Raw genomic sequence first — 58277 nt, 5'->3', positions numbered from 1 at the left:
GTTAGTTTCAGGTATACAGCAAAGTGAATGAGTTATATATATATATATATATATATATATATATATATACATAATTCATTTTTGTCTGCCCATTTAATCTATCATAGTGCTAAGCACTTCATAAATACTTGGTGAATTGAATAAATCAATATGCTTGACACTGACAAGAACTTAATTGTTTTAAAAACAAATGAAGCAAAAATCAGAACATTTCTTCTGCTAAAGATAGAATTAATTGGTGTTAAATGTGTCAGAAATTTTGATTCACTGTGGCTTAGAAAGATGGCCCCCAGAGTAATGGGATGAGTGTGCCCTGATCCTGGGATAATGCAAACAAATTGCGCTAAAAGAAGCAGGTTGGGTTTGATTCTGCTCTCAACATACAGGCAGTGTCTGGGCTGGTTTGTCTGACACCATATCTCTATACAAGTTAGTGAACAGAACATTGAATTACGTATGATCTTTGCTTTATATACACTGATTTAACACTAGTTCTCTCTTTCTATATTACCAATCCTGAGGCAAACTAAAATATTTCTAATTGAAAACATCACTCATGGCTCTTGAGAACACTTACTCAAAGATGTTGTGGTAGGTTGAAAAATGGCTTCCTAAGAGATATCCAAGTCCTAATCCCTGGAACTTATGAATGTCACCTTATTTAGGAAAAAAAAATGTATGATTAAGTTAAGGACTTCAAGATGGGAAGATTATCCTGGACTATCCAGCTGGGCACTAAATGCCATCACATCCCAATAAGATACCTTAAATGGATCCTTATAAGAGAGAGATTAGAGACAGACACAAGGAGGAAAAAGCAATGTAAAGATGGAGCAGAGACTGGAGTGATGCAGCCATGAGCCAAGGAATGCTGGCTGCCACCAGAAGCCAGAAGAGACATGATAGTGTTCTTCCCTAGAGTCTCCAGAGGGGGCGTGGCCTTGCCAACACTTTGATTTCAGACCTCTAGCCTCCAGAATTGTGAGAGAATAAATTCTGTTGTTTTAAGCCACCAAGTTTGTGGTCATTTGTTATAGCAGCCACAGAAACCTGTGGTGCAGTTTTCCCTCAAAGAAATTACAGACTAGGAAGGGCAATAGTCCTTGGGGACTATTACAGAATTACTCAGAAGGATTTTTCAAAGATATGCCCTTGTGAGTCACCATGTCACTAATGCGGCCCTCAGGTGTGTTGAGGAGAAACAAGGCTGAGAGGAAATGGTATAGACCCAGCTTCCCAACCAGCATTCCCACAGCACTGTGCCTTCAGTGGGCTGCAGGTCTGCTACAAGAAACTGATCCCGCAAGCTTCAGTACTGCTGGTAAGTTCTTGAGGGGTCAGAGTTCCTCAGTCACCTCCAGCCATGAGCAGCTTCAATGTGAAGTTCCTTGAAGAGTGGCTAAAGCAGAGTGGGATCTGATGAAGTTCCCTGTGGAACCCACACTGTTCCATGGTGGCCATCAAGAACTTGAAGAGATCATCATTTCAAAAGTCTTGGTTAAGAATTGAATGTAAGTCATTCAGCATAAAACCTGTTAAAAAGAAGTTATATTCACAGAAACAAACTCCAGTTTCTCAATGAAAAGTTTTTTAAAATATATTTTTGGAGGTTTTCATTCTACTTCTCTTATCAGACTTATATAATATAAAGAAACTATAACAAGTTTTTTCCACCAAACCTCCCATGTACTTGTCAGTGAAAAAAATGTTGCCTGCCATATCAGTAAACAAAGGATGCTGCAGCCATCAAGCCATCACATTACAGCCACCCCACAGTGAGCCCTGAGGGGACTCAGGATAGAAACAGGAAGCCTGCCATCAAGCAGTCAACTGCTGCAGCCACCCCAAAAGGTGCACCCTGAGGAGACTCAGAACGAGAAAGCACAGGATCCTGGCCCCAGATAGCTGAGATGCATATCAGAGGAATGATTTCAGTGAGCCCAGACTCTTGCATCTTCCCATACATAGAAAAGTGCTAAATTCCTTAACTTGAGATACCTAGTTTTCTTTAATTAACAGTAACCTTTTGAAGTTCCTACTACCTGGTCTTTGTTGCAAAAACTCCTATGTATCCTGGCTCCTCCATTACCTCTTTGGAGCCATCCCTCAGAGCTGTCTGAGAGGCTGTGTCTGGGCTTAAGTCCTCAGTTTTGTCTGCCAAATAAAACATAATTCTCAACTTTTAGGCTATATATTTTTTTAGTCGACATAGTCATCCTAAAATTCCCTCTTGTTTATCCCCAGTGTGCCATAATATCATTTTTCTGTGTGTGCTAGGATATAAAAAAAGGTTGAGAACCACTGATATAGATATTCAAGTGGCTAAAATCAGATCCTTGTAGAATATCTACATTGCAGGAGAGGGTGGTGAAGAAAAGACACAGAGGGAACAGGTATCCAGCATTTGGGAGACAGACAAATGCCTCAATCTGCCCCATGAGGTTGAAAATTTCCTCAAAGGAAGTGGGTTTCAATGCTGGGCCACCAAAACAGATGATGAATGTCCACAACAGGTCAACGATGTCAAATGTCAAAGAAAAGTGAAATAAAGACTGAAAGGTATCCACTGGATTTGATCATCAGAAATCACGGGAACTGCTGGCAAGATCAGTGCCAGGACTGACATGAAAAGGCCAGCAACAGGGAGCTGAAGTGTGAATGGGAAGAAAGGAGATGGGCACAGAAAGAATAAATGGTTCTTTTAAGGTTATCATTGATGGTAATGAGAGAAAGATAGTGGAAGGGTAGGGGACCAAGGATCAGAGGCACTTTGTGAGCTGTGAGACTTGAGTGTGTTTACACTTTACAGGTAAATAGCCAGCCCAGGGGAGAGTTTAAAGATGCAAATAATTTTAACTGTGGATGAAGGAATACACTTGACAGTGAAAAGTTCCTGAAGGAGCTGGAGGGGATGAGACTGAGCCCAGGTAAAAGGGTTGATCTTGGGCAGGTTGAGAAGGCAGCAGGATGGGGAAAATAACTTTATCGATCAGAAATTAGGAAGTTGAAGTGGCTCCAGCTGGAATATTTCTTCTGTTTCCCAGGGATGTAGACTGAAGCATATTAGAAATGAAAAAATGCCATTGGGTTTGGTGATTGGAAGGTCCTTTGTGACCTCTGCAAGGGCAGTTTTAGTGCTTCATTGAGCAGATATCTATCATACTGGTGGATGGAGCACTAGACTGGAGGTCCTGACACAGGAGTCCTGGATTCTAGATGTAGCTCTTCACCAAATTAGCTCTTCATAAGTGAAGGCACCTTTTGGGGACTTGTTTCTCCAAAATGAAGGGGTTGGATGAAACGATGACTACATGGTCACGTCCAACACTTACAATTTTTATCTACTATACATAAGGCACAAGGCTGGCCATAGTATGAAATATAAGGATGCAGTAAGAGGCAAGGATTGGGCCCTCAGAGGCATCATTGCCTCGAAAAGCAAATTATTCCTAGTAAAAAGTCATCCTGCCAGGGTCAAGGTCACCTGTCAGGGGAAAAGCGTTGAAATTTACATTTGAAGGGAAAATATGTGACCAATTTCTGGTATGATTTTTTAAACTCCTTAGTATCAAACTTGGGCTGAAAATTTCAAGACCTTGACCACTAACAAAGTCATTTCTCAGTATGAAAAATCTGAGGAAAGAATGAGCCATAACTTTAGGGGTCTTACTAAGTGGAAAGATTTGTTATTGATTTGAATATTCTGAGTCTGTCCTGTGGGATGTTTAGCACAACACACTTGATGGAAAGTTGTGATTGCACATGTCATATTTTTTAAGACAAAATAGATCTGCCAACTCCTGAGTTACAGGAACAGAAAATATAAGCACACATAATGAAGACTAGAAATTTGATATAAAAAAGTATTATGTTGTCTGATACATCATCCCACCAACATGTTCATTATAATGCATCCTTTTGTTCTATCCTATTCAGAATTTCTAGCTGTCTGTTTGTACGTTGATTTTACACCTCCCACCACAAAGCTTGGAGACAATGATGAGCATCTTCCCATACTCTAAATGATGCAGTATGAGGAGGAGGACATTTCTATTTCTTTAATCTCTATTGAAATGCTCACATGGTTCATTTGTTCAGTTCCAATTCTTTGGTGTCTTGTCACTCCTTTTGAATATACTGATGTCTAGCCTGAGCTCCCTATCCCAAAAGGGATCCTTAGTATATCTCTGATTAGATTGCAAGGGCTACCAATTAAGCTTTGAAGAAGAGGTATGTTCAAAGGAGGATGGACTATTAATCTAGAGGTGTGTCTGTACCATTCTAGTACATCATTATCAAGACCAAATCACCCACCATCAGTAACTAATTGTCTGTTGTGATAAAGTAGTTTGTGGTCACTTACCTCCTCCCACTCCCCAAAGTCCCTGCTTCCATGTCTAGCGTCTCCAAGCTTCTTAATAAGAGCCCAGATTAAAAGCTAGACCCCTTGCTTGGCATCATTCCTGAGCTTCATAGGAGTGAACAAGATGAGATGAAACAAATCCAAGGAGTCAGGGCTGTTCCTGGTCTCTGAGGAAGTGGGTGCTGAAGTAATGGGCTAGATCACGAGCAAGAGCTAAGCTCTCTTTCCTGGACAGAGCAGATGAAGCAGATAGTAGGCAGCTATGGACCAAGAACTGCACTATGGGCTAAGGAAAAGAGGGAAAGTGCAGGGAACATTTAGTCTGGGGTTGGGGGGATAGAGGTATAGGAGGCACAGTGTAGAGAATTGATGAAAAGTATGGCTTTGTGATTTATTGTTTATGGGAGTGAGAAGGAAGGAAAAGGGAACAGAATGATGATTTCCAGGTTTTTAGTTCCATGGATGAGGTATTTGCTAACAACTGAGATATGGAATAAAGAGCAAAAATGAGTTCATAGGGTAAGATAAAGAATTTAGTTTGGAATATGCTTGAGTGGCTGTGGGATATCCATGGAGGGATGTAGATCTGACAGTAGGGTGTATGAGGCTGATATATAAAGGAAAGGTCTCCCCCAATGTTCATTAAAGCACTATTTACAATAGCCAGGACATGGAAGCAACCTAAATGTCCATCGACAGATGAATGGATAAAGAAGATATGGTACATATATACAATGGAATATTAGTTAGCCATTAAAAAAGAATGAAATAACATCATTTTCAGCAACATGGATGGACCTAGAGACTATCATACTGACTGAGGTAAGTCAGACACAGAAAGACAAATATCACATGATATTGCTTATATGTGGAATCTAAAAAAATGGCACAAATGAACTTATTTACAAAACAGAAATAGAGTCACAGATGTAGAAAACAAACTTATGGTTACCAAGGGGGGAAGGGGAAGGGAGGGATAAATTGGGAGATTGGGATTGACATATAAACACTACTATATATAAAATAGATAACTAATAAGAACCTACTGTATAGCACAGGGAACTCTACTCAATACTCTGTAATGACCTATATAGGAAAAGAATTTTAAAAAGAGTGGATATATGTATACGTATAACTGATTCACTTTGCTGTACAGCAGAAACTAACACAACATTGTAAATCAACTATACTCCAATAAAAATTAATTAAAAAAAAAAAAGAAAGGTCTATCTGAGCTGAAGGTATTTGGAGTTGCCAGAATCCGAGTGTATATTATTAGAGCTAGGAGAGCAGAAGACAGCAACCAGAGAGTATGGACCTCAGACAAGAGGAAGGTCATGAACGGAATTCTGGGGAATACCATGGAAAGGCCCACAACAGCAGTGGTAAAGGAGGCCAAAGATATTATAAAAAACCAACTAAGTTGTCTGAGGGAAAATAGAATTTCTAGAAGAAATTCACATTCCACAGAGAGGACTGATAAGCAAAGGACTGAAAAGAATCCTTTGAATTTAGCAATTAAGAAGTCATTGGGAAACTAACTGAGGGCAGATTGATAGAGTGTGTGGAAAGTTAAGAGTTTAAGATATTTGAAATGGAAAATTCCAATGATGATAAAATCCAGTGGGGAGAGGGGTATGTCTAAGGAGCAGGGCGTTAAAACGGAAAGTAAAGATCAATAGAGTTAAGGTCACAGAACATAAAACCAGATGTGTGGTTGAAATATCCCAGGATGGCTCTTTGTGTAGCTGGGAATCACTGAATGAAGTACCAAAATCTCCCGGGGATGCTGCAGATAGCTGGCCCACCAATTAAAAGAGTTAGGAGGGAGGGATAGAGGGTGGTGTGGTCAGTTTCTAAGCATTAAATGAGGACAGGTACTGCCATGAGGGGATGGGTAAAATAATGGGAATCAGCAAATGGGGAGCCTGATTGATACTGAATAACCCCACTCTCCACCAGCAGCAGCAGGCCTGAAATATCAGGTGTCAGAGAACAAGTCCTTCCTGTCAGAAAGAGCTGAAAAAGATATGGCATCTTGTAGGAAGGAAGGGTGAAGTGAATGTTCTATGAAGGTGTTAAAGCAAAAGAGGGGGTTCCTTAAAATAGAATATGATTCCCAAATACCTAGTCATAAGGACTGTGGGCCAATAAAGTGTGAGAGTCAGAGGGAAGGGCACTGAGCTAAAGAGTAGAGGGTACACATGGAAGAGATGGGAGGTGATGGGGATGAGATGAGGAGGATGCAGGGATGGAACTGGTTGACCCCAATACCCAGACTCAGGCACAGGTGGTTTGGGTGTCTGAATGGACCTGGCATCCCACATGGACCTCGCTGAGGTGGGATGGATGGGTTGCACCTCCTAGTTTCCTGGCTGAGTTTCTTTGCTTCCTCAGAGAAAAGGGTTAGAAGGAGAAGTGAGATTTGGCAATTGAGAGAGTTTTGTCCTTAGAATGTGACAACTAAAAAATGTTGCTTGCCATCCTGCTCTACAAGTATTGAGTCATAAGCCACTGTAGCTGCTGACCTTTAATACACCCTGAAAGGAGGTCAGGGTGAAGATCAGGATAAGATACTCTGTGCTCTGAGGAAACTGGCAGAACAGGACTTCAGATAGTTACGTATTTTCAGAAGAAATTTTTTATGAACCTGTATTTTTGATCTTCCCATTCTTAGAAAAGCACTAAAACCATTAACTAAGATTACTGTTTCTTGGTGACTAGCAGTAACTGTCTACCAAGATGTGTGCTTGGTTACATATACCCCCTTCGCCAAAATCATATATATATATATGTATACTGACCTCCCCCCTTACCTGCTGGAAGAGTTCCTCAGAGCTCTCTGAGAGGCTGTCTCCCTGGCTACAGTCCTCAGTAAGACACTGAGTAAACTCAACTCACAGTGAGTTTTTTTTAAGTCAACAGATGGTTAAGTGAAGAATGCTATAAACAGATACCAGCAGTCCGTCTCAGCATTTGCACATCCTTTCTATCCCCTCAGGGTTACTTTTTTCCCCATGAATCACTATCGTGGCACCTTTTTATAAAGCTGTTTTCCTTTGCCAACTTGGCTTCTTTGAAGATAGATCGACTATCCCATTTTGATGCCCAGAAGCCAAGGAACAGTGATTGTTAGGGGTGGAGAGGGAGAAGGGGAGGTCAGTGAATGCCTAAGAGGGTGGCCTAGATGGGGAGATGTCATCAATAGAGGAGGTGCTTGCTTTTTCTCTTCATTCCATTTTTTAAAAATTTGCAACAGTTTAACAAGGGTCAAGAAAGAATTCTCACTACTCTTAGCGTCCCTTTTCCTCTTTCTCATCAAGTTCCCCTTTTTTCAGAACCCTCAAAAGTCTCCTCCACTATGACCCTTCCTTCATGCACTCCTCCATATTCACTGAGTACATTTGCTTGGGCAAAAGCCCTGAGTTTGTCGCTGAAGGGAGCATATCAAAATGTCCTTAGTGTAAAGAGACAATGACAGCTGAGAGGCAACAGGGAGGGAGAGCCCTGGAGATGGACTAAGAAGGGCTGGGTGTGAGCCCTAGCTATTCCATTAGTAATTTTATGATTTTGGAAAAGATACCTAACCTGATTACCTATCCAATGGAGATAGTAATACCTACTTCGGAAAAATTTTATAACAATTAAATGAAATATGTCAAAGTACTTTGGAAATTATAAAACCCCATAGGATGGAATGTGGTAAGTGGAGCGAGAAAGGTCCCAATAGAGTGGTTTGGATAATATTCACAGGAGAGAGCACACCACCACCTCACATGACTGCTGATACTTTCCTTATGCTTTTACTATTTACAAGATACAAATCACAGCTCCACGTAAACAATCTCAGAATTTCTTCTCAGGTAAAGTAGGCCATCAGTCTGCTCGGTGGTATTTTGTAAGCTAAAGTTGTAAGTCACAAATACTTATTCTTTATTCCTAGTAAATGGCTTAAATTAGGCAAGATTCAAATAAATAATTTTATGTATTGAATCATGGGATAGATAAACAGAAACTTCCCATAGAGATAGGAAAATCTTGTATATCTTTAGCCTCAAAGAACCTCTGATGGTGACAACATAAATGTCATTGTGAGTGAAAGTTGGACTTTTTTTCATGTATTGCTACCTTAAAACCCCTTATACCATTCTAAAGTTCCTTCCAACCCCCAAATCTGAATGCATGAATAATTTTTGAATTGCAGCAAGTTTTCACACTTGTGAGTAAAAGCCAACTCCATTACTATTTTATAATCTGAACTTTTGTTTCAATTTTTTGAAAAGGAATGCTGATTCCAGTCCAAGAAAGGCATTTTGTCTGAATTACTTAGGCACTCCTTATTCGTACATGTGAATCATGGGTGCAAAAACACAGACACAAAATCTGTCAGAAAATGTGAATGTCTTTAAAAACACCTTTATGTGAGAAATCATTAACATAAGATTTTGAGGTATGAAGTAAAATGAATTGCATAGATAACAGCATAAGCAGACATTACTCTTAAAGCAACTTATGAAGGATTTGTATTTATTTAAATGAGGCAAACAATTGCTAACATGTATTGAATATTTGCTGTGTAGTAAGTACAGTGGTTGCCACTATACCCTTATTAATTCACTTAATCCTCACAACAACCCTATGGGTTTGAGGCACCACCAACCTGTTTTCCACAGCAACTGTACCATTTTTTTAAAAAAACCTTCCTTTTAATGTATCTAATTTGAAATGTTTAAAGAATGCAACAGTATTTTGATATTACAGTATTAACATAGTGAATGATTAAAGATCTGCACATCTTTGTAACAGTAACACATTAAGTTAAAAAATTACCTCAGAATTGGTAAATACAAAATTGTCAAACTCCTAGAAGCAGAGAGTAATGGTGGTTGCCAGAGGCTGGGAGGAGGAGGAATGTCCTGGGAGGTATTAGTCAAAGGGCACGAAGTTCCAATTATGAAAAATCAGTAAAGCCTAGAGATCTACGGTAGAGCCTATAGTTAACCATAGTGTATTGTATACTGAAAAATGTGCTGAGAGGGCAGATCTTATGTTGTGTTCTTATCATACATACATTAAAATAATAATAGTAATAATAAACAAAGGGGTGGGAGGAAGCTTTTGGAGGTGATGGATAGGTTTATGGCAATCTATTGCAGTGGTGGTTTCATGGGTGTATACTTATCTCCAAACTCATCAAGTTGTATATCTCAAACATGTACAGCTTTTTGTATGTCAGTCATACCTCATTCTTTTTTTTTTTTAATTTGTGGGATGATATTTTGAGACTGAATATCTTGTTTTCCAACAACTTTTCTCCCAGTAGTTTTAGCCTCCAATGATGATTCTTGCCTGAATCAATTACGACAGTAGTAATTAGAGCATGGTGAGTTTCTAGTTCTGTCATTTTTAATATGTCTCATTTTTTAATATTCAGCAAAATATCTGGCTTTCAAAAGTAAGAACTCCCTTAGAGCACGTGGATGCTTCTCAGTGTGCTGACAGTATAAATCTCCTAAACTTGATGTATCTGAATGCTCTATGGAAGGAAGAACAATCTTGTTGTGTTCTAGAATAAGCACATATACACAAAAGTTGTTGAGAGACTGCATCCTTACTCTGCTATTATGAAAGTGCAAAAGTCTGATGATCTGGCCATTAATATGGATGCTTCTGCCTCTGGAGAAGGTGATCAGAAAACACAATAAAAATAGGACTATTGGGCTTCCCTGGTGGCGCAGTGGTTGGGAGTCCGCCTGCCGATGCAGGGGGCGCGGGTTCGTGCCCCGGACTGGGAGGATCCCACGTGCCGCGGAGCGGCTGGGCCCGTGAGCCATGGCCGCTGGGCCTGCGCGTCCGGAGCCTGTGCCCCGCAACGGGAGAGGCCACGACAGTGAGAGGCCCGCATACCGCAAAAAAAAAAAAAAAAAAAAAAAATAGGACTATTCATGCTGCCATAGTTATAAATCACATTTTCAATCAGGCAGTTCTCTTCTGGACAGTTTCATTTAGTTTTAGCCTTTTCTTCTTAGTCACATGTGGGTCATATTCTAGATGAATTAAAACCTGCTAAAAATGAGAATGGTACACACAAAGCCCTATGACTCATAGGGGATGAACCCCTAACACGATGTGGGAGCCCATGTCGTCCTTCACTTACACCATCTTTCTATTGATGTGCATCATCAAACAGCTGAATGCTTAATGTTCTCGTGTTTTCTGGTGTTGTACGTCTTGGAGAAAGATTATTGCTACAACAAACACCCTGAAATTTCAAGCATGCTCTTTCCCTACAATAGGTCGCTGCTCTGGAAATTTAGCGCCTGGGGTGAGTAGGAACTGTGCTCAGCACATTTCAGCCCTCCCATCCGCACTTGCTTTGCTCAGCTCTGGAATTTCTATCACAACTCCCACAGTGGCCATGCACACCTGACTCAGGTTACAAGGAGGCCCTCAGAACCTTGAAAGTATCATCCTATTTCTCCTCTAAGAGATGTTCTCTTGGAAGGACAGATCAAGCTAGGAAATAAAATGAATTGCGAGGAAACTAGAAGCATCTCCACCCCTCAAAAACATAAAGCTTGCATACAGCAACTTCCCGACTGTTTCTAGTTATTTCATATTTGGAACATTTAAATGCCTGAAATGATGGTGGTGATTTGCTTCCTGTAGTGCAAACCCATATTTTAAAATATTTTATATTTATATATAAAGGATTAAAAATATATATTTAATATTTTGGTTTTTATATTTTGATATGGTCAACATTTGGCCCATTAACTTTTTTTTGAAAGGGTAATTTTTAAAAAAGATCTAGTTGAAATGATATAAATATTAGCATAGAGAGTTTGTCTAAAGAGTGAAGATGGCCTTCCTCTTATGGACAGGTATTGCTGTCACATAGTTTGGGCTTGGAAACTATGAGAAACCTTACGAAATTGCTGAAGAAATGGAAAAGCCCCTATCAACTATATTCCCAATTCCCAGCCCTCTGTGTGCACACCGTGGACCTTCACTAAAACATGACTGACATCAGGAAAGAAGTCAAGTTAAGTACTAGTCAGGACTCCACTGGATTTAACGTAACAAACTAGCTTAAACAAAAATCGACTTTATGGCCTTCCCTTGTGGTGCAGTGGTTAAGAATCCACCTGCCAATGCAGAGGACACGGGTTCGAGCCCTGGTCCGGGAAGATCCCACATGCTGCAGAGCAACTAAGCCCGTGCGCCACAACTACTGAGCCTGTGCTCTAGAGCCCGTGAGCCACAACTACTGAGCCTGTGTGCCACAACTACTAAAGCCCACGCGCCTAGAGCCCGTGCTCCGCAACAAGAGAAGCCATCGCAATGAGAAGCCCGCGCACCGCAACAAAGAGTAGCTCCTGCTCACCACCGCAACTAGAGAAAGCCTGCTCGCAGCAAGACCCAACACAGCCAAAATAAATAAATAAATTTATTTTTAAAAAATCGACTTTATTGTCTCACAAAAATAAAAAGTCAAGAGGCACATCTGGCAGGGTGGATTCAGGAGTTCAAACAATGTTATCTGGACTCTGTCTCTCCTTCCTCAGCCCTGCTTTCCTCCGTGTGTAGCTTCACCCGCAGACAGGCTTTTCTCATGTACCAAGAATGCTCACCACCTACTCTCCACTTACATAGTACTTAGAGGCAGAGATTTCAGAGGAAAAGACACAAGCTGCTCTTACCTGGCATCTATATATACATGATAAACTGTAATTTAAGAAGAAACAAAAACAGTCTGCTCATAAACTATTTGTATTTATATTTGCTAATGGGAGAAGACTTTTGAGGAGGTGGTAGTTGATGGCAGAGGAGTGCATGAAAGGCACACTTTGGATGGTGCATTACTCTTTCTGCATCATTCTCTTCACCTTTCAGAGAGTTTGTGATTATCTTGCATTGAATATAGCACAGGAAAATATCCTTAGTGCAAAGTTATGGGTAAATGTGAAAATACTGCACATGTAAAGCAAGATCCTTCCACCTCAACTCTCTTACAGAGAACAGTCTAGATTCAGCAAAACTGTGCAATTCACACTTGTTCCTTTGATATTCTCTGACTAGGAACTGTGTGTCAAGTCAATTGATGAGTGTGTTTTTGCCTGAAATGGAAACTTAAAATATAACTGTAATATATTTATTTAGTGTGTTATTGGGTAAAAAAAAAAAAAAAGACATTAAGCTAGAAAAAAAAGGAGTAATTGTCCAAAAAGTGGCAGAATTTTTCAAGAGTTATTAACTGAGCATACATTATGTGAGGTAAGTATGTATTTGAAGGATTATGACTGAGACTTTTCCACAGTTGATGCAAGATATGAATCCTTAGGTTTGGGAAGCACAATGATCCTCAAGCAAGACAAATCAAGGAAGCATACACTCAGACATTTCACAGGGAAACTGAAGAACACCAAGGGCAAGGAAAAAGGGTTAAAAGCAGCTGGAGAGAGAAGACAAATTACTTACAAAAAGACTATAGCTAGGTTGACAACTGACTTCTCAACAGCAATAACAGAATCTAGAAAACAGTGGAATAATACCTTCAAAGTTCTGATGGAAAATAATTGCCAATCTAAAATATATACCCAACTAAATCATACCTTAAGAATGAGAATGAAACAAGGACATTTCAGACAAACAACAACCAAGAAGGTTTTCAACCTACTCTCACTAAAAAACTTATAAAGGGTAAACTTCAAAAAGAGCGAATATGAGATGCAAGAAGAAATGGTTTGATAAATATTTGTTTTTAAACCTACTTGTGCATTTTTGTAAATCAATCAGTACAGTATTTGCCCTCCTTGTTAAGCAATTAGTAACCTTCTATACATACTCATCTTTGCTTTGCCTTGTTTGCTTAACATTATAAACTGGCAGTAGTTCACAAGCACTTTTCAAGTCTATGATTGTGTCATGTTTGCTATTGTCTCACTAGGGATAGCAAGTTGCACAGCCAAGGTCAGAGTCAGTGTGGGAGGAAACAACCCAAAGGTGTGGACAAAGGGAACTGTGAGCAATTTGAGGGTCACTGCTGCAACATTCTACTACCTTGTGCAACACAGATCCCACGATGTTGGCTCAGATGCCTGGGATTCTGCAGGATTTGGACCAAAGATCTTGGCACACAGCTGCCTCTAGCATTCTATCCTTCATTCTGTAAAGGTAGAGACAGCCTAGCAATATTGAAAACATTTCAATCTCTCTACACAATAGGCCCTCACATAGTTATGCCAGAGCCACTGCGTAGAGGGACTGTGTGTTTTCTGAAGCCTGTAACGATCTGCAGACTGGGTCAGACCTCTTGAGAGCAACTTCTCAAACCACTTGTAATTAGGAATGGAGAGGGTGGAAAGATACATCACCTAATAATGATGCTAATTAAATAAAAGTGTTTGACCCTTTGAGGATAAGAAAGTACATTGGATAGGTACGCTGGAGCTGTTATTTCCTAGATTCACTTTCATGCCTTGTTTTGTGTTAGCATAGGCAACGAGACACATTTTGCTAGAGATTCACAAGGCAGAAGTGAAATAGGGGCCATCTTTTTATGCTCAAAAGTTTAGGGCAGGGCACAAGGCACTCAGGCATATCAGCTCACCCGGCTGATGAGGGCGGTAGGGGGGCCCACGACTGTTCAGCTCCTACAGGATCCTTCCTTAGCTTCTCCAACTTTCAAGTCAGGTACACGTTTACTTCCCGGACAAAGGGCGCCAGCACCTCCTACAGGACAGCCTCATCATCATGGGTGGAGGCTAAGTGACCAGTGTGCATTCTAGTCCTTCCCCGGGTGCTTCAGTTCAGCCTTGCAAGCTCCAGTTCACAACCGTCTTCCTTTCCCAACCATCTGTCCCAAGCATGTCAGGCCCCAGCACCAGATACAGAAACAATACCGACTCACACAGACTTTCTAATCAACTCCCACAATGATATAAGGTCAATGTGTTTGTTACCTATAGCTGCACAACAAATTACCTCAAAACAATAGAAATATTTACTGTTTCACACAGTTTTTGTGGGTCAGCAATCTGCAAGGGGCTTAGTGGGTACTTTTGTCCTATGAGGTTGCAGTCAACATGCCAGCATCAGGGAGTTCCCTGGTGGCACAGTGGTTAAGAATCCACCTGCCAATGCAGGGTTCGAGCCCTGGTCTGGGAAGATCCCACATGCCGCATAGCAACTAAGCCTGTGCACCACAACTACTGAGCCTGTGCTCTACAGCCCGCGCTCCACAACTACTGAAGCCCATATGCCTAGTGCCGGTGCTCCACAAGAAGAGAAGCCACCGCAATGAGAAGCCCGTGCACCACAACGAAGAGTAGCCCCCACTCGCCGCAACTAGAGAAAGCCCGTGCGCAGCAATGGAGACCCAACGCAGCCAAAAATAAATTAATTAATTAATGAAAAAACAAAAAAAACATGCCAGCAGCGGTCTCCAAACTTTTTCTCTGAAGTCCAGATAACAAATACTGTCGATTTTGTGGGCCATACAGTCTCTGTTGCAACTACTCAGCTCTGCTGTGAAGGGGCAAAAGCAGCCATGGCTAATGCATTTACAAATGTTTGCAGCTGTGCCCCAACAGAACTTTATTTACAAAAATAGGCAGCAGGCTGGTTGACGTGGTGAGTCAATCTGCCAATCCCCAATCTAAAGGTTTAACTGTGGCGGGGGCATCTGTTCTTAAAATGGCTCACTCGGCAATCTGATGCTGGCTATTAGCGGGAGATAGTCCCTCATCTCTCCTGATCAAGTGTCCCCAAAACACAGTGGCCAGCTTCCCCCAGTGAGCGATCCAAGAGAACAGGCAGAAGCAGCAATGTCCTTATGGCCTCATAAGTCACACATTATCACTTCTTTTATGTTCTCTTGGTCATACAGACCAAGATTAATACATTGTGGGAGGGGTCTACACAAAGGCACAAATACCAGCGATCACTGGGTGAGCTACCTTGAAGCCTGGCTACCGTATAGTCAATTCCCTAAAAGAAATAATACCCCCCTGGTTTTGCCTCTCTGGTCCTACCCTGACTGATACAGGAGATAGAATAGTATAAACTTTAAATGCTAACAACAACAACAAAAAACAGTCAATATGGAAAATTGCTTCATTATAGCCCAAGCAAATTCTAAATTAATTCTAAATGCCCATACCTAGATATGCCTTATCAAAAAAAAAAAAAAATGAAAAATCCTATAAATATCCAAGTAGAGAGCAGGAAAAGCAGCTTTCCTTAAAAGGACCAAAATTAAGATGCTTTCCCCAGACTTCCCTGCAACACTGAGTTCCTAAAGATAACGGCAAATTTGTAAAGATTTAGAGGGAGGAAATGTAATTAAGAATTCTATTCCCAGCCCAAGTGTGTTCTTATGCAAAGACAAAGATCTAGAAATTAAACACCTTGTGGATACCCTGCTGACTGAGGAGATTCAAAATTAAGAACTAAAGAATAGGAAAACCAAAATCAGTTAAGTACCGGGACTCAGGCATAAATAACTGCTGTAAATATGATCGCAAAATTCATTATAAAAACAAAACTATTGAAAATAAGGAAACAGGGTTAGAGAATGAGTAAGTAAGAGGGATCCACCCCTCTGATTAATGATACAAAGCCCGGGAAGTAGGAGAAAAAAATGATGGAAATAAAGGCAGATGAAATTGCCTCTTGCACGATGAAGGAAAAAAAATGCCAACATCTACACCAAGGCCTGAAAGAAAAGCAGGAGTTGGCCAGAAGAACGGTGGGTTTTCTGGTGGCCACAGCAGAAGCCCATCCACTCTGGCTGAGGTAAACAGCAGTTTATGGGAAGGATATCAGGATTTCATAGAAGCAGTGAAAGGGCAGGAGTGCCAGATTCAGAAAGAGAAACAGGCAATGCTCGGGGGTGGTCACCAAGGTCATCTGCACTGGTATCAGAGCACTGCTCTGGGATGCAGGTGCCCTAAACAGGTGTCTGCCCTTGTGTCCTTCTGCCCTGGACTCGAGGTCCCCAAAGAGAGAGCCTGGTTGAAGCTGCCCGCTGCTGGCTGGAGGAAGACAGGACTTTCCGTGATGGTCCCACAGAGACAGCTCACCAGCCAGGAGAGGTTCAGGAAACCCAAGACTCAACAGGAAGAGGGTGGGTGTCAGCGCTCAAAAAACAGTAACTGTTCCTCCCTCAGGGATGATGAGACCTGGGCTGGTGAGGGGAGTGGAAGCCAGATCACAAAGGGCCTTGTAAGTCATGCTGAGAAGTGTGTCCATTTTCCAGATGAAAATGGGAAATACATGAAAGGTTTGGAACAGGAGAGTAACAGATTCCGTTTAGATTTTAGAAAGATGGCTCTGGCTGCTAAGAACATGCAAACCCATGCACCAAACTGGTGTGGCTTCCAGCAGTCTAAGGTCGCATGTTTGGAACAGTGATGAATTTTTGCCTGGAAAAGCTCCAGGTTACCAAAAGAACTTACCCTTCGTTCCAGCAAACAGCTGAGAGAGGCCCCTGACCTCCTTTTTCTGAGAGTATTTATTTTAAAAGCTTCAATTGTAAATCCTTCTTATGTCCTACAGAAAATTCTGCCTGTACCTCCCATAGCCCAAGAGTGTCTTTAATGACCTCTAAGCTGTTCCTCTGAAATGTAATCCTAAGGACAGGGCCTGTCTCCCACCCTCTGTGGGAGGGTATACTAACTTCAGTAAATGTGTTAGCAGGCACTCATGGCCTAATCACCCAGACAGGAACCACTTACTTGCTTTTTGTAATTTTTTCACATCCCTGACTCTGCTCCAGCCCCCACTCACTCCCTCTCCCTACTCCCTCACTCTCCCTTTAAAACACCCAGTCACCTAGGCACAGATTAGAGTTGAAGTCGGGATACCCTGGGGTCTCTCCTTTATTCCAATAAAATCCATCTTTACCTAGTGTCTGGTTTTGTTGATCTTTGACACTGCAATGTGGAGACAGAATTGGAGGGAGACTAATTGGAGACAGTTGCAGAGATCCCTGTATAACAGGAATGGCCCAAACCTAAGTAACAGCTCCGAGTGGTGGAGGAGCACATGAGGACTCAAGAGAGGAAATCAACTTAGGATCAGTGGGTTTTGGTAACTGACTCTGGGGACCAGCCAAGAGAGCCAAAGTATCAGAATAGTGAAAAAAAATTTTATGCTGAAAAACTGTGTTCCCTACCCCTCCAAATAATTGATATGCTCTATGCTATCCACTCATGAGAATGAGGGAACTGGCCATTTGGCTCAGAGCCAAATTTAAATCTCATTCATAGCAATAATATGGACTCTTGTCATTTGTGGCTTTCTTTTCCCTGATCCTGACTTTTACCATCTATACTTATTTTATTGTTATGCTGTGTATATCCTTTTTTGGTAAGGTGTCTAAAATACCTTAAAATGACAAAATAACCAAACAACTCATCAGCCCCATATCCTCAGTCAAAACCATTTTCCCCACTCTATGACCTAAATCACAGCAAGATCCTTTTCGACCCACCTCCTAGAGTAATGGAAATGAAAACAAAAATAAACAAATGGGTCCTAAGGAAACTGAAAAGCTTTTGCACAGCAAAGGAAACCATAAAATAGATAGCTAGTGGGAAGCAGCTGCATAGCACAGGAAGATCAGCTCTGTGCTTTGTGTCCACCTAGAGGGGTGGGATAGGGAGGGTGGGAGGGAGGCTCAAGAGGGAGGAGATATGGGGATATATGTATACATATAGCTGATTTACTTTGTTGTACAGCAGGAACTGACACAGCATTGTGAAGCAATTATACTCCAATAAAGATGTGGAAAAAAAAAGAAAAAAACACTTTCCTATCTTCCTCACTTACTAATAGTGCCATCCATTCTCCCATAACTAGCTTTCAGACCTCATCAACTAGCAATGACTCTTCCCCCTACCTTTCCTTTGTTGCTCACAATCAGATTGTCTGCATGTGAAGAAATTTTTACATCAGTCCCCTCCTTTTCATTCCTACTTGCTATGAGTTTAATCTTTTCTTCTTGCTTAAAAATTCCATTAGCCTCCTAGCCAGTTGCTTCACACCTTCTGACTATGCACTATTCCCATATTAAATTGATTATTTTTACTTTTCTGTTTTAAAACTCTGAGGATGCACCAGAGCTGATAAATTAAGTTCAAACCTTTCATTCTGGCTTTAAAGATTTCCTCTTAGTATATTATACTATAAAAAAAGCTACAAACACTTTTAGAATCTCCTAAACTGAGTGCACATGTGGGTGAGGTGAGGGGGGTGTCTACTTTTCTTTCTTCATGTTCCTTTCTAGGTCCCAGATACCCCTGGCCTCTCACTCATGGAGCGGGAGGAAGAGTGAATAATGCTAGTGGCAGATGTGGGAGCTGTAGCTCAATGGTTCCTCCCTCCTCCCTCTCCTGGGTGTGCCTGCCTGCTGAGAACATGCACTCTGGGCCTCTCTTAGACTTGACATAAGCTTGCCGTAGAGAGAGGCCTTGCCCCTGGGAAGGGAAGGGACGAGGGGAGTGCTGGGATTATTCAGGATGGACAAGCCCCAATCCAGTTCTGAGGTTTGGCATCAGGAATTCCATTGTTGCCACACACCTGAATGAATCTGAAGACCAAGACTAAAACATATGAAAATTGAGGTTTCTGGAGGCTGGAGGAATTGATTGGTATAATTTCAGTTTTGTGAGGACTATACCAAGCTCAGGCCATGCAGGGATTTTTAATCTTTTCACAGTTTTTCACAGCTAATACTTTGTGCTTGATTTTTCATGAAGTTGGCTCTTAGCTGCTTCAGCCAGTGTGAATGAGTTTAAACCTCGGCTGCCTAAAGATTTTGATCTGCTGGCTTTGTATACAGGCAAGGGCTCTCTCTATATTGCCTGGGCTGCAGGCACTGACCACTTCAGGTGATCTAGGACATTAGCCACACAGGCCTTAGCAAGCAAACCTGGGTTGAGGTAGAATTTACTCTGTGGGTAGCTGTAGATGACCTTGAACAATACATGCCCAGGTAGGTCTATGCCTGAAGATAGGGCTGATATAGGGATTTAACCATCAGGAGAGAGCCTTTGAGTCCCAGTGAAGTCTTGCCTTGAAAGAGGCAGAGTTTCAGCAGCGTACTTTCCTGCTTCTGCTGTGTTTTTTTAATTTTAATTGTTTTTTTTTTTTAACTGAAGTATAGTTGATTTAGGATGTTGTGTCTACCTGTGGTTTTCAGCCAGGTCGGTAAAGATAGTTAAGTTCCACATGGGTCACTGAGCAATAGCATATGAAATTCTAGCTTTAAATTGTTAACATTAAGCTCAGATAGGTAGTACCAGATCTTACTGCCCAAATTCTATTCTATACTCAGAGCCAGAGGAATTAGTCTTAAATTTATGTGACTTGTCAACAGTCTTGAGTCACCCCCAACTATGCAAACTCAAGATGGCCCAAATTTGTTCATTTCATGAGTTCAAGCCAAGGCTTTTGATTTCAGACTGCAATCATAGGCTCAACCATAAAAAGATGGTATATTTACAATAAGAACAAATGGGCATCTGTATTGAAAAAAAAATGTCATCTTCTTAGATTATACTAGAGAAATAACTGAAATAAATTATTGCTGACCCAACGACAAATAAAAATGCTGATCATTTAAAAATACTGTCTCTAGGGGGACATGATTGCTCAAAATCTCACAGAAAAACTGGAATGAAAAATATGTCAGTCTTCATATCAGAACATAAGCAGAGGGAAAATTAAAATAAAAGAAAGGAAGAGACAGATTAAGCTGGAAGAATATTTCTTAGGAGTAAGGTTAAAATCTTAGGAGATATATTAAACAGAAATTAAACTAAAATGAGACCTCAAAGACCTTTAGATATAAAAGGAAAAGAAAAACACACTAAGGTTCTAACTGGTATTAAAGAAGGTTTTAGATAGAGGGAATATATTTGGTTGCTACTAGATTAGAAACAGTAAATCAAAAATTTCAAAATTATCCTGCCAAAATCTGTTAAGTACTGAATTGTGTCCCCCTACAATTTACATGTTGAAGACCTAACCTCCAATGTGACTGTATTTAGAGAGGTCTTTAAAGAGGTAATTAAGGCTAAATGAGGTCCTAAGGCTGAGTCCCTAATCCAATAGTCCTGGTATCCATATAAGAAGATGAAAAGACACCAGGGATCCTTCTAGCTCCATGTGCACAGAGAAAAGCCCATGTGAGGACAGAGCAAGAAGACAGACATTTGCAAGCAAGGAGAGAGGCCTCAGGAAAAACCAAATCTGCCAATACCTTGATATTGGACTTGTCAGCCTCCAGAATGATGAGGAAATAAATGCTTATTGTTTAAGCTACCCAGTCCATGGTATTTTGTCATGGCAGCCTGTTACAGGCTGAATATTTGTGTCCCTCCAAAATTTATATACAAATGTTGAAGCCTGAATCTCCAATGTGACTATATTCAGAGATGGGGCCTCTAAGGAAGTAATTAAGGTTAAAGAGGTCATAAGGGTGGGTGGGGACTTGATCCAATAAGAATTAGTATCCTTATAAGAAGAGACAGGAAAAGGCTTGTGCTCTCTCTCTCTCCACTAGCACAAAGAGGAGGCCATATAAGCACACAGTGAGACGGCAGCCACCTATAAGCCAAGACAAAAGGCCTCAGAAGAAAATCTATCTTATTGGCACCTTGATCTTGGACTTCCCAGCATGCAAACTCCTCAGCATGGAAGACAAGCCTTTCCAAAACCTGGTTTCTGTGTACTTCCCTGAATGGTTTCTTTCTTTTCTTTTTTTTTTTTTTTTTTTGCGGTACACAGGCCTCTCACTGTTGTGGCCTCTCCCGCTGCGAAGCACAGGCTCCGGACACGCAGCCTCAGTGGCCATGGCTCACAGGCCCAGCCGCTCCACAGCACGTGGGATCCTCCCGGACCGGGACACAAACCCACGTCCCCTGCAACGGCAGGCAGACTCTCAACCATTGCGCCACCAGGGAAGCCCCCTGAATGGTTTCTTGATACCATGCAGGTACCTCTGCAACCTGGATGCCAGTTGTACCTTCCAGCTGTAGGCCTCTGAGCTTTATAAACTTTATCATATGTTTCTTCTGTCTGTCATGCCCTTTTATCTTAGTCCATGAAGATCTTGTATGGCTCAACTTAAGGTATCTTATCACTTCTCTGAAGCTCTTAAGTCTTCCAGGTAGAATTACCCATGCATTCATAGCACCTATAACATTTTATTTTTCTTAATATTTTGTCAGTGCTTATTAAATTCTAAGTCAGTGGTTCTCAAACGATGTGATGTAGGCCCCTAGAAGGCATTTTGCAAATGCAAGGAGCATTTTTGGTTGTCATAAAATTGGAGCTTTGGGGAACTCTACAAATGTTCAGTGTGTAGGGCCAGGGATGCGAGATGCCTGCAATATGCAGACAGGCCGGTACCAAAAAGGAACTGTAGGCATCATGTCCAACTTCTGAATGTTCTTCTGGGCTTCCATGTAGGTGAAAAACTTATCAATAATTGTCTGAGTTGAGATTCAAATTCTGGTTTATATATAACCAAAAGTATGAGTTCATGGTGTTAATGTATATTGAACTCACAGGAATGTAACTACCATATATACTGAGGAAAGAATGCATTGGTTTTTGTTCAGAATTTTACCAAGAGCTGTTACCATTACAGAAAGCCAGGTCACCAAGGGTAGCAACATGGGTGATATCTGAGTCACCAAAACAACACAACTGCATTGGTCTGCGTTTGTAGCTATAGAATCATGGTGATTCTAAGCAAATGTAAAATTTTCCTCATTTAGCTCTTCTTTCAAAATGTCAAATATAGATTTTAAATATGGACAAGTATTCAGTTAAATATTAGAAGCTGGGTTTTACAGCTTTTTGTACAAATGAACAGTCACGAATGTGCCTACTCTGCCAGCATGCTTTTTCTCATTAAGCCGACAAACACATCAAGATTAAGCGAGCATTTTACAAAGGAACATGTTGATTGGAAGAGATATATATTTCTATATTTAAAGAATACTAAAAACTGCAATACTGTCCCTGGAACGTTTGACTATGTTCTATGCAGAAGGAGACAGGTCTCGTTGTTTTTTACAGAACAACGTAAATGATCACAAAATATGGCATGCCACACAATATTCAAGAAAAATTAATCTTAGCTGTATAAAAGATAACTACAAAGGGGAAGAAAAGATCATATTAAATCATTTCCTCTATTCCATTGCAATGCTGCTTTAAGAGGGTTACAAAAGACACTGAAATCAGCTGCATGATGTAAAAGAGTAGATGAAAGCATCCTTTATGATAAACAAGCTTTACCATTTGCATATGTAAAGTTTCCAAGGCCTGAAAAAATTGTAGCAAAAATGTCATTTTCAAAATGACTGACAATGAATACAAAAGAACTGTCAATATTTGAAACCCTCAAAATTACTTAAAAGAAAAAAAAAACTTTTCCAACATCATTACTTATTTAACAGATGGAGAGTCAGTAATGTTAGTTCAGAGCCAATTTAAAAAAGAACCACCACATATTTTTACGAAGTCATTTCATTATTCATTAGCAATACTTAATTACCAAGAATCTTAGAGAAAGAGGCCACAGATCAATGAACGTTTAAAAGTAATTACCAAGAATCTTAGAGAAAGAGGCCACAGATCAATGAACGTTTAAAAGTAATTACCAAGAATCTTAGAGAAAGAGGCCACAGATCAATGAATGTTTAAAAGTAATCCCTTCAATGACAGATTACCCATAATTTACCAAATGTCAATGAAGAGTTTGAATGTCTTGTCCAAATAAGATGGTTCTCCAAGGAATTTTTTTCTTTTAAAGATTTGGCTTGGGCTTCCCTGGTGGCGCAGTGGTTGAGAGTCCGCCTGCTGATGCAGGAGACACGGGTTCGTACCCCCGTCCGGGAAGATCCCACATGCCGCGGAGCGGCTGGGCCCGTGAGCCATGGGCGCTGAGCCTGCGCGTCCGGAGCCTGTGCTCCGCAACGGGAGCGGCCACAGCAGTGAGAGGCCGGCGTACCGCAAAAAAAAAAAAAAAAAAAAAGATTTGTCTCACATTATGGACTTATGTGGAATTTTTGATGCAATCAATGAAAAAAATAAATATCAAATTTGAAATACTGCAAAACAATGAGGTATATCTTCTAAGCTATATTTGCAAAGGTCTTTCTCTTTATTCAATGTATAAATATTTTAATTTATATTTTGTATATAATATGCATATTTTTTAATATACAGAAAAATTGAAAGACTAGGACAATAAACATACTTATCCTCACTACCTAGATTCAATAATTTATTTTGCCATAATTGCTTCCTATATGTATGTATATTTTAGCTAAAACATTTCAAAATAAAATATACATTATCATGCTACTTCATCCCTGTATTCTCAAGCATAAATCTCCTAAACATAAGGATATTCTCTTACATAACCACTATGTAATTACCACATCAAAAAAATTTTGGAATAATTATCTAATATAACCTAATACTCAGTCCATTTTCAAATGTCTCCAATTGTCCCCTAGATACCTTTTATTATTGTTTTTTGTTATTGTTTTTAAGGGGGACTCTAATCAAGTTTCACATATTGCATTTGTTTGTTGTATTCAGTCTCTTTTAATCCAAAAAATGTGTCGACCCTAACTTAAAAAAAATTTTTTTTTTACATTGACTTTTTCCACCAGACCAGTCATCTTTTAGAATTTCCACATTCTAGATGTTTCTGATTGTCTCCTCATTGTGTGGTTTAACTTATTCCTCCCTCCCTCCCCTATAAACAGGAAATTATAGGTTTCATTCGATTCATGTTAAACATTTTTGGCCAGAATACATCCTATGTGACGCTGATACTTCTTCCTATTTGCTCACATAGGAGATCGGAGAGGTCGACTCTACCCCTATTACTAATGCAATTACCTGGGTTAGAAGGGGCAGTCAGATCTCTCCAATGTAAATGCATATTTACAGTGTAAATGAGGTCCCTCTTAAACTTAAAGGGAAGGGGATCGATCTCATTACAGTGCAGGGAATTAGCTTGGCTTTTTCGACAAATCGAATATTTTAAAATAACCTTGTTCACTGATGATTTTTGTATTTTCCAGCTTTGCAGCATAATCTATCTAACATGAGGATAGATGAAAGGATACTGACTCAGAAACAGATTGCTCTCATGTGGATGCTATGATGATTAGATTTAAAGATCAGTTAACATTTTACAACACCAGATGGGGTGGTTTTAAGCAGATGTGGAACATGTTACCCAGAATTTTCAAGAAAAATTAGTTGAGCTTCAAAAGAACTTTGAGGACAAAGCATGATTTAATCAGTCTAATTTAAAAGGTTTGGGATCCAGCTAAGACTTTCACACCCACTTGCCTAAAAAGAAGCTAAGTTGTGGCAGCATTTTCTACTACCTATATAGCTGAGAATGGTTTCAGTCCGTGCACTTACTATAAAAGTCTACAAGACATTTTAAACTAACGTAAATAGACAGGACAAAATATTAAAACAGACATCAGAAACACAGACATGTCCTTGAATTTTAAAGAAAGGTACTGTTCTCAAATATTTCATATTTTTATATAATCTAAAAATTTCTAAGTAGTATGATAAGATATTATGTTATGAAATTTACATTTGAAACTATGTATTTATTTTTTGGTTACTTTTTTTTTCCTGTTTAATTCTGATACTCAGAGTCCCCAGAGGCCTAGCACAATCTCTCCATAGTATTTTGTATGAATATGCTCCAAAATTAGATAATCGTGATGGTTGCACAACTCCATAAATATATTTAAAAACACTGAATTGTATACTTTAAGTGGGTGAACTTTATGATATAGAAATATCCCAATAAGGTTTTTTAAAAAAGAATGATTGATTGATTGAATAAATCTTAAACTCATAGTCCCCGTCCTTGACAAATCATAGGACTTTATCAAATGTTCAGCCAATTATGATTTTACACTTTCATTTGAAATTCTAGGTCTTCTCAGAATATTAGACATACAAATACATTTTATATCCAAAGCAAAATATAAATTACTATTGTATTTTAAACATCAGAACAAACTTTATTCCCCCATGCCCAGCTTGACATTATTCCAGAAGGCTTGGTGCCTTTCCAGCTTGGCCATTTGCCATTTTGACATAGCATTAGTATACCCTTATTCATCCTAAATATATTTCTAAAAAGACTACTGGAATGGAAAAAAGTTTTAAACATTGTTCAGTTTTTTTAATTGAAGAACAGTGTTGTGTTAGTTTCAGGTATACAGCAAAGTGATCTAGTTATATTTTTTTTTCAGATTTTTTTTCCCTCATGGATTATTACAAGATATTGAATACAGTTCCCTGTGCTATACAGTAAATCCTTGTTGCTTATCTATTTTATGTATACTAGTTTGTAGAGGCAAATTTTCATATTTAGTTACTTTGTTAAAGAAAAGAAAAATCCAAGATAGCTTTTTATCATATTGAGAAAATACAGATGTACGAATGTATGGTGTTGAACATTAAACATCACCTTGGAGTTACTGTCCAGCTAGAAGTTACTTGACAATTACTTCCCCCCTTTTTTTTCCTTTGGGAAAAATTAAGTACTTCTGTTATTAATAATTGGTTAATAAACCTGGCACTTTGACTTAATTCTTCTGCTGAATTTCAGTAGCACCTAAAGTATATTCTCAACTCAAAAGTATTTTTCTTGCTCTTCCAGAGCCTTGAACTTAGTATATTCTTTTCTCCTTGTCTGACAATGTGAGACAACAGTTCATAAAAAGCAGTGGTGAGTACACATAATACAGATGGTGTGAAACCTAGGTTCTTTTTTGTTTACCTTATTTGAAAAAGTACTTCTAACAACAATTCTCCTTATTTTTTTAACTTTATTTGCATGACTCCTTGATTGATTCAACATGTTTTTAAGAAAGTCCTGTTCCCTGGGGCTACATTAAGACGGGTCTAGATGGTCCTTCTGAGACAGAAGCTGAAGTAAACCACACAGGAGAGGAGTAAACAGACGTATAGAATAAGTAGACTTTCACTGACCCTGGTCGACATGAAATCCTCCCTAAATGTCAACCAGGCTCAGACTTGCAAATCTAAAATAACCTCATGTGGAGAAGCAGGTCAAAACTTTTTTGGCTAGGAATAGAGGTACTATTCCCTGATTTAAGAAAAAGTTTATTCAGAAGTTGTACACTAAAGTTTTAGAAATGAATTAAGAATACCAATCTGTAAAGTGTCCATAAAGCACTGGAGATTCTGTTCTAGAAGAAATGAACTACTGTTTCCTGTTTACTGCATTCTGAGCACTGAGAACAAAGTCAGCCAGTAGGATGGGCTGAGGGCACAGGTAAGGAGACGCTGGACATCAAAGAGCCTTTCACAAGGCTTCCCTGGTGGCGCAGTGGTTGAGAGTCCGCCTGCCGATGCAGGGGACACGGGTTCGTGCCTCGGTCTGGGAAAATCCCACATGCCGCGGAGCGGCTGGGCCCGTGAGCCATGGCCACTGAGCCTGTGCGTCCAGAGCCTGTGCTCCGCAACGGGAGAGGCCACAACAGTGAGAGGCCCGCGCACCGCAAAAAAACAAACAAACAAAAAAACTATATATGCAAAATCTTATTGGTTGGTGACAAATACACTATATTAATGAAGGCCAAAGCTAGGTTATCTGTTTGTATATATAAGTCTACTAGATTACATTTTAGCTATAACAGATAAGTCAATGGTTCTCAGCCCTGATTACATATTAGAATTACCTAGAGAGCTTTCTAAAAATATACATGCCCAGGCCCACGCCAGACCACTGGAATCAGAATCCCAAGGAGTAGGCCTAAGCACAGTAAAAGATCATTACAGTATATTATATTCTAAACTTAGGAAAGAGCTTACAGATCATTTAGACCAATTCCATCATTTTATAACTGAGAAACTAAAGCCCAGAGACTCCTGGTCCCCACCTGGTCAGTTGCACCGACACTTAGGGACTGAGCCAGGCCTAGAACCTAAAAGTCTGTGTCCATCCACGCTCCTTCTTTCACCCTGACTCATTCGTTTGTTAATATATTCATTCAGGAAATATTTTGAGAGCGCATTATGTGTTCAGCCCTAGATAATAACACCTGCTGCCATTATGGAACATTGCTGGAAAGAATCCAAATGTCCACCAACTGGTGAGCAGATAAGCAATACAATGAAATAATATTCTACAATAAAAAGAAATAAACTACTGATACAATCAACAAAGTAGACAAATCTTAAAAACACTCTGCTAAGTGAAAGAAGCCAGGTGCAAAAGACCATGTTTATATGATTACATTTATATAAAATGCCCACAAAAGGCAAATCTGCAGTGACAGAAAGTAGATTAGTGGTTTCCTGGGGCTTGGAATAGGAGCAGGGGTTGGCTGAGAATGGACAGGAAGGATCTTATACAGGGTGATGAAAATGTTCTAAAACTGGAGTGTGGTGATGGTTGCACAACTCAATAAATTCACTAAAAATCATTAAGTTGTTCACTTACAATGGATAGTTTTATGGCCTGTAAATTATCTCAATAAAACTTAAAATTAAAAAAAACCTGCTGTCATTTATTAAATACTATATAACAGGAATTTGTACTAGGATTTAAACAGTGAAACAGTGAAACCCTCAGTGATATGCTCAGTGATATGCTCGTAAATTTTTTAAAACAAGTTAACTGATATAAAGAATGTTTAGCACACAATTTACAATTAATGATACAATATATGACCCTTTATTTATTATACTTCAGTATGACTTGCCATTTCTTGCAAAATCCACTATGAGTTTTTAAAATTATTTCACCAACAATAGTGTCACAAATTCAAACAATAAATAAATGCTTGATTTCTCTCTAATGCAGCAAGGAAGTTGCTCACGTTAGTCACCAAGAGTGTAGTTCTGACACGAATGTTGGCGGAGACTTTGTTTACATTAAGGACAAAAGTGAAACAATGAAGACATATGCCAAAACTTCACTTGTTTTTCAATGACGTAAGCAACTTTTTGCTGAAATAATGATAGCTGTCAAAAAATGAAAGAATATTTCCTCAGTTGGGGGGAGGGGGTATTGACAATGTGACAGCCCCAGACATGAAACATTTTAAGTTTAATCTTCATTAACATTTTTACTATTACTTTCTTATGTCTGGAGACAACCAACAATAATTCAAACCCTGCTTTGTAGCATCTGACAATTTCCATGGTGTAAACAGTCCCACCATGGCTGGTTTCAAGCTACCAACATACCACTGAATGCAGAGTTGGGAAGAAATATGCAGTATCATACCACTAAACAGTATTTCCACATACAGATACAACAGACATAAATAATCTTATCAGCAGAGCTAAGAGTAAAACAATTAGAAAGAGATGAGTTTCAAGTTGTTTAGCCTTTGTTTCTAACATAATTTAACTGTAAATTTATGGAATTTAATTTTTAAATGAATTCGTGAAATCTTAACAGTGGGCACTCATCAACTGGCTCTAGCACACAACCAACCGACTGCCCATTTTACCAGTGAGAAAACTGAAGCTCAGAGAGGCAGTCACTAACTAGCCCTGGTCACACAGCATGGTGCCACCCAGGTCGGTCTAATTCCAAACCTTCTCCCATCCACCGTGCCTCTCCTTCAAATGTAGCTGGTGACCGACCCACACATCAACACCCAAACACTAACGTCAATGGATTGGTCATTTGTTGGATAACCATTGCTTTCCTTTCCAATAGGTGGAATGGGAACTCTGACCAGGGCAGGAGGAAAAAATAAAACGAAAGAGCACATCTACCCGACAGTTTTGCTCAGGACATGGCAGGATGCGGCCCTTCCCGAGACTTGGCTGAGTCCAGATTCAGCAATCAGCCATCGTGTGACAACTGGTAGAAATGATAGATCACTGTGTGGGTTTTTTGGGGTTTTTTTTTTAACGTTTGTCATTCAGTATTCCTTTTCACACATTTTCACTATAGTTACTGAAAACGTTATTTAAGACTTACCTTGGAGGTCACAGCAAAGGCCAAGTATTAAAAATCAAATGTTTCCAAGAGAGAAAAAGGTTCCAGGAGTAAATCATTTAGTTCTCCACACAAATACTCCTTGGCCCCCGGTCTGGTCCACTCCTCCACGGTACCATTTTCAAATCGGCCGCCTCTGCCTTCCTTGACTGCTAACTACTGGGGCCCGCTTGTGACACTGCCACATCCCAGCATCACATCTCCCTTTTCAGTCAGCTTTTCAGTCAGAAATATTTTAATGAGCTTCCTGACGCCACATAAGATTGCTCAGGAAAAATCTGGATTTACATTGTGGAGTTCCAGTACAAAAGTGCTTTGAAACGTTTTAGGCAGAGTAGGTTCCAGGCAAAAGCGCTGTCCCGCCCAGCACCTCAGTACCTCAAGTGCGCTCAGCAAACCGGCGGGCGCCGGCGGTGACCGCGCGGCGCAGCATCTCCCGCCAGAGTCCACAGCACATGCGCAGTCAGACCCTCCGGCGGCCGCTCAGCTCCGCCCCTCGGAGGCGCCGGGTTCCCTGAAAGGGACAGAGCGTAGAGACGCTCAAGCGCGGGCTGCAGCCGCGCAGGCGCAGTCGGGGCGCCGTTGCTGAGCCAGCCACTTTTCCTCTCGCGGGTCCCGGGTCGTTGGTTTGCTAAGTGCAGTTGGGCCCGGCAGGTGCTGAAGGGTTGGGGTCGTGGACCCCCGCCAGGTCTCAGCAGCACGGAGGTGAAGGCTGTCGCCGAGGGCGCGGGGCCGGGCGCCGCTAGCGGTGCGCTCCGCCCCGGGGCCCCCGCCCCTGCCTCCGGCCAGGCCCGGGCTCCAACCCCCGTCCCAGCCGCGGCCTCGCAGTTCACCCTGCTGGTGATGCGCCCCTGTGGAGGGCCGGACGAGGCTGCGGCCGAGGGCGTCCTGCGGCAGGCTCCGGCCCTAGGGGGCAGCGCCGGGGCGGGCAAGCCCGTTCGGTACCTGTGCGAAGTGGCGGGGGATGGCGAGGAGGAGGCGGGGGAAGACGAGACAGACCTGCTGGACACTTCGGACCCCCCGGGGGGAGGCGAGAGCACGGCTAGTTTGGAGGATCTGGAGGACGAGGAGACCCACTCTGGGGGAGAGGGCGGCAGCGGTGGAGCCCGGAGACGGGGCAGCGGCGGGGGCAGCATGAGCAAGACCTGCACCTACGAGGGCTGCAGCGAGACCACGAGCCAGGTGGCCAAGCAGCGCAAGCCGTGGATGTGCAAGAAACACCGCAACAAGATGTACAAGGATAAATACAAGAAGAAGAAAAGCGACCAGGCCCTGAACTGCGGTGGGGCCGCCCAGGCTGGCAGCGCAGGAAATGTCAAACTTGAGGTATCGACTGGGGTCTGGGGGAGTGGGAGGTGGAAAAAGAAACGCCACTCTGGCCGCAGACCGCGTCTCCAGCGCCTGCCTACCGCCTCCCAAATGGGCCAGGTTGCTGTGGCAGGACTTGTGGCTGAGAGTTAATGAGTGCTTGCCCTCAACTACAGTTTATACAAACGTATGCATCCTTGTGAGGTTCTGGTGCATCCTTGTAAGAGATGAATAAATCTCAATGAAAATGATGTGACATGTCAGGAAAGCTGTCGTTTCAAAGGTCTGGGATATGGGCTGGAAGGGCAGATAGTAAATGATTGACCTAATTCATCACTAGAGGAGCAGGCAAAGAGACTTAGGAACCTGCGTGAAATTGGTACTTTGGAGAAGATAATCTCTTCCTGTTATCACTACCCTATTCTCGGTATCCTTTTCTTAGTATACGTATTCTTAGTACCCTGTTCTCAGTACCCCTATTAAGAGCACTCTTTTAGTGTTCGTAGTATTTTCTCAGTTAAACCTATTCTCAGTTCTCTGTTCTTAGTACTCTGTGCTTAGTACTACTGTGTTCTCAGTGTCCTGTTCTCAGTTGATTTTGTTCTTAGTATCCCAATTATCAGTAAATAAGCCACTTATTACAGAATGAAATAGTCATTTGTCCCTCTGTTTGTCCCAAACGTACCCATTCACTTCAGAATTCTTTAGAGAGAGAGGAGATAATATACTTCTTTTCAAGAAGGAAGTATTTTACCTGTAGCAACTTTCTTTTTTTAATTGCCCAGCATTTACATCTACAGCTTGAGGAAAATGTACAAAAGGCAAATAGATACTGAATTCGAATCTCTCCCTCCAACCCCCCCAAAGAACCTTAATAATTTTCCTATTCTAAAATAATTTGCATGATTTTTTTAGGGAAGATAATTAATTGCTATAAGCAACAAATAATAGCCATTTATCTTACAGTATGGGACACTTTACCAGTTCTGAGGAATCAAGAGCTGTAAGTCTTTGTTGAACTGAGTGTAAAGAAAATAACTAACAGGGACAGGCAGGATACATTAAGGGCCAGCTGTACAGTGGTGCTTTAGTAGTGGAGAGGATAGATCATTGTAGGCTGAGATATTCTAGAAAGGCTTTGCAAAGAAAATACAACTCAGTGTAAGCCAGAAAGGACGGCTAATAGTATGTGCTTAATCAGCTAAGTTTCTTAATGTGCCAGGCACTGTGCTAAACTGTAAATGGAGCCTCACACCCTTCAGCAATGAGATAAGTACTATATTTTGCATATGTGGAACTGAGGCACAGAGAGGTTAAGTAACTTGGCCTAGGTCATGCAGCCAGCAAGTACTCAAACCCAAGCAATCTGGTTCTAGAGCCTTCATTCTTATCCCCACACTATACTGCTTCCCTAGAATTTTGGTGATAAAAAGAAAGAGAATACATTTTAGTAAAGGAAGGGAAGTGGGAATACAGAAGGCACTTCTGGGAAGGCAGCAAGGGGACCATTCTAGCTAAAGCAGAATATTTATGTGGAAAATTCATAAAAGATAAATTTAAGAGTTTGAAGCCAATTTTTGTATGATGTTGAATGCCAGGCAATGGATTTTGAATTCGGAGTCTTCAAAAGAAAGTTCCTAGTTAGGAAGTAACAGGGGCTCCAACTCTGATGGGGTGGATTAAAGTCAAGAGCCTATAGATTTAGAGATGTTTTAGGAGATGATTATAGTAGGACTGGTAGGTGGTGATGGGGTCTTCTGCCATAGTGTGAGCAGCAAGATTAGAAATTAAGATTTTAAAAATCAGTATTTCTTACACAAATCAAGGTTAAATGAGAAACAAACGTATATAATATTTAGTCGATGTATCTAAAAATTATGCTGTGTGAGAGACACATAAAGGAACCAGGGATGAAAGAACTGACCTGTGGGATTGATCATTATCATTAGATATCTAAAAGGCTATCATTTGGAAGAAGCAGTAGACTTACTTTGCATAGTTCTGAAGTAACTAGGACTCTTAGGTGAAAATCACAGGGGTTATGTGTTTCAGCTCAACCTAAGTAAACGCTCCCTACATGTTAGATATTCAAAACCAAATAGGATGCCTCAAAAGTTGGTAACTCCTTAGGACAAAAAGTGTTGAAAATTTTTGAAAAGGGAATTCCAACACTTGTAGAAGTTTGAACTAGATGACTCAAGTTTATTTTCACTACAAGCTTCTATGATTTTGTGTTATTAACATTCAGAATGTACACAGTGCTGTGTGTGAGGTTGTGAGAATGCAGGGTACTCCATCATCAATTTCGGCATCCCATTTCTTGTGCAATAAAAATGAAGCACAGTCCCATAAGTAGTTAATCCTATGGGGAGAGAGGGAGGAAAAAATTATTTTTGTTTTCTCTGGGTATTAGATTCCTCTTTTTACAGTTTTTTATATTGTGAGGCTTAAAATGTTAAGGGATTGAACATTTTTTTTTAACATCAGATTGATAAACTTCTCATGGTGAAAGAGATAAAGAAAGGGAGTATTCTAATAGACAACTTAGAGGACATTAGAAAGAAGGTCAAGAGAAAAAAACAGCTTCAATAATAACCAAAATGAAGAGCAGAATAAGAGTGAATTCATACGTGGCATAGCTTATGTGACTTTATATTTGGTCAGAATTTTTGGATGTGGTCAGTATTGTATCATGGTTTTATAAGAGTCAGAACGTTTCAGTGAACTAACATTTTGTTAGCCAGGAAAATTGTATTTAAGATTTTATCAGGTCAGTGGGGATACATAGTTGGTAGCAAGTGCTGCTGATTTTGTTTGAGGAACTATGTCTCAAAGAGTATGGTGTCATTTTAGGACTTGCCTGTTTTGTCTACACCAGTGGCAGGAGATTACTTATACTGGTGCTTTCCAGTCTTTTCAAAGCCAGTTTGTCATTTTTCTCCTGGTGACTTCCAAATTTTGAAATCTTTGTGTATCAATTGCTTCTTTGAGTAATATTTTACTCCCCTTCCCCATTTTTTTTGCTGTTGTTAATTTGTTTGTTGTTGTTTTGTTGGGCAAAAAACTATCAAGAGTGTTTTATTAGCACTACATGAATGGCCTTTGAGTTGCTATATTCAAAGGCAGGCAAACTTTGGTTTGGCCTGGATAGCTTTATCTGAGGAGAATGTTCAGTTTACACTTGGCACTTTTTTGTAATATTGAAAATCACTCACAAATATTAAAATAGGTTCCCTTCCCCCACCCTGCTCCACTATTGATTTTTGAGACCTTCTGGAGACAGAAGATCCCAGGTTGGAAGTCCTGGAGGGAAAGGGAGTGAGGCATGTTATATAAAATTAACTGCCAACACTTTGCCTAATGACTTAAAGAGGGACTTTAAAGGCTCCCAGGAACTGGGCAAGAAGGAAGAGAAGTAAAGACCTGTTCATTACATCATTGAAATGCCTCTAATCATGGATTACTATATCAACATTTAATCCTATTTGCATTTTTATCTTTTATCCCAGGAAAGTGCAGATAATATACTCTCCATTGTTAAACAGAGAACAGGATCTTTTGGGGATCGACCTGCAAGACCTACTCTTTTAGAACAAGTGTTAAATCAGAAAAGACTGGTAAATATCTGTTTGTAAAGTAGTTACAAATCTAACAAAAGTTGTTTGTTATAAATGGAACTATTTAGCTTTTGAGATCTTAAAATTTGTTAAACTGGTAATCAGAATAGAATTGTGCCTCTGCCAGTACACGTTGGAATCTCATAAAGACAAAATTACAAAGAAAGTATAATTTCACTGCATAAAAATGAATATTGTAGTTAAAAATGGCGGTAACAATAAAAATGCAAACTTGAAAATAACATACAGGAAAAACATTTGCAACAAATATGTAAAAGACTGTGGTTGGTATGGTTGACATTTTTATCACACAGATAGGGGAGGAAAAAATTTTGACCTCAATACATTGCAAAAAATATAAACAGAAAAAAGCAGAATGCTTCCCTTATATGATAATGGAAAGATATTTCATATCAGTTAAAATCACACAATAAACAGTACAATAAGTGAAAATTATTTAAATGATAACACACAGTGATGTTGAGGGTTCCATGAAAGGGACTCATTCTGCTGATGGCATCTTGTATTAGTACAGCACTTTAGAAAGCAGCTGGGCAGTCTGTATCCCCTCACTCAGAAATCATACTTACTGTGAAGACATTCTCAGGAAACAAATCCTAAATATGGATAAATTAAGCATAAGGATATTTTCCAGAAATGTATTTATCACAAATAGTAAAATGGTAGTTTAAACAGCCTCAATGTCCAACAGTCTCATAACAGCTAAGTAGACTTTAGTACATTTACTTAATAAATGTTGGGCAGTCTTTACCCATAAATTTTAAAGAAAAGTAATAAACAGGAAATATACTATGCTGTAATATTACATTTTAAAAATCAGTTTTTAATGATAATGTTTCCACCTTATTTGGTTTACCTTGTTCACTTTATTAGGTTCAAGGTTTTTTTACCTTCATCAATTTATATAAGTATTTTAATAAAAACATATTAGCCATAGTCTATTTTATTTGTCATATGAGTATAACTATATTTAAAAATGGTGAGTGTATAAAACTGTGTTGGTTGTTTCAGAGCAGTTGTATTTCTTTTCTGAAATTTTGGTAATGTGCTAATATTACTTTTATTATACATGTATACCTATATATACACACACACATACCTATACACACAGACACACACCATTTTTAATTTCTCAGAAAGACTTAGTAAACTAGTGGGAGGAACTTGAGTTCCAGTACTAGTCATACATGTATGTGTTTCTAAACTGGCATTTAACCATGTTCACGTGGTATGCCTTTTCCTTTTTTTTCTTGCTGTAATCCAGTGCTGTTTTTGGCTCTTATGTTTCGTAAAGGGTATACATGCTGGCATATCATAAAAGCATTTCCTTTGTGTGCAAAATCACCAATAAGATCAGGCTTCACCAGTGAGTTTTAGGTTTTAGTATTTGATATATGACATCAAATTTTATTATTATTAGTTTGCAGTTTAATTGCAGTACATCAGATGCAGAAGTGAATTCAATTTAGGCATGTTTCGTTTCGTAAGCATATTGTATCTTGTGTAAGGATCTAGAAGAGTAATTTTATAGCATGAATATGATCTAATCCCATAAAAATAATGCTATTAATAAATATGTTTTTTATTTTTCCTTTTTAAGTCATTACTAAGAAGTCCAGAAGTGGTGCAGTTTTTACAGAAACAACAACAGCTATTAAATCAGCAAGTTTTGGAGCAAAGACAACAGCAGTTTCCAGGAACGTCAGTGTGAGCGAATTTATCAAGAAGTCCTACACGTTTTTTATCTTATTGTAGTGGATGGACATATTTTTATACTAAAGATAAATGGGGTAAGATTTGCCAGTAGAAGGTAAACAGTCACCTTCCTGTGACTGTATGTGTGCATTTGGGGACAAGTAAGTATTGCACACTGTGCGTCTGATCCTTTCAGATCACTGTGGATTTGAAGAAATCAGCTTATCTTTCCAAAGTAATATTTAATTACAATGTTTTTTTAAACAAAATGTTTCTCTTCAGTCATTGTTACTGAAGGTAATGAAGCAGTTGCTTTCTGTGGAAGTCACGAAGTTAATAGATATTAATCTTGAATCATCTAACTCAGTAATTCTCATCAAAGGGCAGTTGGAAACATATGGGTGTGTTTTTGCTTGTCACAGCGACCTTGAAAACTGCTGGTTTTTAGTGAATGGGACAGGAATGCTAGGTGTCTGGAATGGTCCTCCACAACTAAGAATTATGTTACACGCAATGCCAATAATCCCCCTGTTAAGAAACACTGAGAGCTACTTGTGATGATAAAATGTAGTTGGGGCACCTAGAACTGGGTTCTCGTAATAACCTTTTCTTTGCAGTTAAGACTGGAGCTGTCAAAGAGGTAAGCATATTTTCTGTGTATAAGGAAAGTGATCATTGTTAAATAGCTGTGAGATTAGGATGTGCATCTCCTTTCAGAGATGTGCTGGTAAAACCCGAGAGGGATTAACCAAGTACCCTGGAATGACTGCATCTCCTAAAGTTGGCTTCTCTACTTCTTGTTACCTATTAGTGTTGATCTCGTTTAAAACAGACACTCTTGTGTGTTGAATTTGTGAACAGTACAAATGTATCTCATCCCACCAATGTCAGGACAAAATTACTTTTTTATACTCATTTCTTTTTAAAAAAGAGATCCTGAATATAAGAATAACACTCCAGCATTTTGTCAGTGTTTTTCAAAATTGAGCTATTTTAAGATTGTGTTATTCCTAAGTATTGTTCAAAGAGTGATGGGTAATCTGGATAGATACTTTTTTCTTGTATTTTCTCCTAGGAAAACTTTTAAAAGGCAAAGCTTACCAATAAGAGTATCAAATCAAATGTCAAGAAAGTATTTCCAGTGTTAGGACAATAAATGCATGTGCCTCAGGTTAAACTGTGCAAAAATTTGTTAGTTTCTTGGGTTTTAAGCTCTGAAATATATATCAAGTTAAACTTAGTCATGGCTGTTCTAAGATGTACTTAAGGAGAGAAGGAATCTTTATGTTCATTTTTTATATGTGTTTTATACCTGCATATCTGTGCAAAAATGCTTTTACCAGAATTATTCATTAAAGTCGTTATTGACCTTTGAGTTGTCTGAGTCACTTATTCTATTCTTCAGTTGCTCCGCACCGGATGCAGAGGAATTCATTTCCATTTGTTATTAACTGTTAGCTTGTTTTCTTACTTATGGCGTTGGGAGCTTTATTGAATCCCTAGAGTTTTCTTACTTATGGTGTTAGGAGCTTTATTGAATCCCTAGAGTATAAGTTAACTTTTGTAGTAAAAAGAAAACAAAAAAACCCAGCTTATCCTTCTTCAAATGGAACACGAGGATTAGGAAAGGAGGGAAAGTAATAGGCCAGTGAGAGCTGAATTAAAAGAAAACGAATTGAATTTATTTATATATATATTATATACATGATATATATTATAGAAAACAATAAGGTTTTTACATATTTAGGGTAGATTTATTGCAATGTGTCCCCAACTTTTTTATCCCTGCATATATTTATAACTCTTGTCATGTGACTTTGCTGTTCCTCCCACGGAGAGGTTGAGTTTATTTACCCCTTAAATCTGAAGGACTGGCCCTGTGACTTGTTTTGGCCAATAGAATACAGAGGAAATAACAACATGGCAGCTCTGAGTAGACAGACTTCCAAAGGTTTTGAACACTTCGGCTAGTCCTTTTAGAATGCTACCCAGCTGCCATGGTAACAAACCCAGACCAGCACAGCCTGCAGGATAATCAGACACATGGCCCAGTCACCTCTGTTGTACCAGCCAATAGCCAGTAAACAGCCAGATATGTGAGTGAGGCTGTGCTAGACTAGCTATGCCCCAGCCAGCCTGCCAGCTGACTGCAGGTGCATTTGATCTGGTCCAGACTGGCAGAACCACCCCGCTGACCTGCAGACTTGTGGGCAAGAATAGTTATGATTGTAAGCCACAGAGTTGTGGGATGGTTTGTTATGCAGCATTCTTGAAACAGTAGGTAACTGATACACCTAACTGTGTAGTTGTTTCTGTGTAACAAATCACCCCAAAATTTAGTGGCTTGAAAACAACAAGTTATTATTATTTCTCACAGTTCTGTATATGATTACTGTGGTTTTAAATAACTCTGCAAAAGCCTTCAAGGTAGGTGTGGTAGACTGCACTTTCCAAAGATGGCCACAACAAAATCTCCCATCCCACATGCTCTTATGTGATGTGGCCCATTAAGAACTAGATTTTATTTTTCTGCCCCCTTGAATTTGAGCAGGCCCTGTGACTGCTCTAACCACATGACAAAGTGATGTTAATGCTAGTTGATTTGAGTCTAGAGGAAAGGAGATACAGTAAGTGGAGATATGGTATATTTGCAGTAATAACGTAAAGGCATTCACAGCTTGCATTTTCCAGCAAAGTCATCTGCTATTGTAGACTTGGGGAAAGGAGCAGAGAGAAGTCATCTGCTAATATGGAGCGGGGGAGTTGATAAGAGGCTGTAGGAAAAGGAAAAATTAGAAAGACATTGAAGTCAGTGAGAAAGATGGCTAGTAGCTAGTAGCCTGCTAATAGTCCCCTGATAACTTTTTTCCTTCTTTCATAATAATAGAAGTTTTGGTTGGGAATGTACCCACCCAGCAATACGGCCAATTTTCACATAATGTCATGTGAAAGAATCCAGACACAAATGATGTGTGGATGATTCAATTTGTATAAAGTACAGAAGCAGGTGAAACTATTATTGTTAGAACACAAAGGAGTGGTTTCCCTTTGGGTGGGGATAGAGCCTAGAAGGAGGCATGAGGAAGCTTCAGGGGTTCTGGTGATGCTCTCGTTCTGTCCTGGATGCTGGTTATGCCTGTGTGTTCTGTTAATGAAAGTTCAGCAAGCTATACATGCATGATTTTTGTACTTTTCAGTATATATTTTTTATTTCAGTTTTAAGACTATTTTTCAGCTGCCCTTGCAGTTGGGTGTGGCCATGTAAGTTACGGCCAATGGGCTATGAACAGAGAAGATGTGTGCAACTTCCAGACAGTGCCCTGAAGCAGGAGACAGGCAGCCCAGTTCTCCTCCTCCATCCTGCTGCGTGGAATGTGGACAAAGCAGCACATCATCTGTAGACCAAATGAAGGTAATTCACTGGGAAAGCCAGAACAAGAGAAAAAGAACCTGTGTCCTTGGATGGCCTTGGGGAGCAGAGCTACTATCCTATAACCTGTTTTGGACTAGGGACCTCCTGTTTTTGGACTACTACATCAAAGAGAGATGGAATTTCTTGTGTCTGTCATGGCTAGAAAGGTGTCTCTGTTATATCCAGCCAGGTCTATATCCTCAGTAATACTGTGTGTAAAGGGATTGATGAGTTGGGCATTAAAGGTTTGGCCTGGAAACCAGGAGCCTGAAATGGCAGTCTGCAGTCAGGTGACAGTATATCTCAGGGCTCCACCAGCCATAGAGGAGGAAAGATAGATTGCAAGCTTGAGCTCAGATTCATTTAGTGGAATAAGTGGCGGAAGTTAGGATGCTTTACTCTCAGGAATAGAAGCTAGAGTTCTCGCTGAACCGAGAAGAAATGAGGCCAACAGGGAATGTAGTTTTCTATGACATTGCAGAGCAAGTGTAGGAAGAATCAGAGAGCACGAGGTACTTCAGCCAGGAAACTAGCAGTATTCATGACAATGAATGAGCAACTGCTCCGATCTTTATTACACTACTCTGTAACAGTGGGTATATCAGTAACTCAAGCTCCTTCAACTCCTTGGTTTTAAGACCATTCCCAGGCTTCCACTTGAAGAGTGGGATTTGGAGGGATTGAATAAACAAGTCAGTAGGATTTAATGGCAGGAAAATTACTCAGGATTGGCCCACTTCAGGGAGGAAACCCAGGGGCATTTGCTTCAGCTCATCAACCAGCAGCCCTAGAGTACTACCAAACCTTGCTAGAAAGCGATCAGAAAAGGAAAAGGAAAGAAAGAAAACTATAAGATAGATGTTTTGCTTCAGTAGTAGTTAATCCAAATGACTATGGAGAAAAAGGAGACAACCAACAAGATAGTCCTCAAAAGAGGTGTCCATCAATGATGATATCGGCCAAAAATTATAAGTGGACTACAGTTACTTAGTTATGAATAGGGAAATACAAAGGGTCATAAGTAATGTTACCAAAAATTATATGTAAAGATATAATTATACGCACACGTATGCTTATATACAAAATTGGAAGTTGCAAAGGAAAATTGGGGCACTGGTAGCATGGGGTAGAAGAATAGGAGCTTCAGTGGTTGGGAGACAATATCTTTTCTCAAAATAACCCTTTGTACTGCTTGAATTTTCACCATGCACAGATGACCCTTTCAAAAATGTTTTTCTTATTACAAACTGAAATCCTATTACAGGTTGAAAACAGTAGACAGGATATGCTTTTTCCTTTGCTTTCTATTTCAGCTTATAGGAAGAAATACATTTTTACTAATGAATCTTTATTTCCATATACGTAGCACTTATTTGTAGTGAGATTTCCCCTCCTGGAGTTTCTTACCGTCTTTTCTGAGGCCCAAAACGTATACTTCCTTACTGGAGGTACATAATATAAAAACATGACCAGATGATACAGATTTTCTAGCACTTTATAACTTTCAAAACAATTGTGCATACATACTTGCTCTTCACAATTCCATAACGTATGCACAACAATTATTATTTTGTAGATACAGAAGCAGGCTTGCAGAGGTTAAGCTGCTTGCTCACGATCACACGGCTCTTGGACTTAAATCTAGTAAGCAGTGTGATCCACGTACATGATCGTGATGAGGCCAGTGCAGTTTGAACGTGAACTTTACTTTTACCAGTGGATGCACTGTCACTGGGCCATGAGAATAAAGCCTTTGTATATTAAGCCTTGAGTTTTAGAATGTGTTAAGTGACAGATTTTATTTAAACCAACCCTAATTGTGTTACTTCAGAACACAATTTAGAAGGTACTTTCCTATGTGCTCATTCCTTTGAACCTCAAAACATGGCATGGCAAGTATTGTCCCTGTTTTTGGATGAGGAAAGAGAGAAGTGACATAAATAACAGGTCTTACTATTAGAGGCAGAGTTAAGATTTGAAGCTAAATCTTCTGTCTCCGAAAATGATGCTCTTGCCGCAGTAGCATGTTGTTGCTAAATCAGCAGCTATCACTTTTAAGTACCTAGTTTCGAACCCAGTAGGTGCTTCAGTAAAGGCTAAATTTTTAAAGAACTTGCTGTATGTACGCGTATATAATTTTATATAAATACAGCAGTGTAATCATATCGTATATATGGAGGGGTGGTTTTTCTTTTGGCTTTCCCCTTTTGGTCCTTTTTGTGGTTCCCCCACCGTCTTCCATATAATGTCAGCAGGGATTCTTCTTTTTTTTAATGTTTGTGTAATCTTCTACAGATACACATATATACACATTTTGCAACTGTCACTGTTACATAAAAACGTGGGTGTATTATACACATGTCAGTATACTGCTTTTTTACACACCAGTACCGTGTAGAAGGTCCCTGAGTCACTTGTGTAGCTCGAATTCATTGCTTCAGTGGCTGCAGAGCATCTCATGATGTGAACGTACCATCATATTCAATCATCGCACTGTTGGTGTCTGGTTTTCTGCCACTATGAGCAAAGCTGCAGCAAACGTCCTTGTGGTGTGTCCCTATGTAGTGGTGTTTACTGCTGGTTCTCTGGCCTTGGGGGGAATTCTCAGGAATGGGATTGTTGGGTGGAGGGAGATTTATAGATACATGTTTCCTTCAAATAGATACCGTTATATTCCTTTCCCCTCAAAAGGCTGTATCACTTCACACATCCATCAGTAACAAGGGAGGATTTCTTTTCCTCTGCCAGCAGCAGGAGTTACTGTTCTTTTGTAACTCTTGCCTTTCTGATAGCTATGTACTGCTACTGTTACACTTATTAGCGTTTCCCTGAACGCTGGTAAACTTGAGCACCTTTTCACATGCTTGCTGGCTACTTAGATTTACTCTTCTGTGAACTGCCTCGTCGTGTCTTTTGTCTGTTTTCCCATTAGGCTCCTTTTTTCTACTCGGTGTGCAAAACTCTGGTGACTATTATAAAAATTAACCCTATGTCGTTTTTATTTATTTTTTTCCACTTCTAAAATTGGTCTCTTTACCTTTTTATGGTATTTCTTGCCATGTATTTCTTGAATATTTGAACATATCTGACACTTCTTGTATGACTTCTAGGTTCTCAGTCTTGGGATCTTTCAAATGATTGTTGATTTACAACTTTCTGTTTCTTTTTCTAGAATTGGAAAATATAATTAATTTGGATATTGGCAAGTAGTCCTGATTTCCTTTGTGTAACTAATTGACATGGAAATTTTAGTGTTCTTATCATCATCACTCCCTCAGTTTCTAGCTTTCTTTAACTATGAAAATGAGTGTTATAATCATGACTACAGATGCTGTTGAATGGTACATACATAGGACCTGTATTCAGATAGCAGTTTATTTGGTGATAGGCTGAACTTTCATTTGTTTAGCAGACATGCCTCACTATAGGAAAAAAAACTGATCAAAATACTGCCTTTATTGAGTTTACAGTTAATATTTGTAAAATATTTTAGTGAGAATACTTGACGTGTTTACTAATTAGGTGAGTTGATCTCATCTTCTAACCTTCCCTATTATCCTTAACATGTATTACTCCACCCTCTAAATAATCGTTTGTACTATTCTAATGCATCAGAGATAAGCTTTTTTTTATTATTATGTACTGCAGCAAACTAAATAGATCTTTTCTCTTCGTAGCTTTACCCTAGTAATATTGAAATGCATGTAGCCTTTCATAAGATGTATTTACTGAGCACAGATACTGATTTTCATGAGCTATTTGTAGTTTGGGCTTAAAAGGGCCCAGGAGTATATGCAGCAGGAAAACAACAACAGAGAGCTAAGGAAAACAACCAGAAAAGATAGTTATGAGTAGTGAGATTTTCTGTTTGTTTTCCTCTCTTATATATAATTGCAACTTGTGTCATATACTGTCCTCAGTTGGAGACCACTGTCCACTAATAAGATTTTATACCGGTTGCCTCTGAAAATCTAGTAAGGAGCAGGATATATTAACATCAAATATATTGCACAAAAATTTATTACTATTTATTATGGTAATATATCATATTAAAATACACACATGCACCTGTACTTCACCATCATGTTGATTAGAACCATCTGCGGGGGTGACGGGTAACTGTGACAGCATTATTTCTTTTCAGAAAATGAGGAACCCTGAGTCTTAGAGAAATCGGTATTTTTCTAAGATCACCAAAAGTTGTCTGCCAGTATGGAAACTTAAGAAGTGTCATGCTCAGAGACCCTGTTTTCAGGCTCCTGTCATATTTGCAGAGCTGGCCTTTTCTTTCTAAAATAGCCTTCAGGACCGGGACACCTTGCCTTTTGTGCCAGTGTGTGGACCCTTGTGGCCTGGGATCTGCCTGTCCAAGAATAGCCAAGCGTTCCTCTCTTATCCAGGTACCTGTCTCTCTTCTTACGTTCAAATGCTATGTGACCGTGTTTCCTGTGTCTTTTCTATTTCTTATTCACCTCTCCAGTGCCTTCAACAATCAGCATTGCCCTTTGTTTCCCAGTCCCAGACATTTGCTACCTTTAAATGGGGTTTAAAGTCCATCCAGGACCTCACTTTATTGAACACTTCCTGCTTTGTTAGCAATTGGAAAATGACCACATCCTCTGCCCAGGCCAGGCACTGCCCATTCCGAAGGGCAATGAGAATTTAAAACAGAGATGCACAGAGTTAATTCTCGGGTACCCAGTTTGGAGGGGAAGGCGGGGTGCTTTCTGACCAGCAGAACTCTAGGCTCTCTGGACTCTTCTCTGGCCACAAGATGAAGGTCAGAGGCTGGGATCACCACAGCAGTGGTGGGAACAGCAGTATCCTCAGAGGCCACTGCTGCCTTACTGCCTGCATTGTACCCTCGCTGGGGAGTGTCATAGCTCGCCTCTGGTGTTAACAGGAGGTGGGAATTGAATGCTTTACCTGTAGCAACCAAACTGGCAAGTCTTCCCACATGGTCTGGGAAAGAGAAGTATTTTGAACAGAGATCTCTTAAACAGCGGTTTCACTGGCAGAGCAAATGGAGCCGGGGTACTGTTCAGAACCAGAGTAGCTACCATATCATAAATTGTAGGTGCTTCCACTGGTCAGGTGGGACGAAGTGAGAGAGTGGCGTGGACATATATACACTACTGGATGTAAAATAGCTAGCTAGTGGGAAGCAGCCGCATAGCACAGGGAGATCAGCTCGGTGCTTTGTGTCCACCTAGAGGGGTGGGAGGGAAACGCAAGAGGGAGGGGATATGGGAATATATGTATACATATAGCTGATTCACTTTGTTATACAGCAGAAACTAACACACCACTGTAAAGCAATCATACTCCAATAAAGATGTTTAAAAAAAAAAAATTGTAGGTGCTTCCAAACAGGCATGCCTGTGCTTTGTGATGAGAAGCTACTCCCACCTGAGGCTTCTGGATGAAGCAAAGAAAAAGTTTCATCAACATTCCACACGTTTATGACTAGTTATCTAGCACACCACCCCTAAGCAGAGTGGCTTCCCATAATCACCTCCCTGCCCAACCCACAATGTTAAGTGTTGGCTGAGCTTAGCTGAGGGGTTCTCGTGGTCGGGCTTGGGGTGTCTCCTGAGGCTGCATTCAGATGGGAGTATGGCTGTGGTTGGTACATTCAAGACAGCTTCTCATCCTCCAGAGCAGGGCTCAGCAAACTGGGACACCCCACCCCAGGCCAGATCCAACCCACAGCTCATTTCTGTACTGCCGCAGGCTAATAATAGTTTTTACAGTCTTAAATGGTTGAAAACAAATCAAAAGAAAATCATCTCATGATGTGAAAATTATATGAAATTCAAATTTCAATGTCTTAAGGTTTCATTGGAACACAGCCATGACCATCCACTTACATATTGTTTAGGGTGGCTTTTGCACTGCACTGGCAGAGCTGCGTAGTTATAACAGTCACAAAGGCCACATGGCCTGCAAAGCTGAAAATATTTACTGTCTGCCCCTTGATAGAAAAAGTCTTCTTACCGCTACTCCTGAGCCTCTCTCCACAGGCATCTTCATTAAACATCAGTGGGTTATTTTTAGAATGTTTAGTTTTCTTCTTTCTAAATGATGAGGTTAGAGAAAATTTAGTCTGTCACTTGCAAACATTATCTCCAAATAACATACTGCAGGTGTGAGTAATTTCTGGCTTAAAAAACACAAACCTGAATATAATTTTCATTATATTTACTCCATTTAACATCATCTTTCAGATTACTGGAGTAGATCTGAGGCCACACATAACATTATTATCAGATGCGTGCAAATAATGGAATCATCAGTGATCATACAGAGATAAATTTTCAGAACTGTTACCTTTTTTATGCTCCTTGTTACATCAGAATTCCTATGCATCTTGTCTTTGCTCAAATTCACATTTTGAAAATAAGTGCTTAGAATAAAAACAATTTTAACAGTTTAACTGTCAAAGCTATCTTCCCTTGGTACAGCTGTGCAGCTGCATATTTGCAAACTAAATCCTAAGCGTGCTTCTCCCATCCCCACCGGCTGCAGCATGGTCACTGGACATGTAATTGAAGGCTTGCAATTATTTTTATTTTGAAGAGATTAAATAATTGCTGATTTTAAAAAAGGAGAATGAGACAAATACCATTTCTGCCTTTATAATGTGAACCCCAAATGCCTTTCTAAACAAACAACAGCTGGAAAATGCTGAACAGGAATAGATACAATCCTTGCCCTTAAAAAGCTCCCAGCTTCATAGAGATGGATGGACAAGAAAACAGTATGGTGCAGGAATTGATAACTGACTGTCGATGAGCACAAATTATGATGGGAACACAGAGATCAGGCACCTAGGCTGGTTTAGACATGTCTGGGAGACTTGCTAAGGGAACTGATGGGAGGGAAGGCAAGGTGGGTCAGCCCAGAAGCTTTCCTGGGTACCCGTCCAGGGCCCGACAGAGGTGTCATTGCTTGGTCCCCTGCAGCCTGTCACAACTGAGAGCACACTGACCTTTATTGGTTTACTTGTTCATTTCCTCCACAGATGATAAGCTTCTTTAAGGCAGAAACTGTGTCGTCATTGCCATCTATGGTGCCTGCCTGGTAGTAGCTGATGCACAAGAATCATCTAATAAACGAGTATGTGGAAGTTCCTAGGATGATGAAAATATTCCTTCTCTTAGATGGGCTGACGTTTAAAGACAATATCTTATGTCTATACAGTGATATATTTAAAATTCTGTACTAGTTAGTGGTTGAAGTGCCAATACCAAATTTTGGTTGCGAGAACAGGGTCAGGAACCATGGGAGGTGCAAAGACAAGCAAGATACAAACACTGCTTTCCATAAACTTACAGCTTCATAATCCTCACCTGTATCGAACCAGAATAGCTTGTCTTTCATCTGTTTACATTTTGGAACTCCACAAAATATTTCTTTTGACTAAAGGGCTCCATTTCTTTAAAAAAGGAAAACTTTGATCAAGTTAAGGCAGCTAAGTTTTCTCAAAATATTTACATATTTAACCCCCTCCATTTATAGACTGGAAGGAAATTTAAATGGAGGGAATAGAACATTTACATTTTTAGATATGTTCATATTCCTCCTGGATTTCATCTTAGTTTTTCCTCAGTTGCCTTCTGTAGCACCTTTCTAATAGGTAATATATAGCAATGTACAGATGTATGCAGTAATAAAATTGTTCATTCTCTCCTATATACTGTAATATCACTTAATATTTGCTAATATCCAGAAAAAAAGCTTCTATGCATATCCTTTCTAAAACTACTGCAAAGTATCTTCAAAGTTCTATATTCTTTTCTATTTTATATATGAATATATGTTTTTCTATTTTATATATAAATGTGTATACGTTAATCCCAACCTCCTAATTTATCCCTCCCTGCAAGGTTCTATATTTAATGCCAGTTATTCTGAGGTGTTTAATTCAAAACTGTTACCTGATTTCTCTATAGGATGTTGGATTTCAAAAACATCCTATTTTCAAAATAGGACGGTTTAAGATCATCTTAAGGACTCATATGCAAGAAATCCTTCTATGACGTCTGCAGGGAAAAATGAGGCAAAAGACACATAGGTACAGTATTCTTTATTATAAACAATCAGGTAACAGTGTAAGTGTGCATTTGAAGGATAACTGAAGCCTAGCTACAGTAAACAAAAACGTTACTTAAATAGAAATAGTTTCTTTTTTGTTGGTTTTACATTAATTTGAATTTAACATATGCCAGGATCACCTAATCTTGTCATATAGTTCAGCTGTTAAATCCTTAATAGGAAAAGACAAAATTTGGAATGCATGTTATATTTTGCTTTATTTGTTGACTATATATACCAAATATTCAGGACATACTCAAAGTTAAGCAGGTGCTTAAAGTCTAGCAAGTGGTACTTATAAAATGCTTTTGTTGCTGTGATGGGGGTATTCAGTTCCTAAGAAGACAATGAAAAGGAAATTCTAAATGCTAGGTTGTTGTACAACTTTTCCTGATTTATACTGAGTGTAAAAAAAAAGAAAAGAATAACAAAACATACATGTATTGAGAAGTGGCATCTTAATAGTTCCAAAGCACTGGCAGGTATTAAAATATCATCTAACTAAAACAAACTTTTCACATCTCAAATTTTTAACAAAAAAACCACAAAAACCCGGCTTGAACAACACCATGAATGTTCTGGGTCTTGTGAGCAGTCCAGATGTTGTTATTCTCTATTGCACAACCCTTGTCTATGGCAACCTTAAACATGTTTGGCTGATGCAATTAATGGCTTAGCATGTCCACTTTGCTCACTATCCTATAAAAGAATGCTATGACACTTTTTGGATTGTCTGTCTCAAGGAATGAATGCTAAATGAGCACATTTAGAAGTTTGAAATCAAATACTGCATTACTATTTTTAACAATTCTTGCCAGCAAAAATGTTAAAAGGCTGATTTAAAATGTGACTTACAGTGACTGAAGGATTAACTTCTCATCAATTCTAAATTCTCTGAATTTCACAGTATCTTAATAAAGGCTTTTGGTGAGATAGGACTGGTAATGATGCATATGTACCACTTTAATCATTTATTTTTTGAAGAAATAATTTGGATTCACTGGAATATTCTGGCCTGGTTTCTTCCCAAAGCTGCATGAAAATTCAATGTATTTTTTCATGTCATTTATAAGCAACTAGTACCGATTAATCCTGTAAAAGTATAAGATTACCAGAGGAGGAGTTTGACCACTGATGGAGAGATTCAGAAAACTGTGTTTGCTCTCTGGAGCCCAAACCACGTGTACCTAATGCTCTTTCATGCAACAGTACTTGTATGAGGATGACTTCACCATATTAATGCCTTTTCCAAGAAAAGGGGAGATGGGGAAATTACTGGAAAATAGGGAAGCAAAAGGCGAAAAACTCAATTTTGAGACACAGAAGAAGAGTAGCATTTATCCAAGGAAGTCTTCAACCATTACTTGATTGCTCAGAAGAGAAGGGAAATCAGCTTCAAAATAGAGATAATTAAGAAAATTATACTTTTTTCAAGCATAAGAAAGATTGCATGGTTTGTTTTAAAAGTTCTTGAAACATGAAGATGATTCTACAAACAGATTTACTCTTAAGACTCTCAGCCCCAGAGGGCTGGGACGGGTCTCTTGTTTACATTCGATTCCACAGTACCTAACATTGTGCCAGGCACATACATAGTTGATGAACCAATATACTACGGAGTTTGCTAAACACTAAATGGACCACCTAGCTTTAATGTAAAATGTAATATTTTCTATTGTATATAGAGAAGCTTCTATTAGGTAACACTAGTCATTACAAGAGGTGACAGCAGTAGCTCACACATACATCTTTTTCACATGATCATTCCTACCTTGAATACAATTTAATGAGAAACAACTACTATGCACTAATGCTAGAAAGAGTTGAGACAGAATGTATAAATGAAGAAACCTCCTGGATCACTGAAGTACCGTCTGTTACAAGCATAATTACCTTCTTAAATTACACATTTTATAAAGGGTGTGAAATATTTTTCCAAGCAATGCAGTGTTTAGTGGGTGGGAATTATATATATATGAAAGTACCTAGGAATTTGGGAAATTTTCCTCTCTCTATCACCCAAGGGTAAATAAGAACAGGTTTTGATGTTGTGGATACATTTTTTTAAATGTCCTGTTATTCAGAACCACTGTTCCTCAGAAATGACAGGGATTGTGAAATTATTATCTTACTTGGGAAGTTATTTCCAGGTATGAAGCTTTAGTTTTAGAAGAGGCTACCACATATGACCAGCAGATCATTTAATCAATACAGACACTAAGTTAAATAACTCAAATTTGATCCCAGCAGTGTGTCTAGATTTGAGTCATCTGTGAATAGTTAGTATTTGCCAACATGTGAGGAAAATGTGGCAAAAGGCACGCCCTCACCTAGAGACTTTGAACATGGGGATGTGAGAAGGTATAAGTAAACAGGGTGCTTTTGTCCAATGCTCTTAGTTTACTGCTTCCGCACACAGGACTGACTGACATACATGGCCGTAGAGCTCACTGTGCAGACTCAGAAATCTGCAGAGCTGCCTGACACGAATCAACAGGAAAACAGGAACCCGAGATTTCCTATGTGGAAAGCAGGCATCTTCCGTGGGTGATTCTCAGACTAAGTTCTGGTCTTATTTTGCAATTGGGGGATATAGCTCATTTCATGCTATTTTCATATGTATCTTCCCATATTAGACTCTTCTTTTTTTTTTTTTACAGTGGTAGATAATGAGGCAACATGACTTTCAGCTTCACAGTTTCTTTCTTTTCCCATCACAGTTTAATTTGTTTAAAATGTACCGTTCATATCAGCACAATAGTCCAGCTATAGGCATTTCAACTTCAGAAATAAAGTTTATGTGACTTATCTTACATAACTGATTTTAAAAGCTTGATTTTTTTTGGCCAGTAGCACTAACAGTGAGGTTATTTCAATTTTATGGGTTTGGTAGCTTTGTTTTGTCCTAAAGTGTTATTTGCTCTAGTGCTGCTAGTACCTGATTTTTGCTACGTAAACAGTTTTAATATTTTTCCAGATTGGCCACACAACATGCCTTACATGACATGGTGGACTAAAGCGGCCTTTATTCTACCAACACCCTTCAAATACTGTTCCTACAGTTGCCTCTCATTTGTTCTCTCCCACAAAAGAAGCTGCTGCTTATTAGAGCGTAGGCACAAAAAACCTGCTTTTCTAATTGCACTGTACTGGCATCAGGTTAACTAGAAAGCACAAAACAAATGGTGATACAAAATGTGAATAGTATATATTATATGTATTTACACATGTACTTAGAAACTTCAGTTAGTTGCAAATCTGAAATGATATAAGCCACTGCCTGCAATAGCATCTATCCTATAGAAATGTGGATGAAGACAAGACTGTTAAGACACTGAAGAAATCGGGTTGTGTGGAGAGCCCATTTGAGTCAGAACTTTGTCCAACCACTGCAGTGGTCCATGAAGGTGAATCTCAATCCAGCAGGGCGTGCTTGTGACATCCTGGCGATGATACTCGGCTCCCCAACCCTGAAAAGCAAAAACGGAGCGGAGTGATTGTGCCAGACTCTACAGGCAGCCTTCAGAGGCCCCAGCAGGCCCGGTGGACACAGCCCACCCAACCAGGGGCAGCTCCTGGGACCTGAGAGCGTGAACTCTACGTTCCTGCAAGTACAGGACGACTTTTGCATCAACCAGATACCCTGAGTCCCCATCCATGGCTTCCTCCTGGGTTCACAACTAAATTCATGGACCTAGAGAGGGCCTGGGTTCTAGCCATGCCGGAGACCCTGGCAAATCACTTCCTCTTCCACAGGGAAAGGAGCTTGAACTCATGTTCACCCCCTAATGCTGAAGACCCATGTTTTGTACAAGATGGTTGCTCACTACAGACCAATGACTGGATCTGAACGTTGTAAAGCGAGGGCTGAGGGTGCTCTTGGTTATTCAGGATTGATGAACAAAGCTTGTTTCTGCTCTCCCCCGCTGGCTCACTTCTGGCAATTTGCCATTTGTGACCATCCATAGGAGAGACAGTAAAAATAGAGATATTAAGTTTAGTCAACATCCATCACCTCACATGGTTGCAATTTTTTCTTGTGATGAGAACTTGTATATTTCTTTTACACCGATCACCTGTAATTATATTTGCTAGGGATTTATGTTTTTAAAAGTCCCTGCAATATAATAACAGTTTATTTTCTGTGAATTGTGTAGTTTTATGAATTTAAAGGTTGCATATCTGAGAAATACATCTTGCTGATCTTAAGAAAATAAGATTTCTGTGCAAGCTTATGTTACAGTGAAATAATTACGTCTGAGATATTGGCATTTCATCCTAATCTGAAAAACACAGGCCTAGACAAAAGTAACTGCAAGTCAAATGGTTGTTTGTTAATGGCAATTTTACGCCCTCTGCTGGCTCTGAAGCATCAGAACGTTTGAAAAGATTTTCAGGTATTTAATTGCCTGACTGTGTGAAAATACTTTTAAAGCTTAACAGTAAATTTGAATAAAACTGCTTTGTCACCATGAAAGAAATGGATTCAAGAAGTCAGTTTTTCAACTGGAAACTCTATTCTTATTTTTTAAATAATTACTAAAATTATATATACAATAAAGACATAATGGACTTCCCTAGTGGTGCAGTGGTTAAGAATCCTCCTGCCAATGCAGGGAACACCACGGGTTCGAGCCCTGGTCTGAAAAGATCCCACATGCTGCAGAGCAACTAAGCCCATACACCACAACTACTGAGCCTGCGCTCTAGAGTTTGCAAGCCCCAACTACTGAGCCCGCGTGCCACAACTACTGAAACCCGCGCGCCTAGAGCCCGTGCTCTGCAACAAGAGAAGCCACCGCAATGAGAAGCCCGCGCAACACAACGAAGAGTAGCCCTGCTCGCCGCAACTAGAGAAAGCCTGCGTGCAGCAACAAAGACCCAACACAGCCAAAAATAAATAAATAAATATTTTTTAAAAAGTATAGAAAAACAGGACACATTTTTCAAGATAATTTTAAAGGATTAATAAATAAATTTTACTTTGAAAAAACCTGCAACAAGCCATACTGATTCCTTGGATGAATATATGACAATGGGAAAACATATACTCAGTTTGATAAACAAGCTCAGATTTGGAAAAATTAGAATTATTTGCAAGTGCTTTGCGAGGGATGAAATAGCAGATGATGAAAGTGAGGTCTTTAGCTTCAACGTGCAAATCCAGTTTTTTTCCTTCCTGCTAAGTAACTTTTCCTCCGTTCTCCAACCTTCACATCAATTTTAATAAGATCTAATTTGATAAATTCAACAAATATTCATAAACAGAACATCTACTGCTGTCTCAGAATTAATCACAAGCCCCATAATGTTTCTATTCCAATTTGTTTATACCTTTATAAACAGCACTTAATTCATACTATCTTGTATTAGAGTCAGTTCTGTCTGTTTTGTAGCTTATTTATAAATATGACTGCTCCATTTGCCCGTATGTTGTAAGAGTAAGGAGAATGTCTTATTTGATTCAGGTAAATTCACCAACATTTACTGAGTGACCATAGGTGGTCAGCAGTTTGAGGGATGGAAGAATCTCTGTAGCATTAAGTTCTATACAATTATCATTGTCACTTTATCTTATGTGTTAAAAAAAATCAGATAACTATCTTAACTTGGTTTTCCTCCAAAGTAATATGCTTAAGAATTTTCTTAAAATTGCTAAACAAGAGATACCATACTCGTGGAGGAGCTCTTCCAAAAAACAACTGACATATGTACACTACCAAATGTAAAATAGATAGCTAGTAGGAAGCAGCCGCATAGCACAGCGAGATCGGCTCCGTGCTGTGTGACCATCTAGAGGGGTGGGATAGGGAGGGTGGGAGGGAGACTCAAGAGGGAGGGGATATGGGGATATGTATACGTATAGCTGATTCACTTTGTTGTACAGCAGAAACTAACACACCGTTGTAAGGCAATTATACTCCAATAAAGATGTTAAAAAAAAAAAAGATAGCATAGCTACCTTGTTTGATCAGTTGTTAGTTAGGGGAGCAGGGATTTGATTTGAAATCTGTTTGCTTACAGAGCTCATGCTTTTCCCAGTTAAGCTCCTGATCAGGCAAGTTGTACATTGTTTAGTAAAATTTGGACTCTGTAGTTTCCCTACTCTTGCCATTACCTGTAAGTAAAATTTTGACTTCTAAGATATTGTTCATTTTACTTTTACTGTAAAATTTATAATAAAAATTTAAATTAAATTTGTATTTACTTTAAAAAAAAACAAAAAAAAACAATTAAAGAGAGTGCCCCCCTCTGCCCCCCGGCAAACTGCTGTCTACTTACCCTGGCTGTCTAACTGCCACATCAACCAAAGAGTGCTTTTGCTTTTATTTTTCATCTTACAATTGGGAAGCAAGCACTCCTTACCTTGACAAAACTCATCCGGATGGTGCACATCTTAGTCAACTCATAAACGACTTCAAATCCGTGATGGACAGACTGGGCAAGCAGCTGAGCGAACAGCTGGTTGTTGAAGATCTTGAGGCTGCAGCCGCTGGGGATCTTGCAGACGGTGGCCGGGTGAAAGCCGTGCTGATAGTTGCAGTTCCGGCTCTGCACAAAGATGCTGCTGTCACTCACGCACTCGGCATAGACCTCTCCCCCCACGTAGTACAGATGCACGCCTACGAGGCAAAAACAGTCTTCCAACACCAGCACCGACTTTCGCTTGGATTTATCACCCTTCCCTTCTCATCCACCTCTGTAACCTCAAGAGATGTGACTATCAACTGTGAGGTTAATTGTAATATCACCAATCATTGATTAGTACCACATGTGCCCCAAAGGCTGACTTGCTTTAATTATCATCTATATTTTTTTCATGAGTCCATTTAAAAGTGGACTGCAACCCAGGTTTACGATTAGCACCAAGAGCACAGAAGTAGGCTCTTGTGTCCTACTCCCATCACTTGCTCAATCTCACGCTGTTCCTTCTAAAAGGAAGATCTCATAATATTAGATGCGAAATAAATACATACATAATTCAGAACACATCAAAAAAAAAAAGAACTGGACACAGTGCCATGGTAATACTTAGGTGCATACACTGAACCTACTTCAGAGGGAACAATAAATGAAGTTTAAATTTTATTTCACCAACAATTATAAATCCATTTCTCTTAATTAATACCTCAAAGACACCCATTTCATTTTAAAGCTTATCACCTACAGTCATAGGTCACAGAAACAATGCCTCTTTTTACCTACAAACAGTGAACTTTGTGCCACGTTTTCAGATAAAATATAAAAACACAATCAAAATGTAGTTTATGCTACTTTATCTCACATTCTAAGAGCTGAAAGGCAAAGCATCCTGAGAAGGCTGCTGCTCAAAGTAAATTTCAGTTGTTGCTTTCCCTCCAAATGTCGGTTTAAGATTCCACGTAAATTTATAACAAGGGACTGGGGTTAGATGAGATGAAGATGTTCTAGTCTAGTGAGTATTAAAGACTAGAACAATTGTTCCCCAACCTTTTAGCAGAAACAAAATGGTCCAGCACAAAGTGTCAACATGATTGTAAATACAATCACTGTGCAGTGGCAAGGGGTTTGTAGCAATGATCCTGAATGTACTTACAGAGATAGATTTTGGATCTTTTAAAAATAAAAATAAAACATTTAAAAGTAATAGAATTGACCTCCAGGGGTTCTCAGACCCTGGTGTGCGTAACTCTGCATTTAGGAAACATTTCGGACACAGCCACAGCAATGGAGGCACTTCTGCATTATACTTCCCGCCAGCTTTATGGCTTCCTTTTCCCATCTCCTTTCCCTTAATACAGTTTTAGAGAAGAGTGGTTTTCAGTATTATGTATCCCAACCATAGACTCCAACACAGTCTGAAGAAATGGACCCAGGGTCACAATGATAAAGCACAGCTCTTGATATTCAGGCCAAGGCTCCCCTCTCAGCACCTAGATCAGAGCAGCTCCCCTCCTCTGCTCAGCCTTCCTCTCCCTTTTCTTCCTCATCTCCATCATTCTTTCCCCTGAACGGCCCGGGGTCTGACGCCTCGTGGCCCTGGCCGTGAGGAGAAGGCAGAAGGACTGTCTTAATTAGCTGGGACATAGTTACTTGGCTGCAGCGACATGTTGGAGGTTAGGCAGGGGCAAAGCCAAGCGACTTCCTTTAAAAACTCCCAGGGGGAAGGCCTGCCTCTGGGGTAGCTGTGAGTTTTTTCCAAGTGAGAGCAGGCAGGTGGTAAACGAGCCAGAACGTGAGGCTGCTAAGTGTTTAGTATGTCTTTGAACTGAATGACCTTCAAATATACAATCCCCCCAGAACCTAATAAGGAGAACAGATGTTTGTCATCTGACTCTGGTGTTTATTTAGGGGAGGATTTTCAGTCCTGTTAAAGTCTTATCCGCAGCCACAGACATGCTGGCAGAGCATGGAAAGCAGAGAAGAGACCGAACAAGGAGGCAGTAGTTTAGCATCCTGAGCGAGAAGAGGGGGCAGAGCCGACGGGATGCACCTGCAGAAGCCCAAGACCGGCCTCAGTACGGGGACCGGGGCGAATTCAACCCCACTGCGAAGGAGGCTGGATTTGGGCTAGAGACAGCAGTATCGAAGGAGTCAAGTAAGCAAGGGATTTTATTTGCATCCATTTGACAGGCCAGAAGAGTGGCTTCAAACCACATGTGTGAGATGCTAGATCGCCATAGAGAACAGTGAGCAGTAAGGGTAAACGCCCAAAGAAGGCGCTACCTGAGGTGAGAGAGAAGCCAGGCTACGGGGTCCTCGGGCAAGTTGCACCCACACCTCGGACGACCTCTCTTCCGGGGCTGCATCTTTCTTCCTCTGAGTTTTCCATCTGTGTGTGCCTGCACCCACCCTGTAGGAGATTAGGGAGTCTGGAGTCCTGGGTGGTGGTTAACTAGGACTCTGTGGGCTTGATTTGGATCTACTGAGTCAGACTGCAGGTCGGTCCCTTCTGGCATCTTCTGAAGCCTTGAGTGACAGAGATGATGGAGGGGAAGCGGGGAAGGACAGCGGCTCAGTTAGGCTTGTGAGTGGGTTCCAATGCTGTGGAACCCACTAACAGTCAGAGGGGGACGTCCCAAAGTGGAAGGAATATGCATGGATCCCCTCCAGAGTGGGAGTGGGGGTGGGGAAAGGATATCCCTGCAGAAAGTAGATCTCATCACCCCACAGCCCAGCTCAGAGAACCCTGATGCCTCTCCACTCTGCTTGGAAAACACCTTGAACTTATGAGCACAAACTCAACACCTTCCCTGGAGTTTGTAATTGATATTCCCCTTGGCTTTGCTGCCCTCTCTTTTGTACAACTATTTTATTTTCTTTTTTTTCCCATTAAAAAATGCACTATTTATTGAAATACAAGTGAATTATCCAACTAGTCGCTGTGAAGGAAGTGTAGTCATCCTGACTTAGAAACTCTATGAAATGCAGGGTGACATTCTTTTGCGTCCAGGCCATCTAAGGTAAGATCAAGATTTCAGAGAAACCCAAAGGCAAAGGGCCTCACCGGTCTTTACTCCCCATCAAAGATGCGCAACTATTGTAAAATCTGGCTGACTGTCAGGACCCTCTGGAGCTTGAGGAAAGTGCATATTTCTGAGGGTGATTAATGATGATACTCTCAGAAATTCCTTATGTAGTTAGACATATACTTAAATATATGGGAGAAAGGATACGACGTCTGAGATCTGCTTCAAAATACTCTTGTAAAAATACTGTGATGAGACAGGGGAAAAGGATGGTACAGAATGTGACTCATTATTAAAGCTGGAGATGGTCATATGAAAATTTGTTACATGACTCTACTTTTGTGTAAGCTTGAAATTTTCCAAAATAAAAAAATTTTTTAAATGTATGATCAAAAAATAATGTAAAAGTAAAAATTTCCAGATCTACACCGGGGCTTTGGTCCAGAGGATGGAGGTAGGCCCGCCCAGGACAGTGCCTGCAGCTGTGCACTGCACAAACCCAGGGTGTGCCTCAGTCTTCCAAGATTTGTACAGTTACTAGAAGACTCCTCCAGCAGATGGCAGTAACTTCTCTTGAGAAATGGGTTCCTTCCAATTCACACAAAGCCACTTCTGGGCTGGTAGCAGAATCAGTTCCCTAAAGCTGTACTTGAAGACTTTTAAGTCTCTCTGGACAATATGATGAACAAGCAGCTTTGGTCCCAACTGACCTACACTGAATGCCCACTGTGCCTCACACACTCGGCGACTCTGCCGGGGTGGGAGAACCGTGATGCTTTCTCTCTCACCACTACTTCAGTGACCCCAGCATGCCTGGACATGCCCGGTCCCACCCCATCTTCACAGGAGCAACAAAACCCACTAGAGGAAATTTATAAAATACAGAGAAGCAAAGAATAAAGATCGGCCACAAATCCACAGCCCAGAAATATTCAAAGCTAATATCTGTCATATACCTTTCAGTCTTTTATGTGCACATTTTAAACAAAATTAGGATCATCCTCTACAGGATCTTTTATAACCTTTTTTTCACATTTTAAAATAGTGTGGGGCTTCCCTGGTGGCGCAGTGGTTGAGAGTCCGCCTGCCGATGCAGGGGACACGGGTTCGTGCCCTGGTCCAGGAGGATCCCACATGCCGCAGAGCGGCTGGGCCTGTGAGCCATGGCTGCTGAGCCTGTGCGTCAGGAGCCTGTGCTGCACAACGGGAGAGGCCACAGTGGTGAGAGGCCCGCGTACCACAAAAAAAAAGGAAG

General features: G+C 40.0%; 2 protein-coding genes across 4 annotated transcripts in view; one reads left to right on the top strand and one right to left on the bottom strand.

The window, feature by feature from the left end:
- The first annotated feature begins 16060 nt into the window (after positions 1-16060).
- On the top strand, positions 16061-37416 carry RFXAP (regulatory factor X associated protein). The gene is made up of 6 exons (XM_024755639.1): positions 16061-16737; positions 19129-19211; positions 29753-29953; positions 29995-30749; positions 34241-34348; positions 35970-37416. The coding sequence occupies exons 1-6, from the start codon at positions 16061-16063 to the stop codon at positions 36078-36080; spliced, it is 1935 nt and encodes a 644-aa protein (XP_024611407.1). The 3' UTR covers positions 36081-37416.
- A 12993-nt stretch (positions 37417-50409) lies between these two features.
- The window catches only part of SMAD9 (SMAD family member 9), a 23027-nt gene continuing 15159 nt past the window's right edge, over positions 50410-58277 (bottom strand). For all 3 annotated transcript variants that reach the window (XM_024755658.1, XM_024755657.1, XM_024755656.1), the window contains 2 exons: positions 53940-54196; positions 50410-51043 (listed from right to left, as the gene is read on the bottom strand). In XM_024755658.1, the coding sequence (XP_024611426.1) occupies positions 50900-51043; positions 53940-54196 (401 nt within the window). In that variant the 3' untranslated portion in view covers positions 50410-50899. The remainder of the gene's footprint in view (positions 51044-53939; positions 54197-58277) is intronic.

Source organism: Neophocaena asiaeorientalis, unplaced genomic scaffold, assembly GCF_003031525.2.
Source record: "Neophocaena asiaeorientalis asiaeorientalis breed wild unplaced genomic scaffold, Neophocaena_asiaeorientalis_V1.1 scaffold59, whole genome shotgun sequence".
Classification (NCBI taxonomy): Eukaryota; Metazoa; Chordata; class Mammalia; order Artiodactyla; family Phocoenidae; genus Neophocaena; species Neophocaena asiaeorientalis.
The sequence above is the reverse complement of the archived record's forward strand: the minus strand, read 5'-3'. Positions and strand labels throughout refer to the sequence as shown.

Excerpts from the sequence above, each read along its gene's own strand:
- RFXAP (XM_024755639.1), top strand. The coding sequence starts at position 16,061 with ATGCCAACATCTACACCAAGGCCTGAAAGAAAAGCAGGAGTTGGCCAG. Across the intron at positions 29,954-29,994 it reads TTCCCTGAAAGGGACAGAGC|TCGGGGCGCCGTTGCTGAGC; the intron begins GTAGAGACGCTC and ends GCGCAGGCGCAG. Across the intron at positions 30,750-34,240 it reads CAGGAAATGTCAAACTTGAG|GAAAGTGCAGATAATATACT; the intron begins GTATCGACTGGG and ends CTTTTATCCCAG.